Raw genomic sequence first — 72,089 nt, 5'->3', positions numbered from 1 at the left:
TCCCTCTGTGCATCCCTCATATATAAGACGACGTCTTATGTTCGCAAAATAGTATCCCTGTTTGACAGGGTTACAGACCACGCTGCAGCAGCACTATCTGCAGGTCTCAGTCTAGTACCTGAGTGTGTAAATACAGACTTCAGGATAGCCTCCTGCTTTTTATCAGCAGGTACCTTCAAAGTGGCCGTATCCTAAGACGGCAGTGCCACCTTTTTTGACAAACGTGTGAGCGCCTTATCCACCCTAGGGGATATCTCCCAGCGTAACTTATCCTCTGGCGGGAAAAGGTACGCCATCAGTAACTTTTTAGAAATTATCAGTTTCTTATCGGGGGAACCCACGCTTTTTCACACTTCATTCACTCATTGGATGGGGGAACAAAACACTGCCTGCTTTTTCTCCCCAAACATAAAACCCTTTTTTAGTGGTACTTGGGTTAATGTCAGAAATGTGTAACACATTTTTTATTGCCGGGATCATGTAACGGATGTTCCTAGTGGATTGAGTATATGTCTCAACCTCGTCGACACTGGAGTCAGACTCCGTGTCGACATCTGTGTCTGCCATCTGAGGGAGCGGGCGTTTTTGAGCCCCTGATGGCCTTTGAGACGCCTGGGCAGGCGCGGGCTGAGAAGCCGGCTGTACCATAGCTGTTACGTCATCCAGCCTTTTATGTAAGGAGTTGACACTGTCGGTTAATACCTTCCACCTATCCATCCACTCTGGTGTCGGCCCACAGGGGGCGACATCCCATTTATCGGCATCTGCTCCGCCTCCACATAAGCCTCCTCATCAAACATGTCGACACAGCCGTACCGACACACCGCACACACACAGGGAATGCTCTGACTGAGGACAGGACCCCACACAGCCCTTTGGGGAGACAGAGAGAGAGTATGCCAGCACACACCAGAGCGCTATATAATGTAGGGATAAACACTATCACTGAGTGAATTTTCCCCAATAGCTGCTTGTATAAACAATATTGCGCCTAAATTTAGTGCCCCCCCTCTCTTTTTAACCCTTTGAGCCTGAAAACTACAGGGGAGAGCTTGGGGAGCTGTCTTCCAGCTACACTGTGAAGAGAAAATGGCGCCAGTGTGCCGAGGGAGATAGCTCCGCCCCTTTTCCGCTGACTTTTCTCCCGCTTTTTTATGGATTCTGGCAGGGGTAATTATCACATATATAGCCTCTGGGGCTATATATTGTGATTATTTTGCCAGCCAAGGTGTTTTTATTGCTGCTCAGGGCGCCCCCCCCCAGCGCCCTGCACCCTCAGTGACCGGAGTGTGAAGTGTGTATGAGGAGCAATGGCGCACAGCTGCAGTGCTGTGCGCTACCTTGGTGAAGACTGAAGTCTTCTGCCGCCGATTTTCCGGACCATCTTCATGCTTCTGGCTCTGTAAGGGGGACGGCGGCGCGGCTCCGGGAACGAACACCAAGGACGGGTCCTGCGGTCGATCCCTCTGGAGTTAATGGTGTCCAGTAGCCTAAGAAGCCCAAGCTAGCTGCAAGCAGGTAGGTTCGCTTCTTCTCCCCTTAGTCCCTCGTTGCAGTGAGCCTGTTGCCAGCAGGTCTCACTGTAAAATAAAAAACCTAACATATACTTTCTTTCTAGGAGCTCAGGAGAGCCCCTAGTGTGCATCCAGCTCGGCTGGGCACAGAAATCTAACTGAGGTCTGGAGGAGGGGCATAGAGGGAGGAGCCAGTGCACACCAGATAGTACCTAATCTTTCTTTTAGAGTGCCCAGTCTCCTGCGGAGCCCGTCTATTCCCCATGGTCCTTACGGAGTTCCCAGCATCCACTAGGACGTCAGAGAAAATAGATATCCAGAGGATTCGTTCTCAGTGGGTATGATTATTCCATTCATAAGTTCACATGTGAAAAAAGAAGGTATCATGTGTAGTACAGTTACAACAATTTTAATACTGACATACAATCATGACATAAAGAACGAAACATGTGAGGACTGGCACAGTCCTATGTGGAGGAGAGTCAGAATAATTACCAGCAGGTCTGAGTACCAATAATAGCTCTCAAACAAGATCTTAAAAAGTTCCTAATCGCCTCTCTGGAAAAAGCAGACTGGAGCCTGTTCTGGTAATAATTCAGCAATCGAGATGCAATGGTAGAAGCTGCACTGCGGACCCCTCAATAACCAACGCGTTTCCACCTGCATTGCTGCAGGTCTTTTTCAAGGTGAGATGAGGGGCAATCTGTTAGTCCAGAATTTAAATCACTGTTCAACCAATCCTGGTTCTAATAGATTCATTAAACACAGTTGTGTACAAACCTCCAGTTGTCATGGATACAGAGGGCCAATCATGATTGAGTCGCGTCACTTCCGGGATTCTAAACTCATAGTTTCCCATATTGACATCCAGAGGCTCTCGCCAGCCACCCCCGGGCGCATCTGCCAGCCGGGGCTGGAACTCCATATGATATCACTATACGTATCCGCCCTCCCGATCCGGCTGCGTCCGTCAGCCAGAACCGGAAGTCCCGGCCATCAGCTTCCGCCAACCACGCTACTCGCGTCTTGCCAACCGAAGCCGGAAGTTCTGTAGCTTCTTATGGCTCCCGTTTCTGCCAGCCATCCTGATCGCATATTAGCCAACCAGACCCGGAAGTGTCCCTCCGCAAACATCTCGTATCTCATATATCATACAGGCTACGTGCATAGGAGGTCATTCCGAGTTGTTCGCTCGCAAGGCGATTTTAGCAGAGTTGCTCACGCTAAGCCGCCGCCTACTGGGCGATTACACAGCTCGTAGCAGTTTCTGAGTAACTTCAACCTTACTCGGCATCTGCGATCATTTCAGTGCTTGTCGTTCCTGGTTTGAAGTCACAAACACACCCAGCGTTCGCCCAGACACTCCCCCGTTTCTCCGGCCACTCCTGCGTTTTTACCGGAAACGGTAGCGTTTTTTTCCCACACGCCCATAAAACGGCCTGTTTCCGCCCAGTAACACCCATTTCCTGTCAATCACATTACGATCGCCAGAACGATGAAAAAGCCGTGAGTAAAATTCCTAACTGCATAGCAAATTTACTTGGCGCAGTCGCAGTGCGGACATTGCGCATGCGCATTAAGCGGAAAATCGTTGCGATGCGAAGATTTTTACCGAGCGAACAACTCTGAATGACCTCCATAGTTGTACATTTTGAGAATAAAAGCATAAGTGAATGTTTATTTTCAACTCCTATCCGGATGCACTAAAAATAAAAAAAAAACAGCATAAATTAGCATAAATTTATATAATACCATAAAAGGAAAAAAAATCATAAAAACCATTTTAACTCAAAATCATTATTCAATCCAGATGGATGTAATGTATTAAATTCATATATAGGGTGCATTTCTTTTTTGCCAACATTGACATATCCTTTTGTCTATTGGTACATTTGATTAGTCTAAACCCTGCAAATCTGATTATATGTTTTAAAGAGCTATTGTGAGAAGTTTTAAAATGATTGGACAGAGCATGTGTGGTCAGGCCATTTTTTATATTTATGCAATGCTCACTTATCCGTATTTTAAGTGGTCTGGTGGTACGTCCAATGTAAAATAAATGGCAGGAACATTCGATAAAATATAGAACATTCTTGACATTACAAGTAATAAAATCATAAATTTTAGCAGTTTTTCCATTAATACATACTGTATCCAACTTTTTTGAGCCATCATTTTTAATTTCAAGAAACAGGAAAAATAATTATGAATGGGCTTTTATTACCAGTTTTACCACACAACATAAGTTATTAGAAAGGTTGTTTAGTAAAAACTGGAATATCCTAAAGAAGGACCCAGTGGTCGGTAATATGATTCCGGACTGTCCCGTTTTTATTTATAGAAAAGCCCCAAATTTAAGAAACTCCCTGGTAAGAAGCTATCTCCCCCCGAAAAGAAGAGAAGGCAGGATATTAACAAAAGGGTTCCACCGTTGTGGGATATGAATCAGGTGCAGGGAAATTAAAAATGATGGCTCAAAAAAGTTGGATACAGTATGTATTAATGGAAAAACTGCTAAAATTTATTATTTTATTACTTGTAATGTCAAGAATGTTCTATATTTTATCGAATGTTCCTGCCATTTATTTTACATTGGACGTACCACCAGACCACTTAAAAATAAGATTTTAAACCTACCGGTAAATCTTTTTCTCCTAGTCCGTAGAGGATGCTGGGGACTCCGTAAGGACCATGGGGTATAGACGGCCTCCGCAGGAGACATGGGTACTATAAAGAACTTTAGAATGGGTGTGCACTAGCTCCTCCATCTATGCCGCTCCTCCAGACTTCAGTTAGAGAACTGTGCCCAGAGGAGACTGACGGTACGAGGAAAGGATTTTTGTTAATCTAAGGGCAAGATACATACCAGCCCACACCATCCACACCGTATAACATGGAATATACGCAACCAGTTAACAGTATGAACAAAACAGCATCAGCCAAAGACTGAGCTTAACTGTAACATAACCCTTATGTAAGCAATAACTATATACAAGTCTTGCAGAATTTAGTCCGCACTGGGACGGGCGCCCAGCATCCTCTACGGACTAAGAGAAAAAGATTTACCGGTAGGTTTAAAATCTTATTTTCTCTTACGTCCTAGAGGATGCTGGGAACTCCTTAAAGGACCATGGGGATTATACCAAAGCTCCAGACCGGGCGGGAGAGTGCGGATGACTCTGCAGCACCGATTGGGCAAACAGAAGGTCCTCCTCAGCCAAGGTATCAAACTTGTAGAATTTAGCAAAAGTGGTTGACCCCGACCAAGTCGCCGCTCGGCAAAGCTATAATGCCGAGACGCCTCGGGCAGCCGCCCAAGAAGAGCCCACCTTCCTAGTGGAATGGGCCTTTACCGAATTTGGTAACGGCAATCCTGCCGTTGAATGAGCCTGCTGAATCGTGTTACAGATCCAGCGAGCAATAGTCTGTTTAGAAGCAGGAGCGCCAACCTTGTTGGCTGCATACAGGACAAACAGTGCCTCTGTTTTCCTAACCCGAGCCGTCCTGGCTACATAAATTTTTAAGGACCTGACTACATCAAGGGACTTGGAATCCTCCTAATCACCCGTAGCCACAGGCACCACAATAGGTTGGTTCATATGAAAAGATGAAACCACCTTTGGCAAAAATTGAGGACGAGTCCTCAATTCTGCTCTATCCACATGGAAAATCAGATAGGGGCTCTTGTGAGACAAAGCCGCCAATTCTGACACCCGCCTTGCAGATGCCAAGGCCAACAACATGACCACCTTCCAAGTGAGAATTTTTTATTCAACTGTTTGAAGAGGCGCAAACCAGTGAGATTTTAGGAACTGTAACAATACGTTAAGGTCCCATGGTGCCACTGGGGGCACAAAAGGAGGCTGGATATGCAGCACTCCCTTTACAAAGTCTGGACTTCTGGGAGAGAAGCAAATTCCTTCTGAAAGAAAATTGATAGGGCCGAAATCTGTACCTTAATGGAGCCTAACTTTAGGCTCATATCCACTCCTGTCTGTAGAAAGTGGAGAAAACGGCCCAGATGGAAATCTTCAGTAAGAGCATTCTTGGCTTCACACCAAGATACATACTTCTTCCAGATGCGGTGATAATGTTTCGCCGTCACCTCCTTCCTAGCCTTAATCAGAGTAGGGATGACTTCCTCCGGAATACCTTTCCCCGCTAGGATTTGGTGTTCAACCGCCATGCCGTCAAATGTAACCGCGGTAAGTCTTGGAACACGCAGGTCCCCTGCTGCAACAGGTCTTCCCTGAGAGGAAGAGGCCACGGACCTTCTGTGAGCATTTCCTGAAGATCTGAATACCAGGCCCTTCGAGGCCAATCTGGAACAATGAGTATTGTCTGCACTCTTTTTCGTCTTATGATTCTCAGTATTTTTGAGATGAGCGGAAGAGGAGGGAACACATAGACCGACTGAGACACCCATGGTGTCACCAGGGTGTCCACCGCTACTGCCTGAGGGTCCCTTGACCTGGCACAATACCTCCGGAGCTTCTTGTTGAGGCGTGACGCCATCATGTCTATTTGTGGAAGTCCCCACTGACTTGTCATCTCTGCAAAAACTTCCTGATGAAGTCCCTGGATGGAGATCGTGCCTGCTGAGGAAGTCTGCTTCCCAGTTGTCCACTCCCAGAATAAAGACTGCTGACAGAGCGCTTACGTGATTTTCCGCCCAGCGAAGAATCCTGGTGGCTTCCGCCATTGCCCCTCTGCTCCTTGTCCCGCCTTGGCGGTTTACATGAGCCATGGCTGTGACGTTGTCTGATTGAATCAGAACCGGTAGGTCGCGAAGAAGATTCTCCACTTGTCGTAGGCCGTTGTATATGGCCCTCAATTCCAGTACGTTGATGTGTAGACAAGCCTCCTGGCTTGACCATAGTCCCTGAAAATTTCTTTCTTGTGTGACTGCGCAGGAGCACCATCATCTCCGCCATCACCTTTGTGAAAATCCTTGGGGCAGTAGAAAGCCCAAACGGCAACGTCTGAAACTGGTAATGACAGTCCTGTACAGCGAATCTCCTTTATGTCTAGTGACACCATAAAATCCCCCCCTTCCAGACTGGAGATCACTGCCCGGAGCGATTCCATCTTGAATTTGAACTTTTTTAAGTACAGGTTTAAAGATTTTAGATTTAAAATGGGTCTGACCGAGCCACCCGGCTTCGGGACCACGAACAGGGTTGAATAGTACCCTTTCCCCTGTTGGACTAGGGGAACCTTGATAATCACCTGCTGTTGACACAGCTTTTGAATTGCAGCTAACACTACTGCCCTCTCTATGGGAGAATCTGGCAAGGCCGACTTGAAAATCGTCGAGGGGGCACCTCTTCGAATTCCAGTTTGTAGCCTTGGGATACCATTTCCATCGCCCAAGGATCCACGTCTGACAGAACCCAGACCTGGCTGAAGAGTCGAAGACGTGCCCCCACCGGTGCGGACTCCCTCAGTGGAGCCCCAGCGTCATGCGGTGGATTTAGTAGAAGCCGGGGAGGACTTCTGTTCCTGGGAACTAGCCGTAGCAGGCGTTCTTTTCCCTCTACCCTTACCTCTGGCGAGGAAGGATGAGCCCCGACCTCTTCTGGACTTATGCGACCGAAAGGACTGCATCTGATATTGTGGGGTTTTCTTTTGCTGTGGGGGAACATAAGGTAAAAAAGTAGATTTACCCGCGGTAGCTGTGGAAACCAGGTCCGCGAGACCTTCCCCAAATAAAACCTCACCCTTGTAAGGCAAAACTTCCATGTCTCTTTGAGTCAGCATCACTTGTCCATTGGCGGGTCCACAGGGCTCGCCTAGCAGAAATCGCCATGGCGTTGGCTCTTGAACCTAACAGCCCAACGTCTCTCGAAGCGTCTCTCATATATAAAACTGCGTCTTTAATGTGACCCAAGGTCAATAAAGTACTATCCCTATCTAGGGTATCAATGTCAGATGACAAGATATCTGCCCAAGCTGCTACAGCGCTACAAACCCAGGCGGAGCTATAGCCGGTCTGAGCAAGGCCCCCGTATGTGAATAAATTGATTTTAAGGTAGTTTCCTGTCTGCGATCAGCAGGATCCTTGAGGGCTGCCGTGTCTGGAGACGGTAGCGCCACCTTTTTGGACAAGCGCGTTAAAGCCTTGTCCACCCTGGGCGAGGATTCCCACCGTAACCTGTCCTGTGCAGGGAAAGGATACGCCATAAGAATTCTCTTGGGAATCTGCAGTTTCTTGTCTAGAGTTTCCCAAGCCTTTTCAAATAACGCGTTCAGCTCATAAGATGGGGGAAAGGTTACCTCAGGTTTCTTTTCCTTAAACATGCATACCCTCGTTTCAGGGACAGAGGGGTCATCTGTGATATGCAAAACATCTTTTATTGCAATAATCATATAATGAATACTTTTGGCCACCCTTGGGTGTAACCTCGCATCATCGTAGTCGACACTGGAGTCAGAATCCGTGTCGGTATCAGTGTCTGCTACTTGGGACAGGGGACGTTTCTGAGACCCTGTGATACAGCCAAAGCCATGGATTGACTCCCTGTCTTTTCTCTGGACTCTGCTTTGTCCATTCTCTTATGTAATAAAGACACATTTGCATTTAAAACATTCCACATATCCAGCCAATCAGTTGTCGGCGTCGCCAACGGAGACACCACAATCATCTGCTCCACCTCCTCCTTAGATGAGCCTTCCGCTTCAGACATGCCGACACACACGTTCCGACACCCCCACACACTCAGGGATAGATTATATATATATATATATATATATATACACATACACACACACACACACACACACACACACACACACACACACACACACACATATATATATATATATATATATATATATATATACATATATACACACACATACACACAAACAAATATAGAAAACCACAGCACTCACCACCCCAGAAGCGGGGTGCAGTGTCTGCACTCACCACTCATAGGGTGGGGTGCATGCAGCCCATGGCCACCTACCCAAATACATACAAACAGAGAATTCAGCACTCACCATAGCAAGCTCACTTGTCCTCAAAACATCAATAAATAAATGATGGGGGTTTAGTTAGTGAATTGGCCAATGCACGGAAGCCTGCATACCGCTCCACGGTACCCCACCTACATGCAGGTCCTACACTATCACAAAGCCTTAAGAATTAAAACCTGGCAACTGTATCACATAATATAACTGCAAATATGCCCACTAAGTTTAATGTATGCCTGCCACATATCTAGTGGCTTTTAAAGGCATACTAGTCACCTGACACAGCCGGTAAATTACTAAGGAGCAGCTGACACAGGTTTAGAACAATTGAGATTACACAGGGGTGCATGAAAAGGCCTGTGACCATGGTTAATAAGAGTTAACCAAAGATTAACCCCATAATATACAAACAAATATAGAAAACCACAGCACAACACAGCACCCCTTTATTATTACAAGACACAGAACAGTGCCCCTTTATTTTAACAGCAGCGCCCCTGAATTTTTACAGCATACAGGGCCAGTGTGCTTCTATTTTAACAGCACCCCTGAATTTTACCCTGCCCCCTGTACAACACAGTGACAGCAACACCTATGTACAACTGCAGCACCCCTAACAGTACATGACACACCAGTGACAGCCAGGACAGCACCCCTAACAGCACAGGGACACCACAGTGACAGGAACAGCACCCCTACAGAGCACACACTGACCCCACCACCCAGAGAGACAGGTCTGTCTCCCTCACTCTCCAAGTCCGGAGTGAAAATGCCGGCGACGCTCGGATGTTTATATGGAATCCAAAACCCGAGAGAATCCTACAGCGGGATGATGATGTTTTGCCCCGTTCTGGTTTCAGAGTCTGGCGGGAGGTCCCGAGCTGGACTCGGATTCTGACTCGGAGCGTAAAGTTTGGAGGGGGAGGGGGGTGGTTCAGATCTCCGAGAACCAAACCTGCTCATCTCTAATAATAATCAAAAATGTACTGGCAAATGTGATTTTTTTTTTTTTTATAATTTATTTTGTTTATTATAGAGCAGCTTTACTGCATAAAAATAGTAAGGTGACAGTAGATAAGTCATAAATTTGACGTGTTTGCTCAGTCAATATTTGCATACAGCTGATTTCAGGCGATGAGTGGGAAACATAACGACTCCTTACCATAGAAGTCAAACACAAAGCCGGATGTGTAGCAATAGCTTGTGACTGAAGGATCTCACGCATGTAGCTGAAACTTGACATATATAATCCAGCTCCTGTTCTTTGCATACATGTCAATCACAGGACTGCTACTACACACATTAAGAGAAAAAATTGTATTTTAATTTATTCATTTTCTCCTAGTCCGTAGAGGATGCTGGGGTCCACTTCAGTACCATGGGTATAGACGGTTCCACAGGAGCCATGGGCACTCTAAGACTTTTTTCCTCCCTCTATGCCCCTCCTCCAGACCTCAGTTATAGGAACTGTGCCCAGAGACAGACCTTTCGAGGAAAGGATTTACTTTTATACTAATCGTGAGATTCATAACAGCTCACACCCTCAACCATGCCGCACAACATGGCACACGCCAACAGGCTTGAACCATTTACAGCAACATGCTGAAAACAAATGAAACACAACTTGTGTAACTATAAAGAACTAACTGCAGGTAAAATACGCACTGGGTCGGGTGCCCAGCATCCTCTAAGGACTAGGAGAAAAGGATTTACCGGTAGGTATTAAAATCCTATTTTCTCATACGTCCTAGAGGATGCTGGGGTCCACTTCAGTACCATGGGGTTATACCAAAGCTCCAGTACGGGCGGGAGAGAGCGGATGACTCTGCAGTACCGATTGACCGAACTTGAGGTCCTCATCAGCCAAGGTGTCAAACTTATAAAATTTAGCAAATGTGTTTGACCCTGACCAAGTAGCTGCTCGGAAAAGTTGTAAAGCCGAGACGTCCAGGGAAGCCACCCAGGATGAGCCCACTTTCCTAGTAGAATGGGCCTTCACCAACTTCGGTACCGGCAAGCCTGCCGTAGAATGAGCGTGCTGAACTGTCCCTCTGATCCAGCGCGCAGTCTGCTTAGAAGCAGGACACCCAAACTTGTTGGGAGCATACAGGACAAACAGAGCCTCTGTTTTCCGTAATCGAGCTGTTCTTGCGACATAAATCTTCAAAGCTCTAGCCACATCTAGAGACTGTGACTCAGTGAAAGTGTCAGTAGCTACTGGCACCACAATAGGTTGGTTTATGTGGAAGGACGACACCACCTTTGGAAGAAATTGTTGATGAGTTCTTAACTCTGCCCTATCTTCATGGAAGATCAGGTAAGGGCTCTTGTGAGACAAGGCCCCCAACTCAGACACCCGCCTTGCAGATGCCAAGGCCAAAAACATCACCACTTTCCAAGTGAGAAACTTCAATTCTATCTCCTGCAGAGGTTCAAACCAATCTGATTGAAGGAAATGCAACACCACATTAAGGTCCCATGGTGCCACTGGAGGCACAAATGGAGGCTGGATGTGCAGAACCCCTTTCACGAACGTCTGAACTTCTGGAAAGGAGGCAGATTGTTTTTGAAAAAAAACGGATAAGGCCGAAATCTGGACCTTGATTGACCCAAATCGAAGGCCCACATCCACACCAGCCTGCAGAAAATGGAGAAAACGTCCCAACTCAAACTCTCCCGTAGAAGCCTTCTTGGATTCACACCAAGACACATATTTTCTCCAAATACGGTGGTAATGTTTAGACGTTACTCCTTTCCTGGCCTGAATAAGAGTGGGGATGACTTCCTTGGGAATACCCTCTCGGGCTAGGATCCGACACTCAACAGCCATGCCGTCAAACATAGCCGCGGTAAGTCTTGATACACACACGGCCCCTGCTGTAGTAGGACCTCTCAAGGAGGAAGAGGCAGAGGATCTTCTATGAGCAACTCCTGAAGATCTGGATACCAAGCCCTCCTTGGCCAGTCTGGGGCAATGAAGATTGCTCAAACTCTTATTCTTATTTTGAGAACTTTTGGAATGAGTGGAAGTGGAGAGAAAACATATACCGACCGAAACACCCACGGTGTCACCAGTGCATCCACTGCTATTGCTTGAGGGTCTCTCGACCTGGAACAATATCTCTGAAGCTTCTTGTTTAGACGAGATGCCATCATGTCTACTTGAGGAACTCCCCAAAGACTTGTCACCTCTGCGAAGACTTCTTGGTGGAGGCCCCACTCTCCTGGATGGAGATCGTGTCTGCTGAGGAAGTCTGCTTCCCAGTTGTCCACTCCCGGAACGAAAATTGCTGACAGAGCTCTAACATGTCTTTCTGCCCAGAGGAGAATCCTTGTCACCTCTGCCATTGCCGCTCTGCTTTTCGTTCCGCCCTGCCTGTTTATGTACGCGGCTGCTGTTACATTGTCCGAATGGATCTGCACAGGATCTTGAAGATGTACCGCTTGTAGAAGGCCGTTGTAAATGGCTCTCAAATTCCAGAACGTTTATGTGAAGGCAGGCTTCCTGACTTGACCATTTTCCTTGGAAGCTTTCCCCCTGTGTGACAGCTCCCCAGCCTTGGAAACTTGCATCCGTGGTTATTAGGACCTAGTTGTGAATCCCAAACCTGCGTCCCTCTAGTAGGTGAGAACTGTGTAGCCACCACAGGAGTGAAATCCTGGCTTTGGGGGACAGGATTATTTTCCGGTGCATGTGTAGGTGGGATCCAGACCACTTGTCCAACAGGTCCCACTGGAATACTCTGGCATGAAATCGGCCAAACTGTATGGCCTCGTAGGCCTCTACCATTTTCCCCAACAACCGAATGCATTGATGGATCGACACGCTTGTTGGTTTCAATCTTTGTTTGACCATTTTCTGGATTTCCAGAGCCTTTTCCACTGGAAGAAATACTCTCCGTACTTCTGTGTCCAGAATCGTACCTAAAAAGGACAAATCTTGTCGCCGGTTCCAACTACGACTTTAGAAAATTCATGATCCAACCGTGTTGTTGGAGTATTGAGAGGGAGAGTGCGATGTTCTGCACCAACTGTTCCCTGGATCTCGCTTTTATCAGAAGATCATCCAGATAAGGAATTATACTGACTCCGTTTTTAACAGAGGACCATCATCTCCGCCATCACCTTGGTGAATACCCTTCGGTGCCGTGGAGAGTCCGAACAGCAACGTCTGGAACTGGTAATGGCAATCCTGTACTGCGAATCTCAGATAAGCTTGGTGAGGACGATAAATGGGAACATGCAAGTAAGCATCTTTTATGTCTACTGACACCATGAAGTCCCCCCTCTTCCAGACTGGAAATCACTACCCTCAGAGATTCCATCTTGAACTTAAACCTTTTCAGGTAGAGATTCAGATTTTTCAGGTTTAAAATCGGTCTGACCGACCCGTCCGGCTTCGGAACTACGAAGAGGCTTGAATAAAAAAAACCTTCTCCTTACTGTGCCAAGGGTACCAGGACAATGACCTGATCCTGACATAATTTTTGAATTGCCGTTGTTACTGCCTCTCTTCCCGGAAGAGAAGCTGGCAAGGTCGATTTGAAAAATCGGCATGGGGGACGTCTTGAAACTCTAGTTTGTACCCATGGGACACTATTTGTAAGACCCATTGGTCCAGGCCAGATTGAATCCAGATTTGGCTGAAAAGTTTCAGACGTGCTACCACCCGAGCGGACTCCCGCAAGGGAGCCCCAGCGTTATGCTGCAGATTTGGCAGAAGCAGGAATGGACTTCTGCTCCTGCGATCCGGGAGATGCTGCAGATTTCTTTCCTTTTCCCCTTCCTGCAAAAAAGGGGGAACCTTTGGCCTTTTTGTATTTGTTGGGCCGAAAGGACTGTATGTGAGAGTGATGTCTTTCGCCGGGGTAGGAGCATAAGGCAAGAATGTCGACTTACCTGCGGTAGCCGCCGAGACTAACGCATCCAGCCCATCACCAAACAAGGCCTCACCTTTATACGGGGGAGCCTCCATATTTCTTTTGCAATCTGCATCAGCATTCCACTGGCGAATCCACAACTCCCTCCGAGCCGATACTGCCATGGTAGCGGTTCTTGATCCCAAGAGACCAATATATTTAATGGCTTCTAGTACGTACGCAGCAGCATCTTTGATATGACCTAACGTTAGGAGTATCTCGTCTCCATCTATTGTGTCAATGTCGAATGAAAAGTTTTCTGACCACTTTTCAATAGCACTACTCACCCACGCACAGCCAATGGTAGGCCTGACTAGTGTCCCATTGGCCACATCAATAGATCACCTCACTCACTTGCGGTCTGTCGGCTCCTTAAGTGAAGCCATTCCAGGTGCAGGGAGAAACACCTTTTCACTTTTATGGCAGGGCCCTGTCTAAAATTTGGGGTGACTCCCACCTTTTGGAAAAAGGTAAGCTGCCTAAATTCCTTTTGGGAATCTGAAATTTCTTTTCAGGTTAAATCCGACTCCCTCCAAGATACTGTTCAATTCATGAGGTGGAGGGAAAGTTACATTACTTCTTTACTAAAGTAAACCCTCTCCTTGTGGTAAAAGAGGGGACTTCGTAACTTCTAACACCTCCCTTATAGCAACAATCATTAATTGAATGCTTTTGCTAACTTAGGACCTATTCCCCTGGAATCACTAGTGTCGACACAGGAATCAGAGTCCGTGTCGGTATCAGTTTGTACTACTTGTGCAAATTTGTATGTGACCCAGAGGGGTTCCTGTGGATGAAAGGCAGAACTATTAAAAATCACATCTTCAACAGATTATTTTCAATTTCTGTACGAGATTTAGTCCATCCTCTTACTGATACGATTCACACTATCATGTAACCTTTCACCCAGTCAGGCTCTTGGTGTCATATTACACCTCTGTGTATCTAACATGTCTCCCACAGAGGAAGAGCTGCCTGCCACAGACATGTCACACAGGTGCACAACCACACCAGACACTCCGGGACTTATAGGGGACAGACCCAAAGTAAAATCTGTCAGAGGGACACGGATAGGATTTGCCAGTTCACAACCCAGCGCCAGTAACACAATGTCTGAACACCAAATGCCCACTGACATGCAGCGCTTTTATAATGCCAATCACACAATTATATAGCACCAAATTCACTGTGGCCCCCCCTGTATTGCACCCTGATACTTGTTCAGTAGTGGTGGAGGACCAGCGTTGCCTCTGCAGCCTGAGGAGAGAGAGAAAATGGCGCTGAGCAGTGTGCTGGCTGACTGAGGAGGAAGCTCCACTCTTCAATGGCGTGTTTCTCCTGGGCTTTTAGGAGGTAGTTTTTTATACTGGCGGGGGTAGGACTGTGCCTCAGCAACTTATGCCCCTTATTTATGCCAGTTTCCATAGGTTTCATGCTGCCCAGGGCGCCGCGCCCCCCCCCCCCCCCTGCACCCTGCAGTGCCTGTGTATGTGTGGGCAACACGGCGCGCTGCGCTCCCGCCAGCCGCGCGGTACCTTTAGCAGTCACTTTCTTGATTGAAAATCTGTCTTCTAACACTCACCTGTCTTCTGGCTCTGTAAGGGGGGTGTCGGCGTGCTGTGGGAGTGACCATCTAGGCACGGCTAGCGTTCAGTTCCCTTCAAGAGCTAATGGTGTCCTGTCAGCCAGAAGCAGAGCCATGAAACTCTTTAGGAAGTTGGTTCCTACTTCTGCCCCCTCAGTCCCACGAAGCAGGGAGACTGTTGCCAGCAGTTCTCCCTGAAAATAAAAAAAACTAACAAGTCTTTTCAGAGAAACTCAGTAGAGCTCCCCTGGCGTGCATCCAGTCTGCCTGGGCTGGGCACATTTCTAAAACGGAGGTCTGGAGGAGGGGCATAGAGGGAGAAGCCAGTTCACACCCTTGAAAAGTCTTAAAGTGCCCATGGCTCCTGCGGAACCGTCTATACCCCATGGTACTGAAGTGGACCCCAGCATCCTCTAGGACGGATGAGAAAAATACAGAGTGGACGTTTCAGTTCAATTGATTGCAATCAGACAGTAAAGACACACTGATTGAACTGGCCTGTCAATGGCGATATCATTTATTGAATGAACTCATTGCACAAATGTTTATTACTTGACAATATCACCGACAACTGATGACTTTCACAACCCACATCTCAGGAAAATAGAGTTCCAAGTATATCTGCAAAACAGTGTCCGCTGGCCCGTCACCAGGTTCACGGGGCTACAGGAGGTGCCCACCATGAGGTTCACGGGGCTACAAGAGGTGCCAGTCACCAGGTTCACAGGGCTACAGGTGGTATGATAATACCAAGAGTCACTCCGGGAAATTCAGGGTAAAAAAAAAAAAAAATCCTCTTACAGTGCTCTGGTGAATACCAACTTGCAGCAGCCCTGGCCCTCTCACACATCTTGTCAAGAAATATGTAATATTTGTTTTATTTTTAAGAGAGCAAATATATTCTAATTACAAAACTAAGCCTGTTTAGAAACCAGAAATGAACAAAAACGTCTCCTAACATTAGAACATCATGGCTTCAAGTCCATCCTCCATAAATCTCTTATAAATGGCCATAAACTTTGCCACAAATGCTTCCAAATGATAGATTGCTTTGCTGCCCAGCTGTAGACGATGTTCATAATAAGCAGCCATCTGCGCTACGTCACCTTTCAACTGCCCATCACAGTTATTGAGCAGCTCTGATAATAAGGACTGAAACGTAAACACACAAAACAAATACATCTGTTAGGATATAGATCTGAGATTACAAAGAAAGCCTATGGGGTTCTATATCACTTTCAAACACTGGCAATAAACTGTAAAGAGGGTACATACGGAGAGATCCGTGCTTAATTTCTAAGCAATTTGACTAAATTGATTAAATTAAATTAAGCACGGATCTCTCCGTGTGTATGCCCATAGCGATAGCGATGCGTGGCCCGTGCGTCGCTATGGCTGGTTTTAAATTGGCATGCATGCCGCCACAATCTAGTCAGGTCGCTCACTTCACCCTTGTGTGAAGTGGGCAGCGCCCCCAGCATACATCACGCTGAGCGGGGGAGAGATGTGTGCCGAGCGGCCTGTGCTAAAATTGCTCAGCACACATATCCACCGTGCGTACCCCCCTTAAGTACCAATAGGGTTAATGCAACCTGAATCTACTACCAAGCTCAGACCACCTTTCCCCTTTAGTACGTTTTCCTCTTTTTAGGGCAGTGGTTCTAAGCTGCAGGCCTCAAGTACCCTCCAAAGGTCATGTTTTGAGGATATCTGTCTGTGGAAACAGGTGGGATAATTACTGACCCAGCGACGTAGATCAACTCACCTGTGCACAATTAACGAAAACCAGAAAGCATGACCTGCTGTGAGTACCTGAGGACTGGAGCTGCAAACATACGCCTCAGTTGGGTCACTGACTTCAAGTGAACCAACTGAACAAATATTCATGTGAAAGGTTGCCCACTGTGTGTAGGAGATGGAAGCACTTTAAATCCTACATTAGTTCTTCATTTAAACAAACATGTTACAAATATAAATTTCACATCTGTATAAGATCGTTTTAAAATCACACACACATTATAATATATTTATCTTCACTTGAAATTCGTAACCTTACCTTCATTATGATTTCAGGAGGTATACAGTGAGTAAGAAGTTCATAAAGTCGACCACGGACCTCAAGCAACCTATTAGAACAACACTGATAAGTAGTGTATTTGTTATACAAGCAAACGTCATACGCTGAATGAGAATCCAGTATGTAAAATAATAGCTCTTTTCCCTCTAAGAGGGGAATTCAAATGTTTGAAAAGTCAGTTGGGTGTCTGTTTTTTTTCCTATCTAATAGACAGGAAAAAACAATTAGATAGGAAAAAACAGACACCCAACTTACTTTTCAAACATTTGAATTTCCCCCTAAGTGTGAGAATGACTGAACGTTGCTGTTTTGCATAAAATTTCTGTTTTTTAAATGCAAAAACATTAGAAGATGACAAAAAGCTTGGCGCCAACATTTGAAGACTGATTTTTCTTTAATGTCTGTCCACTATGGGGCGGTTCTTGTACACACAACTGTACATAACTTATCATACAGCTGCAGCTCATGCAAATTAAAGCATCAGAAAAGACCTTTCTTCCGAATAAATAGCCTTTTATATTCATGTGTATTATATAGATAAAACAAACTTTTTAAAATACACTTTCTTGTATCAACATTCACTAAATGAGTTCACCCTGCTAAATACACTCCTTTTATACTTCATATAATACGCATAGGTATACCAAATATATGTACTTTGAGGTTTGAAGTGTCATAATAAAGTTTGTACCGTATGTATATATTTTTGAAACGTTATAAAACCATTTAGTACCACGTTATTACTTACTTGCACCAAATCCCGTTGATCATGTCCTCATGAACCCCAAGCTGCACCACGTAATGCCTATGTGTGCTAGAAGCAGTAGTCCCAGTATGTGAACCGGGTTCCCTGCTTCTCTATTACTCGACTACTCCAGTACAGCTAAAGCTGGCTACACACTGTCCAATATATCGGCCGTTCTATTGAACGACCGATTTATAGCTGCCCCATCAGCCAGTGTGTACCTGCGATATGTCTGAACGCCGTTAGGCCCCCGAGGCATAATCCAAGATAAGTGTCCTGCCGAAGCCACGATAACACATGGGATCGAGGACTTCTCCTCGTTCCCATGTGTTATCGCACGATTGTGGATCCAATTTCAAACAATAAAAATGGCCTCTAATTGGATATCGCGATAATTACCATCGGTCATTAATTGTGATAGCCGTCCGTTTTTATCCGCCGAAACGTAAGTGGGGCTAATTGTATAGCCCCTAGGTGTGAGACAGCAGACCCCGTAAATTCTACGGCAACTGTACGCAAAATATTAATCTATGGAAATAGCTTACCAATATGTTTGTTTATATGCCAAAACCAAACAAATAGTAAACTGTGAAAAACAAACATACATATATATATATATATATATATATGAAACATATCTTATGCTGCGTACACACACGATGCAACCCGTGCGGTGGCCGATACGGACTATATTGTCGCCAGAGACATGAGCCCCCAATATAGACTGTATCGAACCTGTCTGCAGCCAATATATTTCCTTGCGATGCCGATCCCGCAAGAGCGTGCATCGGCTTTGCAAGGTGCATACACACGTTGTGATATGCACTATATTTACTTCCGATGTGGACTATAGAGTCCATATCGGAGGTAAAATCGCACTATGTGTATGCACCTTTAGTTATTCATAAGTAATTGTCCAAGATACCTTAAGAAACAAAAGGTTTCTTATTTCTATTAGTGTCATATCACATTTACAGGTTGATGTATTAAGCAATGAAGAGTGTGGAGAAGTGGCAACCAATCAGTATCTACCTAGCATTTTGCAGAATGTACTTGTTAAATGCTCCATCAAAGTGGACTGGTTGCCACGGGCAACTTCTGCACTCTGTCTACTGCTTTATACATCATCCCCTTAGTGTTGTACAGCATACAGTGCGCTTTTTTTATGTAATAATTTTGTTCACTCCTGTGCAACAACCTTATAAATACTGGGAAACCATGGACTAAGCCATCAGCTGGTAGCTGGATAATTCAGAGGTCATGAAATGTGTCACAAAGTAACATAATTGGGATAAAATAGGTATTAAGGAAATATTAAACATAAGTGTGTGCAGCTTTCTCAAAGGCTTCAAAATCCGAGCAGTATATTTACATAGGCTACTGGTCTGCAGCGTCACCACAGTCAGCAGCATAGAACTAGGACAACAAAGTGCAAACACACCTATCTGTTAAGTGTCAGTCACAGATATGCCGTCCGTCACCACATTCACGAACGTAACGGCCAGATTTGTGTCCTGAAACCAATTGTTTTCTTTTTGCTGAGTGAAAGAGGGTAACAGACAGGGAGTGAAGGGGAGGGATGGGATGGAGGGAGAGACTGCCACAAACACACACCCACATATATATTATTAGCATAGCAAAAGCCAGGAGGAATACGTCTGTGTGCCTGTACTTCTACCTCATCTACCCTTTACTCAGCCAAAAGAAAACTGCTGCTTTCAGAACACAAAATATACTGCACACACACTGCAGAGGCAATATCTGAATTCGTATTATTTTCATCTGACACAACATATGTTTAACATCTGATATTCTGTAGAAGTATGCAGAATGGCATTAAGAAGAATAGAATTCTCATGAGCACACAACGTTCTAACCTCTGTGGCGTTTGCTGACTGACAATGGCGTTGGCAGTCTCTTTCACATAAACCTCCCAGTCTGTCTCTGGCAAGTCTTGATCAGAGCTGAATGGATACCTGGATTCCGTAAAAACAAGTCAAAATTAAAACAAAAAGGATGAAAGGATTTTTTAAGGTAACATCACAAAAGTATGTTTCGTATGACCCACTCTTTCAAGACGAATCAGCACTGTATATTTCTTTATTATAAAGATTTTAAACTTACAGCTAGGCAAGCGTAACTTCAGTTTTAATAAAATGGAATACTGGAAGACACTCCAGTATCTACAAGTTAAAGACCCACAGGCGGCATGGATAACATGCACTGTTTGGGGTCCTCATGACCCCTGTACATTTACGTACTGTTGAACACGGCACGCCTCACACATGAGAAGTGCTTTTCGAAGGTTCCTTCCAGATTTTTCGGCAATCCTACGTGCGAGCTCCTGTGGTAAAGAAAGACCTTCTTTCCTGCACACACTAAATAGGACAGTGCAGATCTGCAAAGAAATGGATTATTAGAGTTCTATAATACAGAGAAGTTATTCAAACATCGATGTAATGACTGAGCTATATTTTGACAGATGTAAGAGTAAAGCTGGGTACACACTATACAATTATCTGGCTGATCTGGCTGGTTGGAATGAAATCTGGTAATGGATGAGAGCAAATGACAATCGAAAATTTGCTCCTAAACACTGGAAAACTAAAACACAACACTAACACAAATTAAACCAACTTGGATGAACAACTGATTTTGTCCATTTTGCAGTTTTTCTTTTGCAATCGACCTTTGCTTTTATCCATTACCAAATTTTCATTCCAACCAGCTAAATCTGGCAGATTATCTGCCAAATAATTGTATAGTGTGTACCTAGGCTTAGGTATTGTAGCTGAAAGCGAAGTGTTTCAGTAAGCACACTGGTTCCTGAATGAAAAGATGGCACAACATAATAGTTGCTTCCGATATTTGCTTGTTATGACAGATCAGACCGTACTCTTACCTCCTCAATGCTGGGAGCTGGGACACGCACTGCCAAGCACCTGCTCCGTATTGGAGAAATGACTTTAGATGTAGAATTACAACACAAAATGATCCTACAAGTAGACATGTACTTCTCCATGGTTCTTCTCAAGGCATGCTGGGCATCTTTCGTAAGTTTATCCACCTCTGTCAACAGGACAACTGCACAGTGTAGAAAAATGATAACGCATCATGTATGAACAAAGGCACATTACTTATAGCAACATATATTATATGCAAACTGTTCTCCCTTGCCTTATGGATGCAAATCCTGAAAGCAACAGGTGTGCCTATAGAAAAAACAAAAAACACTGATCTCCTGTCAGTGTCACAACCAACCTAAACTTTAACAGTAATGCCCTCACCCCATCATCAGTAGGAAGGACTGGCCTAGAATTACCCTGCTCAAAAAAATAAAGGGAACACTAAAATAACACATCCTAGATCTGAATGAATGAAATATTCTTATTAAATACTTTGTTCTTTACATAGTTGAATGTGCTGACAACAAAATCACACAAAAATTATCAATGGAAATCAAATTTATTAACCCATGGAGGTCTGGATTTGGAGTCACACTCAAAATTAAAGTGGAAAAAATAAGATTTTACTCACCGGTAAATCTATTTCTCGTAGTCCGTAGTGGATGCTGGGGACTCCGTAAGGACCATGGGGATTAGCGGCTCCGCAGGAGACTGGGCACAACTAAAGAAAGCTTTAGGACTACCTGGTGTGCACTGGCTCCTCCCACTAAGACCCTACTCCAGACCGCAGTTAGGATACTGTGCCCGGAAGAGCTGACACAATAAGGAAGGATTTTGAATCCCGGGTAAGACTCATACCAGCCACACCAATCACACCGTATAACTCGTGATACTATACCCAGTTAACAGTATGATAACAACTGAGCCTCTCAACAGATGGCTCAACAATATCCCTTTAGTTAGGCAATAACTATATACAGGTATTGCAGACAATCCGCACTTGGGATGGGCGCCCAGCATCCACTACGGACTACGAGAAATAGATTTACCGGTGAGTAAAGTCTTATTTTCTCTAACGTCCTAAGTGGATGCTGGGGACTCCGTAAGGACCATGGGGATTATACCAAAGCTCCCAAACGGGCGGGAGAGTGCGGATGACTCTGCAGCACCGAATGAGCAAACTCTAGGTCCTCCTCAGCCAGGGTATCAAACTTGTAGACTCTTGCAAGAGTGTTTTAACCCGACCAAGTAACAGCTCGGGAAATTTGTAAAGCCGAGACCCCTCGGGCAGCCGCCCAAGAAGAGCCCACTTTGCTCGTGGAATGGGCTTTCACAGATTTAGGGTGCGGCAGTCCAGCCGCAGAATGTGCAAGTTGAATCGTGCTACAGATCCAGCGAGCAATAGTCTGCTTAGAAGCAGGAGCACCCAGCTTGTTGGGTGCATACAGGATAAATAGCGAGTCAGTTTTCCTGACTCCAGCCGTCCTGGAAACATATACTTTTCAGGGCCCTGACTACGCCCAGAAAACTTGGAATCCTCCAAGTCCCAAGTAGCCACAGGCACCACAATAGGTTGGTTCACATGAAAAACTGATACCACCTTAGGAAGGAATTGGGAACGATTCCTCAATTCCGCCTTATCCATATAAAATACAGATAAGGGCATTTGTATGACAAAGCCGCCAATTCTGATACACGCCTGGCCGACGCCACGGCCCACAGCATGACTACTTTCCACGTGAGGTTTGTATCTCCACGGATTTAAGTGGCTCAACTCAATGCGACTTCAGGAAATCCAACACTACGTTGAGATCCCCCAGTGCCACTGGAGGCACAAACGGGGGTTGACTATGCAGCACTCCCTTAACAAAAGTCTGAACTTCAGGCAGTGAAGCCAGTTCTATTTTGGAAGAAAATCGATAGAGCCGAAATCTGGACCTTAATGGAACCCAATTTTAGGCCCATAGTCACCTCTGACTTGTAGGAAGTGCAGAAAGCGACCTAGCTGAAATTCCTCCTTTGGGGCCTTACTGGCCTCACAGCACGCAACATATTTCCGCCATATGCGGTGATAATGGTTTGCGTTCACTTCTTTCCTAGCTTTAAATAGCGTAGGGATAACTTCCTCCGGAATGCCCTTTTCCTTCAGGATCCGGCGTTCAACCGCCATGCCGTCAAACGCAGCCGCGGTACGTCTTGGAACAGACAGGCCCCCTGCTGCAGCAGGTCCTGTCTGAGCGGCAGAGGCCATGGGTCCTCTGAGATCATTTCTTGGAGTTCTGGGTACCAAGCTCTTCTTGGCCACCCGGAACAATGAGTATAGTTCTTACTCCTCTCCTTCTTATTATTCTCATTACCCTGGGTATGAGAGGCAGAGAAGGGAACACATACACCGACTGGTACACCCACGGTGTTACCAGAGCGTCCACAGCTATCGCCTGAGGGTCCCTTGACCTGGCGCAATATCTTTGTAGCTTTTTGTTGAGGCGGGACGCCATCCTGTCCACCTGTGGCCTTTCCCCACAGTGTACAATCATTTGGAAGACTTCTGGATGAAGTCCCTACTCTCTCGGGTGGAGGTCGTGTCTGCTGAGAAAGTCTGCTTCTCAGTTGTCCACTCCGGGAATGAACACTGCTGACAGTGCTAACACATGATTTTCCACCCATCGGAGAATCCTTGTGGCTTCTGCCATCGCCATCCTGCTTCTTGTGCCGCCCTGTCGGTTTACATGAGCGACCGCCGTGATGTTGTCTGACTGGATCAGCACCGGCCGGTGTTGAAGCAGGGGTCTAGCCTGACTTAGGGCATTGTAAATGGCCCATAGTTCCAGAACATTTATGTGTAGGGAAGTCTCCTGACTTTTCCATAGGCCTTGGAAGTTTCTTCCCTGTGTGACTGCCCCCCAGCCTCGAAGGCTGGCATCCGTGGTCACCAGGACCCAGTCCTGTATGCCGAATCTGCGGCCCTCTATAAGATGAGCACTCTGCAGCCACCACAACAGCGACACCCTGGCCCTTGGAGACAGGGTTATCCGCCCATGCATCTGAAGATGCGACCCGGACCACTTGTCCAACAGATCCCACTGGAAGATCCTTGCGTGGGACCTGGCGAATGGAATTTCTTCGTAAGAAGCTACCATCTTTCCCAGGGCTCGCGTGCATTGATGCACCGACACCTGTATTTGTATTAGGAGGTCTCTGTCTAGAGACGACAACTCCTTGGACTTCTCCTCCGGGAGAAACACTTTTTTCTTGTTTTGTGTCCAGAACCATACCCAGGAACAGTAGACGCGTCGTAGGAACCAGCTGTGACTTTGGAATATTCAGAATCCAGCCGTGCTGTTGTAGCACTTCCCGAGATAGTGCTACTCTGACGAACAACTGCTCCCTGGACCTCGCCTTTATAAGGAGATCGTCCAAGTACGGGATAAGTACTTCGGCCATTACCTTGGTAAATACCCTCGGTGCCGGGGACAGACCAACGGCAACGTCTGGAATTGGTAATGACAATCCTGTACCACAATTTTGAGGTACACCTGGTGACGAGGGTAAATAGGGACATGCAGGTAAGTATCCTTGATGTCCAGTGATACCCTGAAATTTTCCAGGCTTACAATAATCGCCCTGAGCGATTCCATTTTGAACTTGAACCTTCGTATGTAAGTGTTCAAGGATTTCAATTTTAGAATGGGTCTCACCGAACCGTCTGGTTTCGGTACCACAACATTTTGGAATAGTAACCCCGGCCTTGTTGAAGGAGGGGTACCTTGATTTCACCTGCCGGAAGTACAGCTTGTGAATTGCTGCCAGTACTACCTTTCTCCGAGGGCAGCAGGCAAGGCTGATGTGAGGGGGAGTCGTCTCGAACTCCAGCCTGTATCCCTGTGATACTACTTGCAGAACCTAGGGATCCACCTGTGGGCAAGCCCACTGATCCCTGCAGTTCCCGAGACGCGCCCCCACCGCACCTGTCTCCACCTGTGGAGCCCCAGCGTCATGCGGTGGACTCAGAGGAAGCGAGGGAAGATATTTGATCCTGGAACTGGCTGACTGGTGCAGCTTTTTCCTTCTTCCCTTGTCTCTGTGCAGAAAGGAAGCGCCTTTGACCCGCTTGCTTTTCTGAAGCCGAAAAGGACTGTACCTGAAAATACGGTGCTTTCTTTAGGCTTTTGTGAGGAAACCTGAGATAAAAATTTTTCTTCCCAGCTGTTGCTGTGGATACGAGGTCCCAGAGACCATCCCCAAACAATTCCTCACCCTTATAAGGCAGAATCTCCATGTGCCTTTTAAATGCAGCATCACCTGTCCACTGCCGGGTTTCTACTACCCTCCTGGCAGAATGGACATTGCATTAATTCTGGATGCCAGCCGGCAAATATCCCTCTGTGCATCCTTTATATATAAGACAACGTCTTAAATATGCTCAATGTTAGCAAAATATTATCCCTGTCTTAGCGTATTAATATTATCTGACAGGGTGTCAGACCACGATGCAGCAGCACTATTTATGCTGAGGCAATTGCAGGTTTCAGTATATAACCTGAGTGTGTAAATACAGACTTCAGGATCGCCTCCTGCTTTTTATCAGCAGGTTCCTTCAAGGTGGTCGTATCCTAAGACGGCAGTGCCACCTTTTGACAAACGTGTGAGCGCCTTATCCACCCTAAGGGATATCTCCCAACGTGACCTATCCTCTGGCGGGAAAGGGTACGCCATCAGTAACTTTTTAGAAATTACCAGTTTCTTATCGGGGGAAACCACGCTTCTTTACACACTTCATTCATTCATCTGATGGGGGAACAAAACAGTGGCTGTTTTTTCTCCCCAAAAATAAAACCCCTTTTATGTGGTACTTGGGTTCATGTCAGAACATGCGTAACACATTTTTCATTGCAGAGATCATGTAACGGATGTTCCTAGTGGATTGTGTATATGTCTCAACCTCGTCGACACTGGAGTCAGACTCCGTGTCGACATCTGTGTCTGCCATCTGAGGTAACGGGCGTTGTTTGAGCCCCTGATGGCCTTTGAGACGCTTGGGCAGACGCGGGCTGAGAAGCCGGCTGTCCCACAGCTGTTACGTCATCCAGCCTTTTATGTAAGGAGTTGACACTGTCGGTTAATACCTTCCACCTATCCATCCACTCTGGTGTCGGCCCCACAGGGGGCGACATCCCATTTATCGGCCTCTGCTCTGCCTCCACGTAACCTTCCTCATCCAACATGTCGACACAGCCGTACAGACACACCGCACACACACAGGGAATGCTCTGACTGAGGACAGGACCCCACAAAGTCCTTTGGGGAGACCGAGAGAGAGTATGCCAGCACACACCAGAGCGCTATATAATGCAGGGATTCACACTATAACTGAGTGATTTTTCCCCAAATAGCTGCTTGTATACATATATTGCGCCTAAATTTAGTGCCCCCCCCCTCTTTTTTTTAAATTGTGTTTATTGAAGAGAAGAAAAGTAACACACATGTAACAGTATTAATACGTATCAATAAAGGCGAACATAGAAATCCACTGTCCGTATATTATTGTGATATGTTAAATGTGGGAAATTGCGAAACAAAAAATAGTATAAACCCTAATGATCATGAAATACAGTACATCAAAATTAGTCAATTATACATATGTATGAATATATTTATAAGTGAGGTGTTAAAAGTCCAACGGCAAAAGACCTATCTAAAGAAGCTCAAAACGGTGGCGACCCATCGGTGAGGGTTGCCATATTATACCACGTCGTTAACCGTACCACTTTACGTATACTTTCTTTGGTGTTCACAGGTAATGTGATCAAAAAAGGCAGCCATATTGCAAAAAACTTAGGAGCACGAGATTCAACATCTAGAGAACATTCTGTCCAATCCATTTGGAATAGAAATATTAACCGTGGTAACACAAGAGACACAGGAATATGATCTTTTTGTATCCACTGAGATAGTATTGTTTTCTTTGCTGCTGCTGCAATGCGAGCCAGAAGCAGTCTTGTACCCTTGGATAAAGCAGGAGTGTAAGGTTCTACATAATTCCAAAGGGCCCATGCCATTGTCATTGTAAATGGTATACCCAAGTTAACCCCGATGTACACCTGTATTAGTTCCCAGAATGATTGTATAATTGGGCAAGACCATAAACAGTGTATATCATCAGCATCGGGGGACTTGCATTTGAAACATTGAGAATTGTCTGCTGCCCCTGTAAGGAATCGCAGCCTAGGGGTATAGTAAGCTCTATGTAAAATTTTTAAATGCATCTCTGCATAAGAGGAAGATACCAATTGTTTATTAAGCAAATTAGACCATTTAATAATAGTGTGCAAATCCACTCCCGGAAAGACATCCTTCCATTTAGCTATGCCCGCAGTAAGTTTAGTATAGTCAATCTTCCGTCTGGTGTAAGAGTATATTAAAGATGTAGAATGGGGGGAGTCTAAACGTCGTCGTACAATGCCATCCAGTAGAAAAGTACGATCAATGGGCTGTAGGTGCGTCATAATGTGTGTAGCAAAACTACGCATCTGAAAATATGCAAAAAAGGGAAATTTCAAAGTCGGGTATCTAGTTTGTAATTGGGACAGCGATAATACCGCCGAACAGTCATCATTTAAAAATTGAAACAATGAACGGAGTCCCTGGAGGTGCCAACCACGTACAATCCTGCCCGCATCCCCTCCCTGAAAAGCCGGGTTCCCAAATAAAGGCTGGAACAAGGAATGAGTCAGAGTGAGTTTAGAACGTTTTCTAATTTGCTGCCACGCCTTGTAAGGAGCATATAATAATGGAATTGATTTTATATCCTGTAATATAGAGGAATTCGGAAAATGTAGTATCTGTAACAAATCATAACTGGGATACAAAGCTTGTTCCAGAGCCTTGTTAACAAAATTGTCTCCGTTACCTATCCAATCTAGGGCGCATCTATAATTAGCTGCTAAGGAGTAATCTTCCGGGCAGGGGAGATTAACTCCTCCAAGTGAGGGTGGTTGTTTTAATTTGAACAGCGCTATACGAGGACGCTTATTCGCCCATATAAATTTAGTAATGGCTTTATTTAGTGTATGTATATCTTTTTTTAATAGCAAAAACGGAAGCATCTGTATCGGGTAAAGTAGGCGAGGAAAAGACACCATTTTATACAAGTGACACCTACCCAAGTAAGAAATTGGCAGATGTTGCCATCTCGTAAAGTCCTCGATCATCCTATTAATATAACAAGAAAAGTTTAAAGAGTATAATTCCGAGGGATCAGATGATACACGTATACCAAGATATGTTATGTAGTTATGCGCCCATTTAAATGGGAACGCATCATCCCACCCCACCCTCGCGTCTCCACCCAGTGCCAGTGCCTCAGTCTTGTCAAAATTAATTAAAAATCCTGATATTAAGTAAAAATTCTCTAGTGCGGTCAATAGTGAGGGAAAGGATGTCATGGGGTCACTGAAATATAGTAGAAGATCATCCGCAAAAGCGGAGACCTTTATAGTGCGAGAGCCCACTTCGATACCTTTCCAAGATACATCACTTATGAACGTGCGTATGAGCGGGTCTAAAGCCAGATTAAATAACAAGGGGGAGAGGGGGCACCCCTGTCTTGTACCCCTATATAACTGAAACGATTTTGTGTTTAATCCATTGATCGTGATATACGCTTGTGGAGTGGCATATACTGTTTTAAAAACATCAATAAACTTAGTACCAAAATGTTGGGCATGTAGGACTCGCAATATATGAGCCCAGGAGACACGGTCAAATGCCTTGTCTGCATCACAACTGACTATAAGGGCTTTGTGAGACTTTGATTGTCTCGAGCTATGTATCGCTGCCATTAAAGTACGGATATTATGTACTGAAGTTCTGTTTCTAACAAACCCATTTTGAGCTGGGTGTAAAATTCGCTGTAAAATGGGCTGAAGTCTAAACGCTAGTAATTTGGTAAATAATTTCAAGTCCTGGTTTAGTAAGGAGATCGGCCTATAAGATTGGACATACTTGGGATCTTTTCCCGGTTTCGGAAAGACCACTATTCTAGCCTCATCAAACCCGGTCGGGGCTGAATTCCCTTGTAATATAGAATTAAAAAGAGCTAGCATATAAGGCATTAAGTGAGGAGCCAGCATTCGGTAATACTCCGCTCCAAAACCATCCGGCCCAGGGGACTTCCCCTTTTTAAACAATTTGATTAGAGATAATATTTCAGGTTCCTGAATTGGCGTCGTCAGAGATTCTCTCTCTTCCTCCGTCAACACCGGAAGTCCTGCCTTATCCAAAAATCTCTGGCCCTCCATTGGATGATCAGGAGGAGATTTATACAAAATTTGGTAGTAACGTAAGAATTCCTCCGAGATAGCAGGAGTATCCAAAACGTTAGAGGTGAGATCAGTTGACAGTTGAGTGATGCGTGAAGGAGCAGAGTACGACCGAACCAAATTTGCCAACAACCTACCCGATTTATTGCCAGTTCTAAAAAACTTGTTTCTACGAATATCATGAGAAAAGCTTGCCCGCTCAGTGCATAGGGCATCGTATTGTTGTTTAGCAGTAAGATAAGCCTGGCGGTTTTCAAGTGAATAATGTGAAGAGAGTATATCATAAGTTCTAGTTAAATTTTGACTAAGATCATTTAATTGATTATTCAGTGCCTTGCGTCTCCTGGAGACATACTCCATGATTTGACCCCGTATTACCGGCTTCGAGGCGGACCAAAATAGGTTGATGTCCCCGATATGTTCCATATTATCAGTTTTATAATTTAGAAATGACTGTTCAAGATGTAGGCGGAAATCTGAAGATTTTTCCATATAAGATGGAAACTTCCAATTATAAGAACGTGGTATTGGAGTGTTTAACTTTATAGTGAACCACACCGGAGCATGGTCAGAAAGGAGAATTGGATCTATCTGGGAGTGTACTACCTGTTGCAAAAGAGTATCCGTGATCAGCCAATAATCTAATCTGGACGAGGAATGATGAGGGTGTGAGTAAAACGTATACTCACGAGAATCTGGATGTTGGCACCTCCAGGGATCACACAATCCCATCGTATTAGTCAGCAACGAAAGCGATAGGGGAGCAGCTGAGCCATGGGTAGTGGCAGCTGTGGATCTGTCCAGTCCTGTCAATTGAACACAGTTAAAGTCCCCACCCAGAATAATAGCATCTTCTGCCCAGTCCTGCAACTTTGTATAAATATCCGTGAAAAAGAGGGCATTAGGTCCCGTGGGAGCATAAATATTAGCAATCGTGTAAGATATACCATGTATAGTCAGTTTTAAAAATAGATACCTTCCCTCAGGGTCTACCAAGCTGTCACTAATATTATAAACAAGAAATTTGCTAAAAATAATCATAACCCCTCTTTGTTTTGATGTATAGGATGCTGTTTTGAAATCTCCTATCCATGTATCTCTTACCACATTGGGATCAGAAATCTTCCAGTGTGTCTCTTGTAATAAAACTATATCCGGTCGTAAACGTTTTAGGTGGGTCAGAATCTTCTTCCTCTTTATAGGGGAATTTAAGCCCTCCACATTCCATGTTACTAATTTAAGGGCCGTTTTTATCGTTTTAGAAGGATTTACAGTCGCTGTCATTTAACCAATACCCACCCTAGGCCAAGTCATAACAGTATAAACTTCCTTTGGAAAATCCTTTCCCCGTCCCAGCGAGCGGACAAGGGGGAGGTGAATACCGGCCCAATGGGGGGAAATGTAAACATATCACATGTAGTAGGAAAAAATCATGTGTGTTAACCACAATTAAATTTTCAACAATCATAAACCATTTTAACCTTATAAGAACCCAGTAATATGTCCGACTGAGCAGCAGCCCTGCAGAACATTGCAGGACACAATCATACTCGTGTGACAATACGGATTTCGAACTAGACGGACATTTAGTACTAGAGCATTTTAAAAGCTGAGAAAATAGGATAAGAACAAGAAAAAGAAGAAAAAAAAGAAAAGAAGGGAAATCAGTGAGATGCAGAAAGAGAATAAGAAAAAGAGGGCGAGCGAGCCAAAGAAGAAATAGGTAAAGGTACACCTAGATATGAGATTTTCAACAAGAAGTTTGGTCCTTGTAAGACTCCAGCAACACCCTTGAAATATCACAGCATAGCTAAGCATTAAACAGCCTGCAAGAAACCAAAAACATTCCAAACTATAAACCGTCATCCATAACCTGAATGTTCAATGAATTTAAAGATGTCCACAAGATGAAATTCTGTAGTGTCAATCCGCATCATCCATCCTAGATGGACGTGAAGAAGCCAATGAGTCCACAAAGTTCTTTGCAGCTTGCGGAGTATCAAAGAAATAGGATTTTCCTGAGTATGTGACCCTCAGCTTAGCCGGATAAAGTAGAGCAAACCGGAGCTCCATCTCGAACATGCGTTTGCATATCGGGGAAAACTCTCGTCTCTTTGCAGCCACCATATATGAGAAGTCCTGAAAAAGTAGGATCTTGGACTCTTGGTACCTGAGAGTGGAACGTTTTCTATAAGCATCAAGCAGGCGGACCTTATCAGCGTAATTTAAAAACTTCATGATAACCGGTCTAGGTCTATCTTTGGTAGATTGTCGATCCGGACCGATACGGTGAACACGTTCAATCCCCCCTCTCTTTTTAACCCTTTGAGCCTGAAAACTACAGGGGAGAGCCTGGGGAGCTGTCTTCCAGCTGCACTGTGAAGAGAAAATGGCGCCAGTGTGCTGAGGGAGAAGCCCCGCCCCCTTTTCGGCGGACTTTCTCCCGCTTTTTCTGTGATACTGGCAGGGGTAATTTTACATCTATATAGCCTCTGGGACTATATATGATGTATATTTTGCCAGCCAAGGTGTTATTTATTGCCCTCAGGGCACCCCCCCCCAGCGCCCTGCACCCATCAGTGACCGAAGTGTGAGGTGTACATGAGGAGCAATGGCGCACAGCTGCAGTGCAGTGCGCTACCTTGGTGAAGACTGAAGTCTTCTGCCGCCGATTTTCCGGACCTTCTTCGTGCTTCTGGCTCTGTAAGGGGGACGGCGGCGCGGCTCCGGGAACGAACACCAAGGTCGGGTCCTGCTGTCGATCCCTCTGGAGCTAATGGTGTCCAGTAGCCTAAGAAGCCCAAACTACCACCTGTTAGGTAGGTTCGCTTCTTCTCCCCTTAGTCCCTCGCTGCAGTGAGTCTGTTGCCAGCAGATCTCACTGAAAATAAAAAACCTAAATATACTTTCTTTCTAGGTGCTCAGGAGAGCCCCTAGTGTGCATCCAGCTCGGCCGGGCACAAGAATCTAACTGAGATCTGGAGGAGGGTCTTAGTGGGAGGAGCCAGTGCACACCAGGTAGTCCAAAAGCTTTCTTTAGTTGTGCCCAGTCTCCTGCGGAGCCGCTAATCCCCATGGTCCTTACAGAGTCCCCAGCATCCACTTAGGACGTTAGAGAAACACACTACAGGCTGATCCAACTTTGATGTAATGTCCTTAAAACAAGTCAAAATGAGGCTCAGTAGTGTGTGTGGCCTCCACGTGCCTGTATGACCTCCCTACAATGCCTGGGCATGCTCCCGATGAAGTGGCGGATGGTCTCCTGAGGGATCTCCTCCCAGACCTGGACTAAAGCATCCGCCAACTCCTGGACAGTCTGTGGTGCAACGTGGCGTTGGTGGATGGAGCGAGACATGATGTCCAAGATGTGCTCAATTGGATTCAGGTCTGGGGAACGGGCGGGCCAGTCCATAGTATCAATGCCTTCGTCTTGCAGGAACTGCTGACACACTCCAGCCACATGAGGTCTAGCATTGTCTTGCATTAGGAGGAACCCAGGGACAACCGCACCAGCATATGGTCTCACAAGGGGTCTGAGGATCTCATCTCGGTACCTAATGGCAGTCAGGCTACCTCTGGTGAGCACATGGAGGGCTGTGCGGCTCCCCAAAGAAATGCCACCCCACACCATTACTGACCCACTGCCAAACCGGTCATGCTGGAGGATGTTGCAGACAGCAGAACGTTCTCCTTGGCGTCTCCAGACTCTGTCACATCTGTCACATGTGCTCAGTGAGAACCTGCTTTCATCTGTGAAGAGCACAGGGTGCCAGTGGCGAATTTGCCAATCTTGGTGTTCTCTGGCAAATGCCAAACGTCCTGCACAGTGTTGGGCTGTAAGCACAACCCCCACCTGTGGACGTCGCGCCCTCATATCCACCCTCATGGAGTCTGTTTCTGATCGTTTGAGTAGACACATGCACATTTGTGGCTTGCTGGAGGTCAGTTTGCAGGGCACAAAGGCAGAGGTAGCGGTCATGCTGCTGGGTTGTTGCCCTCTTACGCCCTCCTCCACGTCTCCTGATGTACTGGCGCCTCCATGCTCTGGACACTACGCTGACAGACACAGCAAACCTTCTTGCCACAGCTCGCATTGATGTGCCATCATGGATGAGCTGCACTACCTGAGTCACTTGTGTGGGTTGTAGACTCTGTCTCATGCTACCACTAGAGTGAAAGCACCGCCAGCTTTCAAAAGTGATCAAAACATCAGCCAGAAAGCATAGGAGCTGAGAAGTGGTCTGTGGTCACCACCTGCAGAACAACTCCTTTATTGGGGGTGTCTTGCTAATTGCCTATAATTTCCACCTGTTGTCTATTACATTTGCACAACAGCATGTGAAATTGATTGTCAATCAGTGTTGCTTCCTAAGTGGACAGTTTGATTTCAAAGAAGTGTGATTGACTTGGAGTTACATTATGTTGTTTAAGTGTTCCCTTTATTTTTTTGAGCAGTGTATTTTACAGAAAAGTACCCCGACTTTGTCATCTATATTAAATGAGGGGGTAGTTAGGATTACCAGCATGTTACAGTTATTTTATCCATCTGATGTAGGATAATATTGATTCCGCCATGCTTCCATCCTCAGCATTTGGTGGGCTTTATAACATTCCATTAATAGGAGGAAAATGTACATATAATTGTTCTCATCACTTTTACCATATGATCAGCTATTAATAAACAATGTACAAAGATGTTAAAAACGAGACAGAATATATTTTCTCATAAATGTGCTTTGAATATATTATCTCACAAATGTGCCCAATTACATGTGGCGCTTTCTTATAGTCCACAGAATTCCTAGGCAACTTTGCATATTCTTAACATGTTATAGCCGAGGGCACATAATTCCAAGTAATACACAATTTCTTTATTTTTTGTCAAATGCAACTTGTGAAAATACCACAACATTAGCTTTAGTCATAATCAACATCTACATTTATGTTAATAGTAAGCACTAGGTTAGAGGCATTGAAGTGTAATGTATTAAGACCCTGGGCAAAATGTAGTAAATGGTGGATTGCAAACCCTGGCAGTTTGTGCCGGTTTTGCAATGTGCCGATTTACTAAGGACAGAGCTGCTGCAAAACCGCTGAGATAGCACATTTTCAAATAGACTACAAGAGAATTGAACATCAAAGCACTATCAATTTTAGACCACAGAAAAAAATAGGAATTTAATTACCTACCGGTAAATCCTTTTCTCGTATTCCGTAGAGGATACTGGGGTCCACATTAGTACCATGGGGTATAGATGGGTCCACTAGGAGCCATGGGCACTTTAAGAACGTGATAGTGTAGGCTGGCTCCTCCCTCTATGCCCCTCCTACCAGACTCAGTCTAGGAAACTGTGCCCGAGGAGACGCCAAGCTAAACAAACTTTAAACCAGGAACAGCAACCGCTGAACTAACAATACTTAACCAAGTAACAGTGCAGGAAGAAACAAAGCACAGGGCGGGCGCCCAGCATCCTCTACGGACTACGAGAAAAGGATTTACCGGTAGGTAATTAAAATAAGAATTTACTTACCGATAATTCTATTTCTCATAGTCCGTAGTGGATGCTGGGACTTCCGTAAGGACCATGGGGAATAGCGGCTCCGCAGGAGACTGGGCACAAAAAGTAAAAGCTTTAGACTAGCTGGTGTGCACTGGCTCCTCCCCCTATGACCCTCCTCCAAGCCTCAGTTAGGATACTGTGCCCGGACGAGCGTACATAATAAGGAAGGATTTTGAATCCCGGGTAAGACTCATACCAGCCACACCAATCACACTGTACAACCTGTGATCTGAACCCAGTTAACAGTATGATAAACGTAGGAGCCTCTGAAAAGATGGCTCACAACAATAAACAACCCGATTTTTTTTGTAACAATAACTATATACAAGTATTGCAGACAATCCGCACTTGGGATGGGCGCCCAGCATTCACTACGGACTATGAGAAATAGAATTATCGGTAAGTAAATTCTTATTTTCTCTGACGTCCTAGTGGATGCTGGGACTTCCGTAAGGACCATGGGGATTATACCAAAGCTCCCAAACGGGCGGGAGAGTGCGGATGACTCTGCAGCACCGAATGAGAGAACTCCAGGTCCTCCTCAGCCAGGGTATCGAATTTGTAAAATTTTGCAAACGTGTTTGCCCCTGACCAAGTAGCTGCTCGGCAAAGTTGTAAAGCCGAGACCCCTCGGGCAGCCGCCCAAGATGAGCCCACTTTTCTTGTGGAATGGGCTTTAACAGATTTTGGCTGTGGCAGTCCTGCCACAGAATGTGCAAGCTGAATTGTACTACAAATCCAACGAGCAATCGTCTGCTTAGAAGCAGGAGCACCCAGCTTGTTGTGTGCATACAGGATAAACAGCGAGTCAGATTTTCTGACTCCAGCCGTCCTGGAAACATATTTTCAGGTCCCTGACTACGTCCAACAACTTGGAGTCCTCCAAGTCCCTAGTAGCCGCAGGCACCACAATAGGTTGGTTTATGTGAAACGCTGAAACCACCTTAGGGAGAAATTGAGGACGAGTCCTCAATTCTGCCCTGTCTGAATGAAAAATTAGGTAAGGGCTTTTATATGACAAAGCCGCCATTTCTGAGACACGCCTGGCTGACGCCAGAGCTAACAGCATGACCACCTTCCATGTGAGATATTTTAATTCCACAGTGGTGAGTGGTTCAAACCAATGTGATTTTAGGAACCCTAAAACTACATTGAGATCCCAAGGTGCCACTGGTGGCACAAAAGGAGGTTGTATATGCAGTACCCCCTTGACAAACGTCTGAACTTCAGGCAATGAAGCCAGTTCTTTCTGGAAGAAGATCGACAGGGCCGAAATTTGAACCTTAATGGATCCTAATTTTAGGCCCATAGACAGTCCTGCTTGCAGGAAATGCAGGAAACGACCCAGTTGAAATTCCTCTGTGGGGGCCTTCTTAGCCTCACACCAGGAAACATATTTTCGCCAAATGCGGTGATAATGTTTCGCAGTTACATCCTTCCTGGCTTTGATCAGCGTAGGGATGACTTCATCTGGAATGCCTTTTTCCATCAGGATCCGGCGTTCAACCGCCATGCCGTCAAACGCAGCCGCGGTAAGTCTTGGAACAGACCAGGACCCTGCTGGAGCAGGTCCTTTCTTAGAGGTAGAGGCCACGGGTCCTCCGTGAGCATCTCTTGCAGTTCCGGGTACCAAGTTCTTCTTGGCCAATCCGGAGCCACGAGTATAGTCTTCACTCCTCTCCTTCTTATGATTCTCAGTACTTTTGGAATGAGAGGCAGAGGAGGGAACACATACACCGACTGGTACACCCACGGTGTTACCAGAGCGTCCACCGCTATTGCCTGAGGGTCCCTTGACCTGGCGCAATATCTGTCCAGTTTTTTGTTGAGACGGGACGCCATCATGTCCACCTTTGGTTTTTCCCAACGGTTTACAATCACTTGAAAGACTTCTGGGTGAAGTCCCCACTCCCCCGGGTGGAGGTCGTGTCTGCTGAGGAAGTCTGCTTCCCAGTTGTCCACTCCCGGAATGAACACTGCTGACAGTGCCACCACATGATTTTCCGCCCAGCGAAGAATCCTTGCAGCTTCTGCCATTGCCCTCCTGCTTCTTGTGCCGCCCTGTCTGTTGACGTGGGCGACTGCCGTGATGCTGTCCGATTGGATCAATACCGACTGACCCTGAAGCAGAGGCCTTGCTTGACTTAGGGCATTGTAAATGGCCCTTAGTTCCAGGATATTTATGTGAAGAGACGTTTCCATGCTTGACCACAAGCCCTGGAAATTTCTTCCCTGTGTGACTGCTCCCCAGCCTCTCAGGCTGGCATCGGTGGTCACCAGCATCCAATCCTGAATGCCGAATCTGCGGCCCTCTAGAAGATGAGCACTCTGTAACCACCACAGGAGAGACACCCTTGTCCTTGGAGATAGGGTTATCCGCTGATGCATCTGAAGATGCGATCCGGACCATTTGTCCAGCAGATCCCACTGAAAAGTTCTTGCATTGAATCTTCCGAATGGAATCGCTTCGTAAGAAGCCACCATTTTTCCCAGGACTCTCGTGCATTGATGCACTGACACTTGGCCTGGTTTTAGGAGTTTCCTGACTAGCTCGGATAACTCCCTGGCCTTCTCCTCCGGGAGAAACACCTTTTTCTGGACTGTGTCCAGAATCATCCCTAGGAACAGTAGACGTGTTGTTGGAATCAGCTGTGATTTTGGGATATTTAGGATCCACCCGTGCTGACGTAGCACTACCTGAGATAGTGCTACTCCGACCTCTAACTGTTCCCTGGACCTTGCCCTTATCAGGAGATCGTCCAAGTAAGGGATAATTAAGACGCCTTTTCTTCGAAGAAGAATCATCATTTCGGCCATTACCTTGGTCAAGACCCGTGGTGCCGTGGACAATCCAAACGGCAGCGTCTGAAACTGATAATGACCGTTTTGTACCACAAACCTGAGGTACCCTTGGTGAGAAGGGTAGATTGGGACATGGAGATAAGCATCTTTGATGTCCAGAGACACCATATAGTCCCCTTCTTCCAGGTTCGCTATCACTGCTCTGAGTGACTCCATCTTGAATTTGAACCTTTTTATGTAAGTGTTCAAGGATTTTAGATTTAAAATTGGTCTCACCGAGCCGTCCGGCTTCGGTACCACAAACAGCGTGGAATAATACCCCTTTTCCTGTTGTAGGAGGGGTACCTTGATTATCACCTGCTGGGAATACAGCTTGTGAATAGCTTCCACTACCGCCTCCCTGTCGGAGGGAGACGTTGGTAGAGCAGACTTCAGGAACCGGCGAGGGGGAGACGTCTCGAATTCCAATTTGTACCCCTGTGATACTACCTGCAGGATCCAGGGGTCCACTTGCGAGTGAGCCCACTGCGCGCTGAAATTCTTGAGACGGCCCCCCACCGTGCCTGAGTCCGCTTGTAAGGCCCCAGCGTCATGCTGAAGACTTGGCAGAAGCGGGGGAGGGCTTCTGCTCCTGGGAAGAGGCTGCCTGGTGCAGTCTTTTTCCCCTTCCTCTGCCCCGGGGCAGAAATGAGTGGCCTTTTGCCCGCTTGCCCTTATGGGAACGAAAGGACTGAGTTTGAAAAGACGGTGTCTTTTTCTGCTGAGAGGTGACCTGGGGTAAAAAGGTGGATTTTCCAGCCGTTGCTGTGGCCACCAGGTCCGATAGACCGACCCCAAATAACTCCTCCCCTTTATACGGCAATACTTCCATATGTCGTTTGGAATCCGCATCACCTGACCACTGTCGCGTCCATAACGCTCTTCTGGCAGAAATGGACATCGCACTCACTCTAGATGCCAGGGTGCAAATATCCCTCTGTGCATCTCGCATATATAGTAATGCATCCTTTAAATGCTCTATAGTTAATAATATACTGTCCCTATCCAGGGTATCAATATTTTCAGTCAGGGAATCCGACCAAGCCACTCCAGCACTGCACATCCAGGCTGAGGCGATTGCTGGTCGCAGTATAACACCAGTATGTGTGTATATACCTTTTAGGATATTTTCCAGCCTTCTATCAGCTGGTTCCTTAAGGGCGGCCGTATCGGGAGACGGTAACGCCACTTGTTTTGATAAGCGTGTGAGCGCCTTATCTACCCTAGGGGGTGTTTCCCAACGCGCCCTAACCTCTGGCGGGAAAGGGTATAGTGCCAATAATTAGAAATCAGCAGTTTATCGGGGGGAAACCACGCTTTATCACACACCTCATTTAATTCATCTGATTCAGGAAAAACTACTGGTAGTTTTTTCACACCCCACATAATACCCTTTTTTGTGGTACTTGTAGTGTCAGAAATATTCAATGCCTCCTTCATTGCCGTGAACATATAACGTGTGGCCCTACTGGACATTACGTTTGTCTCCTCACCGTCGACACTGGATTCAGTATCCGTGTCTGGGTCTGTGTCGACCATCTGAGGTAACGGGCGTTTTAGCGCCCCCGACGGTGTCTGAGACGCCTGAACAGGCACTAATTGATTTGCCGGCTGTCTCATGTCGTCAACAGTTTTTTGCAAAGTGCTGACACTGTCACGTAATTCTTTAAATACGACCATCCAGTCAGGTGTCGACTCCCTAGGGGGTGACATCACTAACACAGGCAATTGCTCTGCTTCCACATCATTTTCCTCCTCATACATGTCGACACAATCGTACCGACACCCAGCACACACACAGGGAATGCTCTGAAAGAGGACAGGACCCCACGAGCCCTTTGGGGAGACAGAGGGAGAGTTTGCCAGCACACACCAGAGCGCTATATATATATATACAGGGATAACCTTATGTAAGTGTTACTCCCTTTATAGCTGCTGTTTTATATTAGCTGCCAATAGTGCCCCCCCTCTCTTGTTTTACCCTGATTCTGTAGCAGGACTGCAGGGGAGAGTCTGGGAGCCTTCCTTCCAGCGGAACTGTGAGGGAAAATGGCGCTTGTGTGCTGAGGAGATAGGCTCCGCCCCCCTTCACGGCGGCCTTTTCTCCCGCTTTTTTTAGGAAAACTGGCAGGAGCTATATGTGATGTATTTCTTTAGCCATATAAGGTTTAAACATGTTTTATTGCGTCTCAGGGCGCTCCCCCCCAGCGCCCTGCACCCTCAGTGACCGGAGTGTGAAGTGTGCCGAGAGCAATGGCGCACAGCTGCAGTGCTGTGCGCTACCTTATCTGAAGACAGGAACGTCTTCTGCCGCCGATTTCTCCGGACCTCTTCGCTCTTCTGGCTCTGTAAGGGGGCCGGCGGCGCGGCTCCGGGACCCATCCAGGCTGAACCTGTGATCGTCCCTCTGGAGCTAATGTCCAGTAGCCAAGAAGCCCAATCCACTCTGCACGCAGGTGAGTTCGCTTCTTCTCCCCTTAGTCCCACGATGCAGTGAGCCTGTTGCCAGCAGGACTCACTGAAAATAAAAAACCTATTTAAACTTTTACTTCTAAGCAGCTCAGGAGAGCCACCTAGCATGCACCCTTCTCGTTCGGGCACAAAAATCTAACTAACTGAGGCTTGGAGGAGGGTCATAGGGGGAGGAGCCAGTGCACACCAGCTAGTCTAAAGCTTTTACTTTTTGTGCCCAGTCTCCTGCGGAGCCGCTATTCCCCATGGCCATTCCCCATGGTCCTTACGGAAGTCCCAGCATCCACTAGGACGTCAGAGAAAATCCTATTTTCTCTTACGTCCTAGAGGATACTGGGGTCCACATTAGTACCATGGGGATGTACCAAAGCTCCCAAACCGGGTGGGAGAGTGCTGAGGTTCCTGCAGAACTGATTGACCAAACTGAAGGTCCTCAGAGGCCAAAGTATCGAACTTGTAGAACCTATTCAAACCTGACCAAGTAGCTGCTTGGCAGAACTGTAAAGCCGAGACACCCGGGGCAGTCGCCCAGGAAGAACCCACAGACCTAGAAGAGTGGGCCTGTACAGATTTTGGACACTGCAAACCTGTCGTGGAATTAGCATGCTGGATAGTAAGCCTGATCCAGCGTGCAATTGTCTGCTTTGAAGCAGGACACCCAATTTTATTATTGAGATCATAAAGAACAAAGGGGGTAATTCCAAGTTGATCACAGGAGGAATTTTTTTAGTAGTTGGGCAAAACCATGTGCACTGCAGGAGGGGCAGATATAACATGTGCAGAGAGAGTTAGATTTGGGTGGGGTGTATTCAAACTGAAATCTAAATTGCAGTGTAAAATAAAGCAGCCAGTATTAACCCTGCACAGAAACAAAATAACCCACCCAAATCTAACTCTGCGCATGTTATATCTGCCCCCACTGCAGTGCACATGGTTTTGCCCAATTGCTAACAAACTTGCTGCTGCGATCAACTCAGAATTACCCCCAAACAGCGAGTCACATTTTCTGTGACGAGCTGTCCGCTTCACATAGATCTTCAAAGCCCTCACCACATCCAAGGACTGTGAAGTAGCAGAGGTGTCTGTAACCACAATAGGTTGGTTGATATGAAACGCAGACACCACCTTTGGAAGAAATTGCTGACGAGTTCTGAGTTCAGCCCTATCTCCATGAAAAATCAAATGGGGTCTTTTGTGAGACAACGCCCCCAGCTCCGACACATGCCACGCAGAAACCAAGGCCAACAGAGTGACGGCCATCCACGTAAGAAACTTGACGTCTACGTCCTGTAAAGGCTCAAACCATTCCGATTGCAGGAACACCACGTTGAGATCCCAAGATGCCGTAGCAGGCACAAAAGGGCAGTTGGATGAGCAGAACCCCCTTCAAAAAAGTGTCTGAACCTCAGGGAGAGAAGCCAATTGTTTCTGGAAGAAAATGGATAAGGTTGAAATCTGGACTTTTATGGAGCCCAAACGTAGGCCCACATCCACACCTGACTGCAGAAAAAGGAGAAAACGTTCCAGTTGAAATTCTACCGCAATAAATTTCCTGTTCTCACACCAAGAGACGTATTTTTTCCAAATACGGTGGTAATGTTTAGACGTTACCCCCTTTCTGGCTTGTATCAGGGTTAGAATAACCCTATCCGTGATCCCTTTCCGGACTAGAATTTGACGCTCAACTTCCATGCCGTCAAATGTAGCCGCGGTAAGTCTTGATAGACAAACGGCCCATGTTGGAGAAGGTCCTCGCGAAGAGGTAGAGGCCACAGGTCCTCTAGGAGCATCTCCAGTAGATCCACATACCAGGCCCTTCTTGGCCAGTTCGGAGCAATGAGAATTGCTTGAACCTTTTTATTCTTTTGAGAATCTTTGGGATCAATGGGAGTGGTGGAAACACGTACACCATCTGGTAGACCCATGGAGTCACCAGAGCGTCCACCACCGCTTGTGGGTCTCTCGACCTGGAACAATACCGCTTAAGCTTCTTGTTGAGACGAGAGGCCATCATGTCGATTTGTGGAATTCCCCACTGATGGGTCAAGCACCCAAACACTTCCGGGTGTCGGCCCCACTCTCCTGGGTGGAGGTCGTGTCTGCTGAGGAAGTCTGCTTCCCAGTTGTCTACTCCCGGAATGAAGATCGCAGACAATGCTACAGTGTGCCTTTCTGCCCAGAAGAGAATCCTTGTTACCTCTGACATTGCTGCCCTGCTCTTCGTTCCGCCCTGTCGGTTTATGTACGTTACTGCCGTCACATTGTCCGACTGAACCTGAATGGCTTGATCTTGAAGATGTGATGCCTGCAGAAGGGCATTGTATATGGACCTTAGTTCCAGAATGTTGATCGGAAGAATGGTTTCCTGACTTGACCATCTTCCTTGGAACTGTTCCCCCTGGGTGACTGCTCCCCAACCTCTGAGGATTGCGTCTGTGGTTAGCAGAATACAATTTTGAATCCCGAACCTCCGGGCTTCGGTCAGGTGAGAAGTCTGAAGCCACCACAGAAGGGAAATCCTGGCATTTGGCGACAGACTTATCCTCTGGTGCATGTGAAGATGCGATCCGGACCATTTGTCCAACAGATCCAGCTGGAAGGGCCTTGCGTGAAACCTTCAGTACTGCAGCGCCTCGTAAGCTGCCACCATCTTCCCCAGAAGTCGAATGCATAGATGCACCGATATCCGGGTTTGTCTTAGAACATCCCGCACCATCGACTGGATCACCAATGCCTTTTCCAACTAAAGGAACACCTTCTGTGCCTCCATATCCAGTATCATACCCAAGAACGGAAGCCTCCGTGTTGGTTCCAGATGAGATTTTGGTAGGTTCAGAATCCACCCATGATCCTGGAGCAGTCGGGTTGAGAGGGCAATGTTGTCTAACAACCTCCCCTTGGATGGTGCATTATCAGCAGATTGTCCAGGTATAGTATTATGTTTACTCCCTGTTTGCGGAGGAGAATCATCATCTCTTCCATTACCTTGGTGAACACCCTCGGTGCTGTAGAGGCGCCAAATGGCAGGGCCTGGAATTGGTAGTGACAGTCCTGTAAGGCAAACCTTAGATAAGCTTGATGAAGCGGCCAAATCGGAATATGAAGGTGCACATACTTGATATCCAGAGACACCAAGAATTCCCCTTCCTCTAGACCTGAGATCACCGCTCTCAGAGACTCCATCTTGAACTTGAACACCCGTAAGTACGGGTTCAACGACTTGAGACTTAAAATGGGCCGTTTGTAGTTCCGAATCGTCCAGTTTCGGAACTACAAACAGGTTGGAATAATAACCCTGACCTTGTAGCTGAAGTGGAACTGGAACAATGATCTGAGTCTGTACCAGTTTTAGAATTGCTTCCTGTAAAGTCATACTTGCTTCTTGAGAAGCTGGTAAGCCTGATTTGAAGAATCTGTGAGGTGGGAGTTCCTGAAACTCCAGTCTGTAGCCCTGGGCTATAAGATGTTTGACCCAGGGATCCTGGCATGACGTTGCCCATATGTGACTGAAGAGTCTTAAACAGGCTCCCACCTGCCTGTCTTCCAGGCAGTGCGGTCCACCATCATGTTGAAGGCTTCGAGGAAGCAGAACTGGGGTTCTGTTTCTGTGAACCTGCAGTTGCTGGTTTTCTGGGTTTACCTCTATTGCCTTTAAAGGCCGTAGAAGAACCTTTGGTTTTGTTTTTAAACTTCGCTGTCCGAAAGGACTGCAGAGTTGGAGCAGTGTAGGATTTTCTTGCCGGGGGAGCTGCGGAAGGAAGGTATGTAGACTTACCCGCAGTAGCCTTGGATATCCACGTATCCAGTTCATCTCCAAAAAGGGCTTCACCTGTGAAAGGTAGGCTTTCCACCCCTTTCCTGGAACCTGCCGGGGGTCGACAGCGAATTCAGTTTAGACGCCAGAACTGCTGCTTAGTAAATGCTATCAATTGGAAACCTTCGTCAATTGACAGCATTTTCTAAATGACACCAAAACCGCCACTTAGTACATTTAGCCCCCTGTCTTGTTTAACCTTACAGGGAAAGTATACCACTAATGTCTCTCACCAGTTGCATGGCTCACAGAGAACACTAGGGGGAGAAACAGCCCACCCCAGCTCACAAAGCTTCTTCGTCAAGGCTAGCGAGTACAATACCACACAGTCGCCTCCCACACTTGGCTGGTCAGTGATAGCACAACAATGGCTGCATTATTATTTGAGCTACTCTTCACCGCTTTTCAAACACTGCGGTCTAATGTAATTGAATGGGTAAAGCTAAAATAATAAACATCTGTCAAGAAAGACAGCAGGGAAAGAAATAAACTCGCCTTTAAAATCTCTCTGAGTACTTGTCTCAAGTTGCTGTGACTGGGCTACAGTCTTCAGTAATTCTTGGATCACGACACGATCACTATTGCCGGCATCACTGGGAAAGCAAAACAAGGACACAAACGCTGATCACTCTGGTGCAGAATGAAATAAAAGAAGAATAATGAATAATCAGTTTGTAACGTACCTTGGGTTGACTTCCAGATGGTAGTTACTTGCTATGGAACTAATCTCAATTTTCTTCTTTGATGGAGTCTGTATAAAGCAAGTCATACAAGCTGTTCATTGTGTGGACACGAGGAATTGAGTAACAGTGCATATGAAGGAGATTTATCAGTAGACAAGTTGTACATAGCAAATAAGCTTTCAGCCAGCATTTATAAAGCAAATTCTACAATGATTGGTAGAAGTTTACTAACTGCTCTAGGCAACTTCTCCACTCTTTAGATGATTGGATACATCTCCCCATAGTATTTTCCTTCTTCCATATAGAATTTACCACCAAGTTCCTTCTCAACTTTACTGCAACATGTCATTACAAATAAATGGTAAGTTGCATCTAAAGAAAATATATAGGTGTGTGATAGTATAGTGGGGAGCTTAGAAAGCGCGCTGTGAGCGATTACATATACTCTATACAGCGCAGTGTAAAATGATTGGCGCTCTATGAATAAGTTATGTGGACATGCTTAGTTAATTCTGTGCTTTTGACAGCGATTCCAGTTATCGCTTATCACAGCACACACAGTGCATTACTACGTACACAATACAAAAGCTTAGAATTGGCATTACACAAAAGAGAATACATACAGTAATTGACTGATGTTCAATCCGCAGTTTTTCTACTCCAGCTCCATACAGCTCTCTCAGCAAGCACATTATTCTGGTCTTCTTTCCAGCTCCAGATGGCCCGAACACCAGGAGATGAGGAAAGTCTCCACATTGTACCTGCACACAGTCATCTGTTAGTCCTCAGTGTGAATGTGAAGGCAGAATTCTATTACACTACCACTACCCCAATTACAGAACTATTGTTTCCCAGATGGCAGTGTATAGATACAGTGGAAAAAACATTTGACAATACAGCATTACAGTGGTTATCCACCCAAAGCTAAGAATTAATATATGTGTGATTGTGTGTATATACAGATGTGGATCTCATACATCTTTGCTGCAGTCACACCAAACTCTTGGCATGCAAGGTCGCATAAGAATCTTCTAGCGTCGGGCATTTTGCCAAAACTGCATCTTAGTCTAGTGTCCATTCTGCACCCTGCATCTGTCACAATGCAAGCTGTTCCTCTTTCCTGCCTGGGGTGTCGTTCTCTGCTCTAGCACACCCTGGTCTGTATCTTAGTGCTGATATACAGACCAGAGTGTTCTAGAAGCAGTAGAGCAGAGCAACACCCCAGGCAGGAAATATGAACTGCACGGGTTGTGACAGGTGCAGCGTGCTAGAGTGAACACAATTGGGCCGATTCAATTGTTGTTGCCGCTGCCGCCACTAGTGTGCGCCCAACATCAGCAATTCAATTGATCTGCCATTTGGGCGCCTAGCGTCCGCAGAGGACACATTTTTCTCGCAGCCTCCAGAGGTGCAAGTAAAAATGTGTTGAAACTGGGCACTTTGGGCATCCATACCCCTGTTTCGACACCCAAAGTCTGTTTGGGCGCAACATGAGCAATGTGCATAGGCGCCGAAACACAATTGAATTGTCACTACTGTTTGGGTGTCTAAAAAGTCCTGTGTTTTAGACGCCCAAAACAATTGAATCTGCCCCTATTCGCAACATAATGCGACTAGGACGCAGCGATATACTGTGGGGATTAATTCGATATGTAACACCTGTATACATGTGTGCGACTGAGTACTTCATTCATTTTATCAGCTCACCAATACCACAGATAAGGGGTAAAAACCTGGAGCATGTGATGTTTTGGCAAGATAGACAAGCAGCAATGTCAAACACAAGTGTCACCCCTGCAGATCGGTTCTCCCACATATGAGCTATCAAAATACACTCCCATGGACACAGTGCAGTCTGTCATTGTTACACTGTACCTAAAGAGCTTGCACTTACTGCACAGGCTTCTCTGTTGACTGTAGAGCTGCCCACAGACTTGGCTTTAATCAGACACAATCCATTTAGGAGCACGGCAGAAAGTGGGAGACCTGATATCACTGGTAAATATGTATATTGTTCTCTGTAGAGCAGAATATGCAAAATGCCAGGCATGGTAGCTAGTGTATGTGACCAAGGAGAGTTTGAGTAGATACCTCTGTTTCAACACCTACTGTACAATGTAACAATTTCACAAATACTGTTTTCTAAAGCAACAGGAAGTGTAAATGACTGCCCACATAGGTGGTGTTCTGTTCTCATCTCCCAGGGCCTGCTCTCTTGACACACAGATCGTACACTTGCAGTTTAGATCCTGTGGAACAAAAGCTTTACATGCAACTGGAAAGTGCAGCATCCTAGACTCCTCATCTGACAAACATCTTATGGAGTTATTTTCTCTCCAAAGAAGGCAGTGATAATTGCCAGAACTCCCTCCACTGCAACCATTTTATAAATTGGTCACTGAAATTTGCCACTTTATTATCTCCTGTATTTCACTTATCTTGATTAATTTCATGTGGAAAACATCCAGTTTATGTAACTTGGTACTTGGGGACGGGTTGGTAAGAGTAACATGGTTAAAAAGCCTGATGGGGCAGTGTGGGAAATGTCCTGTGGTACCTACTGGGGCAGTGTGGGAAATGTCCTGCGGTACCTACTGGGGCAATGTGGGAAATGTCCTGTGGTACATACTGGGAGTGGGACATTCGCCCTCACGCTGCTCGGGCTCGCCGCAGCAGCAGGGTGCCTTTCCGAGTCAAGGCGGCTGCAAGGGAGGTAGGAGGCTTAGTACTCCTTTTACACTGACAATTTTATCCCGGGATTTTGCAGTGTAAAAGGGTACACTTACAATTTCCCAGGACGAGCATCCCGGGATTTCAACCCAGGACCATCCCGGGTAGCTGTGCAGTGTGAACGGGTATACCGGGTCAAGGCGACTCGGCACCCGTTCTCTGCATAGGAGGAGGGGGTGCTTGGAGAAGATTAACTCCAAGCACCGCCTCCGGGAGAGTCAGCGGTGACGTCACCGACCTAGCAATATGCCGGGTCGGGCTGCTAATGTAAAAGGGTCATTCCCGGGAATGTGTCCCTGGAAATATCCCGGGACACATTCCCGGGAATGACCAGAGCCTGCGAATGTAAAAATAGGATTTTAATTCCTACCGGTAAATCCTTTTCTCTTAGTCCGTAGAGGATGCTGGGGACTCCGTAAGGACCATGGGGTATAGACGGGATCCGCAGGAGACATGGGCACACTATAAGACTTTGAATAGGTGTGAACTGGCTCCTCCCTCTATGCCCCTCCTCCAGACCTCAGTTAGAAAACTGTGCCCAGGGAGACGGACATTTCGAGGAAATAATGTGTTTAAACACGGTGAGTGTCATACCAGCTCACACCACGAACATACCGCAGAACGTGGCATTCAATAGAATACCAGCCAACGGCATGAACAATACACAGCCACATGCTGAGAGAATATAACACAACCAGTGTGCCAACCCAACCAATAAGATACCGCATGCCATGGCATGCACAACGTCAGCAACATCCTGACAGAAAAGAGAAACCACAAGAGTGTAACCATAACCAATAACTGCAGACACAGTACGCACTGGGACGGGCGCCCAGCATCCTCTACGGACTAAGAGAAAAGGATTTACCGGTAGTTATTAAAATCCTATTTTCTCCTACGTCCTAGAGGATGCTGGGGACTTCGTAAGGACCATGGGGTTTATATCAAAGCTCCAGACCGGGCGGAAGAGTGCGGACGACTCTGCAGCACCGATTGAGCAACATGAGGACCCCATCAGCCAGGGTATCAAACTTGTAGAGCTTAGCAAAAGTGTTTGAATCCGACCAAGTATCCACTCGGCAAAGATGAATCGGGCATCCGCCCAAGAAAACCCACTTTCCAAGTAGAATGGGTCACCACCAAATTCGGTAACTGCAAACCAGCCGTAGAACGAGCACGCCGAATCGGATCACAGATCTAGCGTGTAACAGACTACAGAGACGCAGGCGCCCCAATCACACTGGGAGCATTACGGACAAACAGAGCCTCTGTTTCCGCAATCTGAGCCAAATTGGCAACATAAATATTCAGAGATCTGACTACATCGAGAGACATTGAATCAGCTCAAGTAACCACAGGCATCAAATAGGCTGGTTTCTGCGAAACACCTAAACCACTGTTGGCAGAACTATTATCAGAGTTCTCAATTTCGCTCTATCCACCTGGAAGATCAAACAGGGGCTCCTGTGAGACCCAGCCGCCACTTCCAACACCCGCCTTGCGGACGCCAAAGCCAAAAACATGACCACTCTCCAAGAGAGAAAATTTAACATAACTTTTCAGAAAGGTTCCAATCATTGTGACATAAGAAACTACAACACCACGTCAAGGTCCCACGGTGCCAATGGGGGCACAAATGGAGGTTGGATGTGCAGTACTCCTTCCACGAAGGTCCGAACTTCCGGAAAGGTCGCCAATTCTTTCTTGAAAGAAAATTTATAAGGCCCAAACCACTCTTGAATGGAGCCTAACTTTAGGCCTGCACCCACAGCTGCTTGTAAAGAATGTAGAAAAACGACCCAACTGAAAGTCTTCCGTAGTAGCCTTCTTGGATTCACACCAAGACACATATTTTCTCCAAACACGGTGATAAGGCTTTGCCGATAGTTCTGTTCTAGCCCGAAGAAAAGTGGAAATGACTTCACTGGAAATACCCAGCCGCGGTAAGGCTTGATACATGCCCGGATCTTGCTGTAACAGTTCCTCACGTAGAGGAAGAGGCCAGGGATCCGCTATGAGTAAATCTTGAAGAACTGGATACCAAGCCTTCCATGTGCAGACCGGAACAATGAGGATCACCTGAACCTTTGTTCGTCTTACGTTTATCACCTTCAGAAGAGTGAAAACAGAGGGGACACATAGACCGACTGAAAACATCCAAGGTGTCCCGAGGACGTCCACTGCTATAGCTCGAGTGTCCCTTGACCCGGAACAATATCCCTGAGATCTCTCGTTGAGGCGAGACACCAATATGTCAAATTGAGGCACACCTCAAAGACCTGTCGCTTCAGTGAAACTTCTCGATGACGACTGTATATCTCCCGGATGGAGATCGTATCTGCAGAGGAATCTATTTCTCCGTCGTTCACATCCGGACCGAAGACTGCTAATCTAGCGTTTACCAGTCATTTCACCCAGCGGAAACTTTTACGGCATCTGCCATTTCCGCTTTTCTCCATGTTCCGCCTTAGCGGCTTACTTACACCACAGCTGTCAAGTCGTCCGACAGAATTAACACGACAGATCACAAAGCATATGTTCATTGAAAATAGCTCTTAATTCAAGAAAGCTTATTGCAGACAAGCCACCCAGCTTGACCTTTTCCTCTGGAAATACTTCCCTTGCCAGGACTGCTCCCCTGTCTCGGAGACCTGCATGCACGGACACCAGGATCCCATCCTGGATTCGAACCTTCTTCCCTCTAGGTGAGAACTGAGCAGACACCACAGGAGCGATATCCTGGCCATTAGGATTATATTATGGGGCATGTGCAGGTGAAACCCTGACCACATTTCCAACTGGCCCCGTGAAAACCACTCTGGCATTTGACCTGCTCACTGAAAAGCCTCTTAGGCCGCATCATCTTCTTCATCAACAGAACATATTGATGGATTGTCACTGCAAATCTGATCCGACTCTGGATCCTCAGACCTCTTTCCACAGGAAAACACAGAACCTCAACCTTCAGTAACTACTCTGATACCCACCTCCGACATCTGCGTCGTTGGGAACAACAGCCATTCCCTGTGTTGAAGAACAGTCAGAGAGAAACAACGATTTGCACCACTTGTTTCTTGACCTGGCCTTAATCAGGAGAGCATCTCAGTGCAGAATTACAATAGCTCTTATTATTGAAAGAACCCATCATACTGCCATCACTCCGGTGAAATGACAAAGACAATCCTCGATATCAACCCAGGTAAGCCGAATGCGGAGAAAAACGCATTCAACCCCTTTTCTACCTTTACATGCCGGAGCTCTCTGGTCTGAGAGAATCCATCCTGTAGGTCAACCACGTAAAGAGAAATCTTTGTTTTGGTTTTTTTACACAGGGACAGCAGGACAACGCCTTGAACCTGAAGCAACTCTGGTATGGCGTTGCGTACTACCTCCCCTTCCAGAGAGGAAACGGCAAGATCTATTTGAAAAATCAGTGAGGGGAAACATCTGTAAACGCCAGAATGTCCCCCTTTGTATTCTATACTTAACTCACAGGTACTAGTCCATTCCCGGACTGACTGAAAAGTAGTAGACTAGCTCCCACCGGAGTAGGCTCCAGCCAGATAGACCCAGCGACATGCGGTGGATGTGGTAGAAACAGAAAACGACATCCAATTCTAACAAGGCTGCAGAACTCTTACCTGTTCACCTTCCACTATCTGCACCGAAAGGGAAAAAAGAACGGTATCGAACCAGTTAAAATGATTGTAGCCCACAACAGAATGTGTCACCAACCGTTGTGAAGGAGTCTAACTCACGAAGTTAGATTTACCAGTAGTATCCGCCGAGACTGACTGAACTGAGGCATATCTCTCGGAGTCAGCCTCAGCATTCCCCCGGCCACACCTCCTGCGTTCGCACGGTAGCCTGCCGCAATGTTATAGAGAAGAATCAACATAAGAAACCTCCCCTCTCTTTTTAGGGTAATACTATCGGATGCCTTTCCGAATATAAACACTCCCCCATGTGCATGTAATGCAAATAAATCCAAAGCATAGAAATAAAATATAATTTAGCTTCCTGTGTACGATCCTTTGTGACAGGGCCCCGTGTCGACCAGGAGTTGACTTTCACAGTATTCTATCCACAGCGGGAAGAGAATAAACATTCGGACTCCATGTGAGGATCTGAGACCAACTCATCACGGCCGACCTAGAGCTTTATCAACAGAGCGACCAGCACAAGAAAAGGAATACTTTTACTTCGTCATTCATTATAAATCATAATACGAATATACATAACGTAATACATACATATATATATATATATATATATATTATATATATATATATATATCTATATCTATCTCAAACAAAAAGGTTCAATTCATGCGCTGCAAGTCCGTGTGTCCAGGAGTTTTTTATATATGAGAAAGTTTTCCAACGCTGCTCGATCCCCTGACGAAGACTGATTGGTCGAAACGCGTTGGGCGTGGTTACCTTGCCGTGGACGTTGTGACGTCACCCGCCGGGTCCGGAGCCGGCAAGAGAGAAACAGTTGGACTGTACACAACAGTGACGGTTATTCCATTGAATTTGGATTCTTAAACCTTAATGTATGTGGATACTATTTTGTTTTACTATAGAGTGAATGTTCCATTTACCAGCTCTCCTGATTTGTTCTAGCAATAATATATATATATAATAAGAATTTACTTACCGATAATTCTATTTCTCGGAGTCCGTAGTGGATGCTGGGGTTCCTGAAAGGACCATGGGGAATAGCGGCTCCGCAGGAGACAGGGCACAAAAAGTAAAGCTTTAGGATCAGGTGGTGTGCACTGGCTCCTCCCCCTATGACCCTCCTCCAAGCCAGTTAGGTACTGTGCCCGGACGAGCGTACACAATAAGGGAGGAATTTTGAATCCCGGGTAAGACTCATACCAGCCACACCAATCACACCGTACAACTTGTGATCTAAACCCAGTTAACAGTATGATAACAGCGGAGCCTCTGAAAAGATGGCTCACAACAATAATAACCCGATTTTTGTAACTATGTACAAGTATTGCAGATAATCCGCACTTGGGATGGGCGCCCAGCATCCACTACGGACTCCGAGAAATAGAATTATCGGTAAGTAAATTCTTATTTTCTCTATCGTCCTAGTGGATGCTGGGGTTCCTGAAAGGACCATGGGGATTATACCAAAGCTCCCAAACGGGCGGGAGAGTGCGGATGACTCTGCAGCACCGAATGAGAGAACTCCAGGTCCTCTTTTGCCAGGATATCAAATTTGTAGAATTTTACAAACGTGTTCTCCCCTGACCACGTAGCTGCTCGGCAGAGTTGTAATGCCGAGACCTCTCGGGCAGCCGCCCAAGATGAGCCCACCTTCCTTGTGGAATGGGCCTTAACCGATTTAGACTGTGGCAGGCCTGCCTCAGAATGTGCAAGTTGAATTGTGTTACAAATCCAACGAGCAATCGACTGCTTAGAAGCAGGCGCACCCAACTTGTTGGGTGCATACAGTATAAACAGCGAGTCAGATTTTCTGACTCCAGCTGTCCTGGAATATATTTTCAGGGCCCTGACAACTTCTAGCAACTTGGAGTCCTCCAAGTCCCTAGTAGGTGCAAGGCACCACAATAAGCTGGTTCAGGTGAAACACTGACACCACCTTAGGGAGAGAACTGGGGACGAGTCCGCAGCTCTGCCCTGTCCGAATGGACAAACAGATATGGGCTTTTTTGAGAAAAAACCACCAATTTGACACTCGCCTGGTCCAGGCCAGGGCCAAGAGCATGGTCACTTTTTATGTGAGATGCTGCAAATCCACATATTTGACTGGTTTTAAACCAATGTGATTTGAGAAATCCCAGAACTACGTTGAGATCCCACAGTGCCACTGGAGGCACAAAAAAGGGGTTTGTATATGCAATACTCCCTTGACAAACTTCTGGACTTCAGGAACTGAAGCCAATTCTTTCTGGAAGAAAATTTACAGGGCCGAATTTGAACCTTAATGGACCCCAATTTGAGGCCCATAGACACTCCTGTTTGCAGGAAATGCAGGAAACGACCGAGTTGAAATTTCTTTGTGGGGCCTTCCTGGCCTCACACCACGCAACAAATTTTCGCCACACGTGGTGATAATGTTGTGCGGTCACCTCCTTTCTGGCTTTGACCAGGGTAGGAATGACCTCTTCCGGAATGCCTTTTTTCCCTTAGGATCCGGCTTTCCATCGCCATGCCGACAAACGCAGCTGCGGTAAGTCTTGGAACAGACATGGTACTTGCTGAAGCAAGTCCCTTCTTAGCGGCAGAGGCCATAAGACCTCTGTAAGCATCTCTTGAAGTTCCGGGTACCAAGTCCTTCTTGGCCAATCCGGAGCCATGAGTATAGTTCTTACTCCTCTACGTCTTATAATTCTCAGCACCTTAGGTATGAGAAGCAGAGGAGGGAACACATACACCGACTGGTACACCCACGGTGTTACCAGAACGTCCACATCTATTGCCTGAGGGTCCCTTGACCTGGCGCAATACCTGTCCCGTTTTTTGTTCAGACGGGACGCCATCATGTCCACCTTTGGTATTTCCCAACGGTTTACAATCATGTGGAAAAATCTTCTCAATGAAGTTTCCACTCTCCCGGGTGGAGGTCGTGCTGAGGAAGTCTGCTTCCCAGTTTCCATTCCCGGGATGAAAAACTGCTGACAGTGTTATCACATGATTTTCCGCCCAGCGAAAAGTCCTTGCAGTTTCTGCCATTGCCCTCCTGCTTCTTGTGTCGCCCTGTCTGTTTACGTGGGCGACTGCCGTGATGTTTTTCCCACTGGATCAATACCGGCTGACCTTGAAGCAGAGGTCTTGCTAAGCTTAGAGCATTATAAATTTACCCTTAGCTCCAGTATATTTATGTGGAGAAAAGTCTCCATACTTGATCACACTCCCTGGAAATTTTTCCCTTGTGTGACTGCTCCCCAGCCTCTCAGGCTGGGCTCCGTGGTTACCAGCATCCAATCCTGAATGCCGAATCTGCGGCCCTCTAGAAGATGAGCACTCTATAACCACCACAGGAGAGACACCCTTGTCCTTGGATATTGGGTTATCCGCTGATGCATCTGAAGATGCGATCCGGACCATTTGTCCAGCAGATCCCACTGAAAAGTTCTTACGTGAAATCTGCCGAATGGAATTGCTTCGTAGGAAGCCACCATTTTTACCAGGACCCTTGTGCAATGATGCACTGTTTTTAGGAGGTTCCTGACTTGCTCGGATAACTCCCTGGCTTTCTCTTCCGGGAGAAACACCTTTTTCTGGACTGTGTCCAGAATCATCCCTAGGCACAGCAGACGTGTCGTCGGGATCAGCTGCGATTTTGGAATATTTAGAATCCACCCGTGCTGATTGTAGCAGTATCCGAGATAGTGCTACTCCGACCTCCAACTGTTCCCTGGACTATGCCCCTATCAGGAGATCGTCCAAGTAAGGGATAATTAAGACGCCTTTTCTTCGAAGAAGAATCATCAATTCGGCCATTACCTTGGTAAAGACCCCGGGGTGCCGTGGACAATCCAAACGGCAGCGTCTGAAACTGATAGTGACAGTTCTGCACCACGAACCTGAGGTACCCTTAGTGAGAAGGGCAAATTTGGGACATAGAGGTAAGCATCCCTGATGTCCCGGGACACTATATAGTCCCCTTCTTCCTGGTTCGTTATCACTGCTCTGAGTGACTTCATCTTAATTTGAACCTTTGTAAGTGTTCAAAAAAATTTTTTTAGAATAAGTCTCACCTAGCCTTCTGGCTTCAGTACCACAATATAGTGTGGAATAATACCCCTTTTCTGTAGTAGGAGGGGTAATTTAATTGTCACCTGCTGGGAACACAGCTTGTGAATTTTTTCCCATACTACCTCCTTGTCGGAGGGAGACTTGGTAAAGCAGACTTCAGGAGCCTGCGAAGGTGAAACGTCTCGACATTCCCATCTGTACCCCCGGGATACTACTTGTAGGATCCAGGGGTCCTGTACGGTCTCAGCGCCATGCTGAGAACTTGTCAGACGCGGTGGAACGCTTCTGTTCCTGGGAATAGGCTGCCTGTTGCAGTCTTCTTCCCTTTCCTCTATCCCTGGGCAGATATGATCTTATAGGGACGAGAGGACTGAGGCTGAAAAGACGGTGTCTTTTTCTGCAGAGATGTGACTTAGGGTAAAAAACGGTGGATTTTCCAGCAGTTGCCGTGACCACCAGGTCCGATGGACCGACCCCAAACAAGTCCTCTTCCTTTATACGGCCATACTGTGCCGTTTGGAATCTGCATCACCTGACCACTGTCGTGTCCATAACATCTTCTGGCAGTTATGGACATCGCGTTTATTCATGATGCCAGAGTGCAAATATCCCTCTGTGCATCTCGCATATATAGAAATGCTCTATAGTCAATAAAATACTGTCCCTGTCAAGGGTATCAATATTTTTAGTCAGGGAATCCGACCAAGCCACCCTAGCTCTGCACATCCAGGCTGAGGCGATCGCTGGCCGCAGTATAACACCAGTATGTGTGTATATACTTTTTATTATATTTTCCAGCCTTGTCAGCTGGTCCTTGAGGACGGCCCTATCTATAGACGGTACCGCCACTTGTTCTGATAAGCGTGTGAGCGCCTTATCCACCTTAAGGGGTGTTTCCCAACGCGCCCTAACTTCTGGCGGGAAAGGGTATACCGCCCATAATTTTCTATCGGGGGGAACCCACGCATCATCACACACTTTATTTAATTTATCCGATTCAGGAAAAACTATGGTAGTTTTTTCACATCCCACATAATACCCTCTTTTGTGGTACTTGTAGTATCACCTCCTTCATTGCCTTTAACGTGTGGCCCTAATAAGGAATACGTTTGTTTATTCACCGTCGACACTGGATTCAGTGTCCCTGTCTGTGTCTGTGTCGACCGACTAAAGTAAACGGGCGTTTTAAAACCCTTGACGGTGTTTTTGAGACGTCTGGACCGTACTAATTACTAATTGTTTGTCGGCCGTCTCATGTCGTCAACCGACCTTGCAGCGTGTTGACATTATCACGTAATTTCCTAAATAAGCCATCCATTCCGGTGTCGACTCCCTAGAGAGTGACATCACCATTACAGGCAATTGCTCCGCCTCCTCACCAACATCGTCCTCCTACCTGTCGACACACACGTACCGACACACAGCACACACACAGGGAATGCTCTGATAGAGGACAGGACCCACTAGCCCTTTGGAGAGACAGAGGGAGAGTTTGCCAGCACACACCAAAAACGCTATAATTATATAGGGACAACCTTATATAAGTGTTTTCCCTTATAGCATCTTAATATATATATAAGCATATCGCCAAATTAGTGCCCCCCCTCTCTGTTTTAACCCTGTTTCTGTAGTGCAGTGCAGGGGAGAGTCTGGGAGCCTTCCCTCCAGCCTTTCTGTGAGGGAAAATGGCGCTGTGTGCTGAGGAGATAGGCCCCGCCCCTTTTTCGGCGGCCTCGTCTCCCGCTCTTAACGGATTCTGGCAGGGGTTAAATATCTCCATATAGCCTCCGGAGGCTATATGTGAGGTATTTTTAGCCAAAATAGGTATTCATTTGCCTCCCAGGGCGCCCCCCTCCCAGCGCCCTGCACCCTCAGTGACTGCCGTGTGAAGTGTGCTGAGAGGAAAATGGCGCACAGCTGCAGTGCTGTGCGCTACCTTTAGAAGACTGAGGAGTCTTCTGCCGCCGATTCTGGACCTCTTCTTACTTCAGCATCTGCAAGGGGGCCGGCGGCAAGGCTCCGGTGACCATCCAGGCTGTACCTGTGATCGTCCCTCTGGAGCTGATGTCCAGTAGCCAAGAAGCCAATCCATCCTGCACGCAGGTGAGTTCACTTCTTCTCCCCTAAGTCCCTCGTTGCAGTGATCCTGTTGCCAGCAGGACTCACTGTAAAATAAAAAACCTAAGCTAAACTTTCCTAAGCAGCTCTTTAGGAGAGCCACCTAGATTGCACCCTTCTCGGCCGGGCACAAAATCTAACTGGCTTGGAGGAGGGTCATAGGGGGAGGAGCCAGTGCACACCACCTGATCCTAAAGCTTTACTTTTTGTGCCCTGTCTCCTGCGGAGCCGCTATTCCCCATGGTCCTTTCAGGAACCCCAGCATCCACTAGGACGATAGAGAAATATATATATATATATATATATATATATATATATATATATATATATATATATATATATATATATATATATATATATATATATATATATATCTCTCTCTATATATCTCATACATATAAGCGGATTGTCCGGAACCGTCGGGTCCCTAGCGACATTAATGTACTGAATGCCCCAGTTGTGGGCCTAACAGGAAACCTTATGGTCGACAGAAAACCTAGTATTCGTCGACAGCAGGGAGTAGTAACCAGGCAAAATAACATTCTTGCGACCCCGAGGGAAGTATACATAAATAATTTTAATAACACTCCCCCACACATACTACCATGTCTGTGCTCGAGCTACAGGCCCATGGAACCGTACCATACATATAAATATATATATATATATATATATATATATATATATATATATATATATATATATATATATATATACATACACACACAGGTATAAGGCAGTTACAGCATGTTAATTTACACCCAGTAATAATAGTTGGTGCCGACAGGGTCACCCACATTCTACTGTGTCTCCCATACAGTGTTTACTTTTGACAAGCATACAACTACCGACCTGTTGACTCTGCATCTACTGTATCAAGTACCAACAGGCGTCGGCGATGCCGACATTGATCCCCATAGCTGTTTGTGACGGAGCACTCACATGTCGACACATGTGGACTATAGTGGGTATATCGGACAGGGAACACACAGAGGAATATGCACAACAATGATTACATGCCCATTTCTAAAAAATAGTGCTATATTTCCCTCAATATAACACTAAAAACACTGTGCCCCCCCTCGTTTGCACTGTACACAATTTTTGGCGGGGACAGAGAGAAAAATGGCGCTGAACACTGTTGTGAGGGCTAAGCCCCGCCCCTTTTCGGCGCGCTTCAGCCCCATGATAATATAGTTTTTATATGCAGGCAGGGAACCGTATATAGTGTCTACACACTATATACCTACTCAAAAAAAATAAAAAATAAAAATTATATATATATATATATATATATATATATATATATATATATATATATATATATATATATATATATATATATATATATATATATATATATCTCTCTGTCCAGGGCGCCCCCCCCCCCCCCCGTGCCCTGCACCCACGTAAACCCGTTGGTGTGTGGGAGCAATGGCGCGACCGCTGCTGTATACTGGCGGGGGTATCGTACACGGTGCCCGGGGCCCGAATATGCGTTCTTGCCAGTGCAAAAGAGACCCTCAGTAACTGCTGCCCAGAGCGCTCCCCCCCCCAGCGCCCTGCACCCTGTGAGTGCCGTTGGTGTGTGGGAGCATGTAGCGCTGCGCTACCCTCCGTTACTGAAATCTTCTGCCGTCTGACGCCTTCTGTTCTTCTTCTTATACTCACCTGGCTTCTTTCTTCTGGCTTCTGTGAGGGGGGTGACGGCGCGGCTCCGGGAACAAGCAGCTAGGCGCACCAAGTGATCGAACCCTCTGGAGCTAATGGTGTCCAGTAGCCTAAGAAGCAGAGCCCTTGAACTAAGAAGAAGTAGCACTGCTTCTCTCCCCTCAGTCCCACGATGCAGGGAGCCTGTAGCCAGCAGGTCTCCCTGAAAATAAAAATACCTAACAATAAAGTCTTTAGAGAAACTCTGTAGAGCTCCCCTAGTGTGTGTCCAGTCACTCCTGGGCACAGAGTCTAACTGAGGTCTGGAGGAGGGGCATAGAGGGAGGAGCCAGTTCACACCCATTCAAAGTCTTATAGTGTGCCCATGTCTCCTGCGGATCCTGTCTATACCCCATGGTTTTTACGGAGTCCCCAGCATCCTCTAGGACGTAGGAGAAAGGGGTATTAATTGCTGGTCTGATCTCTGCTCTGCACTCAACGCTGTGTGTGTTTTAAGGACATGGGTGTGAATAAAATTATTGATGCTGCAGCGGTCCCTGAAGTACACGTGCAAATTTTGAAACCGTTTTAACCAGTAGTGTACCAACCTAAAGCCCGGGGTGAGTCCTCGTTTTGCATCACTACCAATGGATGCGATAGTCATGTAGTGTGGAGTGGACAGAGCAGTGTGTTGTTTCTAAACAAACCCTCACTCTCCTCACTGACAGGCCGGGACTTTTACAAATCCAGGTCGCCAGATGTAAGATCTTAGTTGCCATGGGGGTCAATTCAATTCTGCCCGGATTGAATAGTGTCAAGAATTAGCTCCCAATGCTATTCAATTCAGCGCAATGTGACGCCCAACATGAGGATTACTTCTCGCACCGCTCCAGAGGTAGGAGCAGAAATCCAACAAAAGTGATGGCACGATGCTGTTTTCTGGCCTTTACGCGCCAGAAACAGCATCTCTCCCAGCATTTAAGTCAGAGAATGCCGGTTCTTGCGACAAAACAGTTTAGTCCGCGAGAACCAGCCTTCACTGACATAACAGCGCACTGAATTGAATAGCAGCGGAAGCTCATTCCTGACGCTATTCACTCTGCACAGAACTGAACTGACCCCATGGTGACTGGGATTTGTCAAACCCTCCATCATAATTTTGTTTGCTGTAGTTTATTATACTGCATTTCTCAGCATTTATCCACTGGATTAAACGATCAACATAAATATGGCAGCACACAAACAATAAGAACACACACAAGTCTAGCGCAAGGATCAACACCTATAACAACTTTTTTTTAGTCTTCAAATGCTTTTCCCTTTATTCATCTTTTCTTTATTCTCTCTGGACTTTCTTATTACTTGCACTTTATATAATTACAGAAGTGTAATTAACTATTAAACATCTGCCTCCAGCTCTTTTACCTCCTATTAACGCCACTCTTCTTCCTTGACAAGAACAATACATTCCTTGGCTCCGGTGGAACACCACTACAGACATCAACCTACAGGACACCAAAGCACTCCACGCAACGTTCCAGTGACAAAACGCTAAATAGAACACCTGTTCACGTCTTCCACCACCACCATATGGAAATGCTACTATTCTACCCACAATTTGTTCTATCTTCTACTATCCTCAACAGGCACGCTGCCAGGGCCAAGGTGGCTGGAGGAAGCTCAGCTAGGTACTATCCATGTGACAACACAGCAATGATTGGCAAATCAGCTCGATAGAAAATAGTCAGGTGGCAGATTCAGGATTGGAGAGGTCAAAGACTAATGGCGGGTACAAATTAAACGATGTGTGTACCCTGTAAGCTTGCTAGCGTTGGGACCAGTCGGGGTGCCGACATCAGCAGTGACAGTCGGGGGGAGTACTGGGGCCATACTGCGTTCAGGCCCTTCGAGGCCAATCTGGAACAATGAGTATTGTCTGCCCCCTAGTTCGTCTTATGATTCTCAGTATTTTTGAGATAAAGCAGAAGTGGAGGGAACACATAGACTGACAAACACCCACTGTGTCACCAGGGCATCCACCGCCACTGCCTGAGGGTCCCTCGACCTAGAACAATACGTCCGAAGCTTTTTGTTGAGGCGTGACGTCATCATGTCTATTTGAGGAAGTCCCCAACGACTTGTTACTTCTGCAAAGACCTCTTGATGAAGTCCCCACTCTCCTGGATGGAGATAGTGTCTGCTGAGGAAGTCTGCTTCCCAGTTGTCTACTCCCAGAATGAAGACCGCTGATAGAGCGCTTACATGATTTTCCGCCCAGCGAAGAATCCTGGTGGCTTCTGCCATTGCTGCTCTGCTCCTTGTCCCGCCCTGGCGGTTTACATGCGCCACGGCTGTGACGTTGTCTGATTGGATCAGAACGGGTAGGTTGCGAAGAAGACTCTCCCCATGTTGCAGGCCGTTGTATAAGGCCCTTAATTCCAGCACATTGATGTGTTGACAAGCCTCCTGGCTTGACCATATTCCCTGAAAATTTCTGCCTTGTGTGACTGCTCCCCATCCTCGGAGGCTCGCGTCCGTGGTCACAAGAACCCAATCTTGAATGCCGAACCTGCGACCCTCTAGAATGTGAGCACTCTGGAGCCACCACAGGAGAGAGACCCTGGCCCTGGGAGACAGGCTTATCCTCCGATGCATCTGTAGATGGGACCCTTACCACTTGTCCAGAAGGTCCCACTGAAAGGTTCTTGCATGGAACCTGCCGAACGGAATGGCCTCGTAGGCCGCCACCATCTTTCCCAATACTCGAGTGCATTGATGAACTGACACTCTTTTTTTGTTTCAGCAGGTCCTTGACCATGCTCTGGAGTTCCTGGACTTTTTCCATTGGGAGAAAAACCCTCTTTTTTTCAGTGTTCAGAACCATGCCCAAAAATGACAGCCGAGTTGTCGGAACCAATTGCGACTTTGGTAGATTTAGAATCCAGCCGTGTTGTTGTAGTACTCATGGAGAGAGACACGCTTTTTAGTAACTGATCTCTTAAACTTGCCTTTATCAGGAGATCGTCCAAGTATGGGATAATTGTGACCCCCTGCTTGCGAAGGAGCACCATCATTTCCGCCATTACCTTAGTGAAAATTCTCGGGGCCGTGGAAAGCCCAAACGGCAACGTCTGAAACTGGTAATGACAATCCTGTACAGCGAATCTCAGGTACGCCTGATGAGGAGGATATATGGGGACATGAAGGTATGCATCCTTTACGTCTAGTGACACTATAAAATCCCCCCCTTCCAGGCTGGAGATCACTGCCCGGAGAGATTCCATCTTGAATTTGAACCTTTTCAAATATAGGTTTAGGGATTTTAGATTCAGAATTGGTCTGACCGAGCCATCCGGCTTCGGGACCACAAATAGGGTTGAATAAAACCCTTTCCCCTGTTGCCCTAGGGCAGTGATGGCTAACCTTGACACTCCAGCTGTTGTTGAACTACATATACCAACATGCCCTGCTGCAGTTTTGTTATTAGGCCATGCTAAAACTGATGCAGGGCATGCTGGGATGTGTAGTTCAACAACAGCTGGAGTGTCAAGGTTAGCCATCAAGGCCCTAGGGGAACCTTGATAATCACCTGCTGTTGACACAGCTTTTGTATGGCAGCTGAAACTATTTCCCTCTCTGGGGGAGAAGCTGGCAAGGCCGATTTTAAAAATCGGTGTGGAGGCACATCTTTGAACTCCAGTTTGTAGCCTTGGGATACAATTTCGACCACCCAAGGGTCCAAATCCGACTGAACCCAGACCTGGCTGAAGAGACGAAGACGTGCCCCCACCGGTGCGGACTCCCGCAGCGGAGCCCCAGCGTCATGCGGTGGATTTTGTAGAGGCCGGGGAGGATTTTTGTTCCTGGGAAATAGCTGTAGCTGGTGTTCTTTTCCCTTTACCTCTGGCGAGGAAGGAAGAGCCCCGACCCTTTCTGAACTTATGCGACCGAAAGGACTGCATCTGGTATTGAGGTGTTTTCTTTTGCTGTGGGGGAACATAATGCTAAAAAGAAGACTTACCTGCGGTAGCTGTGGAAACCAGGTCTGCGAGGCCCTCCCCAAATAAAACTTCACCCTTGTAAGGCAGAGCCTCCATATGTCTCTTTGAATCAGCATCACCTGTCCATTGACGGGTCCACAGGGACCTTCTAGCAGAAACTGCCATGGTATTGGCTCTTGAACCCAACAGACCAATATCTCTCGCAGCCTCTCTCATATATAACGCTGCGTTCTTAATGTGACCCAAGGTCAACAAAATACTATCTTTATCAAAGGTGTCAATGTCAGATGACAAGTCATCTGTCCACGCTGCAATTGCGCTATCCACCCATGCCGACGCAACTGCAGGTCTGAGCAGGGCTCCCGTAGTCGCATAAATTGATTTTAAGGTAGTTTCCTGTCTGCGACCCGCAGGATCCTTTAGGGCCGCCCTGTCCGGGGACGGTAGCGCAACCTTTTTGGACAAGCGCGTCAAGGCCTTGTCCACCGTGGGCGAGGATTCCCATCGTAACCTGTCCTTTGAGGGGAAAGGATACGCCATAATAATTCTCTTGGGAACCTGCAGTCTCTTGTCTGGAGTTTCCCAAGCCTTTTCAAATAAAGCGTTTAGCTCATGAGATGGGGGAAACGTTACCTCAGGTTTCTTTTCCTTAAACATGCAGACCCTCGTGTCAGGGACAGAGGTGTCCTCTGTGATATGCAAAACATCTTTTATTACAATAATCATATATTGAATACTCTTGGCCACTCTTGGGTGCAACCTCACATCATCATAGTCTGAATCCGTGTCGGTATCAGTGTCTGCTATCTGGGAGAAGGGATGTTTATGGGACCCTGAAGGGTCTTGTGACACAGCCAAAGCCATGGATTGACTCCCTGCTTTATCCTTGGACTCTGCTTTGTCCAATCTCTTATGTAATAAAGTCACATTAGCATTTAAAACATTCCACATGTCCAACCAATCAGGTGTCGGCTGTGCCGACATAGACACCACCATCTGCTCTGCATCCTCCCTAGACGAGCCTTCCGCTTCAGACATGTCGACACACACGTACTGACACCCCCACACACACTGGGATATCTGAATATGGGGACAGACCCACAATAAGGCCCTTTGGAGAGACAGAGACAGAGAGAGAGAGAGTGAGTATGCCAGCACCCACCCAGCGCCACTAGATACTGAAACAAAGTCCCAGCCTGTAAAGTGCTATATCTACACAATTTAACACCAAATAAATGAGCCCCCCCCTTCATTTTTGCCCCCTGATACTTGTTCAACAGTGGAGAGTCCGGGAGCAGCTTCTCTGCAGCTTGCTGTAGAGAAAATGGCGCTGGTTAGTGCTGGAGGATCAAGCTCTGCCCCCTTGACGGCGGGCTTCGGTCCCGCTCTTTTTCTTTAAACTGGCAGGGGATTTATTATATACTGCCTCCGCAGTATCTATATAACTGTGCCAGACTTATTTGAGGTGAAAATTGCTGCCCAGGGTGCCCCCCCTGCGCCCTTGCTGTGCCCATGTGTTGTGGGAGCAATGGCGCGCAGCGCGACCGCTGCGTGGTACCTCATGAAGATCTGAAGTCTTCTGCCGCCTTCGAAGTCTTCTTGCTTCTTACACTTACCCGGCTTCTATCTTCCGGCTCTGTGAGGAGGACGGTGGCGCGGCTCTGGGACGAACAGCAAGGACGACACCTGTGTTCCGACCCTCTGGAGCCAATGGTGTCCAGTAGCCTAAGAAGCAGAGCCCATCAGTCCAGGAAAGTGGGGCTGCTTCTCTCCCCTCAGTCCCACGAAGCAGGGAGCCTGTTGCCAACAGTGCTCCCTGAAAATAAAAAACCTAACAAAAGTATTTTCAGAGAAACTCAGTAGAGCTCCCCTGCAGTGCACCCAGTCTCCTCTGAGCACAGGATCTAACTGAGGTCTGGAGGAGGGGCATAGATGGAGGAGCCAGTTCACACCCATTCTAAAGTCTTTAGAGTGCCCATGTCTCCTGCGGAGCCCGTCTATACCCCATGGTCCTTACAGAGTCCCCAGCATCCTCTAGGACGTAAGAGAAAACAAGATGTGCTTTAACTGCAGACTTTCTGCTTTAATTTGAGGGTATTTACATCCAAATCAGGTGAACGGTGTAGGAATTACAACGGTTTCTATATGGGCCTCCCACTTTTTAAAGGGACCAAAAGTAATGGGACAAACTAAACAATCCTAAATCAAACTTTCACTTTTTAATACTTTGTTGCAAATCCTTTGCAGTCAATTACAGCCTGAAGTCTGGAACGCATAGACATCACCAGACGCTGGGTTTCATCCCTGGTGATGCTCTGCCAGGCCTCTACTGCACGTCTTCAGTTCCTGCTTGTTCTTGGGGCATTTTCCCTTCAGTTTTGTCTTCATCAAGTGAAATGCATGCTCAATCGGATTTAGGTCAGGTGATTGACTTGGCCATTGCATAACATTCCACTTATTTGCCTTAAAAAATATTTGGTTGCTTTCGCAGTATGCTTCGGGTCATTGTCCATCTGCACTGTGAAGCGCCGTCCAATGGGTTCTGAAGCATTTGATTGAATATGAGCAGATAACATTGCCTGAAACACTTCAGAATTCATCCTGTTGCTTTTGTCAGCAGTCCCATTATCAATAAATACAAGGGAACCAGTTCCATTGGCAGCCATACATGCCCACGCCATGGCACTACCACCACCACCATGCTTCACTGATGTGGTGGTATGTTTTGGATCATGAGCAGTTCCTTTCCTTCTCCATACTCTTCTTTTCCCATCACTCTTGTACAAGTTGATCTTTGTCTCATCTGTCCATAAAATGTTGTTCCAGAACTGTAAAGGCTTTTTTAGATGTTGTTTGGCAAACTCTAATCTGGACTTCCTGTTTCTTGTGGCTTACCAATGGTTTACATCTTGTGGTGAACCCTCTATATTCACTCTTGTGAAGTCTTCTCTTGATTGTTGACTTTGACACATATACACCTACCTCTTGGAGTGTGTTCTTGATCTGGGCAACTGTTGTGAAGGGGTTTTTCTTCACTAGAGAAATAATTCTTCTGTCATCCACCACAGTTGTTTTCCGTGGTCTTCCGGGTCTTTTGGTGTTGCTGAGCTCTCCGGTGCGTTCTTTCTTTTTAAGAATGTTCCAAACAGTTGATTTGGCCACACCTAATGTTTTTGCCATCTCTCTGATGGGTTTGTTTTGATTTTTCAGCCTAATGATGGCTTGATTCACTGATAGTGGCAGCTCTTTGGATCTCATATTGAGAGTCAACAGCAACAGATTCCAAATGCAAATGTCACACCTGGAATCTACTCCAGACCTTTTACCTGCTTAATTGATTATGAAATAACAAGGGAATAACCCACACCTGTCCATGAAATAGCTTTTGAGTCGATTGTCCAATTACTTTTGGTCCCTTAAAAAGTGGGAGGCACATATAGAAACCATTGTAATTCCTAAACCGTTCACCTGATTTGGATGGAAACACCCTCAAATTAAAGTGGAAAGTCTGCAGTTAAAGCACATCTTGTTTGTTTCATTTCAAATCCATTGTGGTGGTGTATAGAGCCCAAAATATGAGAATTGTGTCAATGTCCCAATATTTATGGACCTGACTGTACATCTTGTTGATGTCCCTTCCTGCTTCGCCTCGGTAATGAAGTGAAGCAGGAAGTGTTATAACTGCACAATGTGTGCCGCTATAATATATTCACCTATTAACCTCCTATTATCTCTTCAGACAAGCCTACCAAATTTCAGACCCACACACATAACCTTCAATGCTTCCCTATCAAGTTACTCTGTACAGTCCACATAAAGTCACATTTTGTCTTCCAACATTGCTGGGTGATCATATCATACAACCCATTAAGAACCTAGCAATCTGGGGAACCATTATGTAACAGGTAGCATCTATCCTTGTGTATCAATGCCTATTTCCCTATAGATTGTAAGCTTGCGAGCAGGGCCTTCCTACCTCTATGTCGGTCTGTCTTTGCCCAGTTTTGTTCTATAACTGTTGTTCTAATTGTAAAGCGCAACAGAATATGCTGCGCTATATAAGAAACTGCTAATAATATTACTCATTTAGCTAGCTTAACAAAGTGCTGTATTTGTAATTAGTAGGTACTCTAATCTTGGTGACCAGGGCATAAATAGTATGATATCTGGGCAACACAGTTAACATTGTGGTAAGCATTACTACCTTATAGCACAGAGGTTATGACTAATTCCTGACCAAGGCACTATTTGTGTGGAGTTCATATGTGCTCCCCATTCTTGTGTGGAATTTCCAAACTGACAGCAGGCTGTAGGCAAAAGCCAGATGCATACTAAATGTATAAGAAAGGCCAGATCCACATTAAGGGATCCATCCACTTAGCCGCAAATACATTGCAGGTGCGCGTTAGCATGACAACAGCTGTAATTTACAGCAGGCTGAACTCGTGCAAAACCACACAAATTCAGACTGAGAGCAGACTGCAAGTGCGAGATGCGGTGTCGTTGCTGGTGGTTTAATGCTGTGGCATCGGCAGCTCGCACCCTTCGCGGCTAATTGGATTGGCCCCATAGTATACTAAACCTAGAAGTATATGGACTAGACCAGATTTATACTAAACTCATAGGAAAGGGAAATCCACACACTTATTGTGGGTAAATGCTGGATACATGTAAAGCTCAGCTCTGGCAGGGGCACTAGTGGGTGCTCTATTAACCCCCTCATCGCCGGATACAGCGATTGGACAATAAAGGCAGTACGTGTCATTAAGCTAGCAGCTAGTTACACAGCCCGATAATCGCTGTATCTACGTCAGAGTTATAAGAAGAGGCACATGGCTGTTGGAAGGCATGAAGCACCATCGTACCAAATTCCGGAGTTGAGCCGCCTGCTCCTTATGGAAATCCAACTTGGCGAGGGAGCTCGGCCGGTACTTATCCACCCACAGACTCATCCCGAGAGGCTCGCGCGGCGCGAAGACAGCAGCAGGACAGGACTTCAAACCAGCCCGCGAAATGACAGGCAGTCTCACCCCCCAACAACGCGCGAAACCCGGCCACTGACATGCGCAGCCTCACCCCGCCTGCACGTAGGGAGGAGATACAGGCTTACGATCACAACTGTTTTACTGTCCCCGTTACAGGACCCATTCTGGGAGATCCAATTGCATCTCGTTTTTCATGAATTTGGTCTGCGGCAAAATGGCCGCTATCCCGACATGCTGCTTTCTGAGATGTAAACAAATACCCGGGGCTGGGACGTTCGTGATTGGAGGACTCGCAGCCGCTATGGCTCTGCAATGGAATTTGATATTCGTGCTCTTTATGCATGTAGTTGTGTTTTATGGATTTCGCGATTTTGGTTTTATAGATACACATCTTCCCCCTCAGTAACAGAATAATGTAATTGCAGTACTTTTATTGTAATGTAGTACAGCTGTGGTCTGTACTCATCACCTATATTTCTCTTACGTCCTAGAGGATGCTGGGGACTCCGTAAGGACCATGGGGTATAGACCAGGTAGGAGACATGGGCACTCTAAAGACTTTAGAATGGGTGTGCACTGGCTCCTCCCTCTATGCCCCTCCTCCAGACCTCAGTTAGATCCTGTGCACAGAGGAGACTGGGTGCACTGCAGGGGAGCTCTCCTGAGTTTCTCTGAAAAATACTTTTTGTTAGGTTTTTTATTTTCAGGGAGCACTGCTGGCAACAGGCTCCCTGCATCGTGGGACTGAGGGGAGAGAAGCAGACTTGCTTGAATGATAGGCTCTGCTTCTTAGGCTACTGGACACCATTAGCTCCAGAGGGTCGGAATGTAGGTCTCACCCTCGCCGTTCGTCCCGGAGCCGTGCCGCTGTCCTCCTCACAGAGCCGGAAGATAGAAGCCGGGTGAGTATTAAGAAGAAAAGAAGACTTCACAGGCGGCAGAAGACTTCAGATCTTCACTGAGGTAACGCGCAGCAGTAACGCTGCGCGCCATTGCTCCCACACAGACACACACAGCGGGCACTGTAGGGTGCAGGGCGTAGGGCGGGGGGGCGCCCTGGGCAGCAATAAAAAAACCTCTAGGGACACTGGCATATAAAGTAGATACTGCTGAGGCAGTATATTAATAAACCCCCCGGCCAGTATAAATAATTTGAGCGGGACTGAAGCCCGCCGGTGAGGGGGCGGGGCTTGGTCCTCCAGCACTAACCAGCGCCATTTTCTCCACAGCACATTGCAGAGAAGCTGGCTCCCCGGACTCTTCCCTGCTGAACAAGGTTACAGAGGGCAAAAAAGAGGGGGGGGGGGGGCACATTTCATTGGCGCAGTGAGTGTATTTATATATTTATATAAAAGCGCTGTACTAACTGGGATTTTATTCCAGTGTCCGGTGGCGCTGGGTGTGTGCTGGCATACTCTCTCTCTCTGTCTCTCCAAAGGGCCTTATTGGGGGACTGTCTCCATATAGATATATCCCTGAGTGTGTGGGAGTGTCGGTACGTGTGTGTCGGCATGTCTGAAGCGGAAGGCTCATCTAAGGAGGAGGTGGAGCACATGATTGTGGTGTCTCCGTCGGCAACGCCGACACCTGATTGGTTAGATATGTGGAATGTTGTAAATGCAAATGTGGCTTTATTACATAAGAGATTGGACAAAGCAGAGTCCAGGGATAAAACAGGGAGTCAATCAATGGCTTTGACTGTGTCACAGGGCCCTTCAGGGTCTCAAAAATGTCCCCTGTCCCAAGTAGCAGACACTGATACCGACACGGATTCTGACTCCAGTGTCGACTACGATGATGCGAGGTTACACCCAAGGGTGGCCAAAAGTATTCATTATATGATTATTGCAATAAAAGATGTTTTACATATCACAGATGACCCCTCTGTCCCTGACACGAGGGTATGCATGTTTAAGGAAAAGAAACCTGAGGTAACCTTTCCCCCATCTCATGAGCTGAATGCGTTATTTGAAAAGCTTGGGAAACTCCAGACAAAAAACTGCAGATTCCCAAGAGGATTCTTATGGCGTATCCTTTCCCTGCACAGGACAGGGTACGGTGGGAATCCTCGCCCAGGGTGGACAAGGCTTTAACGCGCTTGTCCAAGAAGGTGGCGCTACCGTCTCCAGACATGGCGACCCTCAAGGATCCTGCTGATCGCAGACAGGAAACTACCTTCAAATCAATTTATTCACATACGGGTGCTTTGCTCAGACCGGCAATAGCATCGGCTTGGGTTTGTAGTGCGGTAGCAGTTTGGACAGATACCTTGTCAGCTGACATTGATACCCTAGATAGGGATACCATTTTATTGACCGTAGGTCACATTAAAGACGCAGTCTTATATATGAGAGACGCTCAGAGAGACGTTGGGCTACTAGGTTCAAGAGCCAACGTCATGGCGATTTCTGCTAGGCGAGCCCTGTGGACCCGCCAATGGATGGGTGATGCCGACTCAAAGAGGCATATGGAAGTTTTGCCTTACAAGGGTGAGGTGTTATTTGGGGAAGGTCTCGCGGACCTGGTTTCCACAGCTACCGCGGGTAAATCTACTTTTTTGCCTTATGTTCCCCCACAGCAAAACAAAACACCACAATATCAGATGCAGTCCTTTCGGTCACATAAATCCAGAAGAGGTGGGGGCTCTTCCTTCCTCGCCAGAGGTAAGGGTAAAGGGAAAAGAATGCCTGCCACGGCTAGTTCCCAGGAGCAGAAGTCCTCCCCGGCTTCTACTAAATCCACCGCATGATGCTGGGGCTCCACTGAGGGAGTCCGCGCCGGTGGGGGCACGTCTTCAACTCTTCAGCCATGTCTGGGTTCAGTCAGACGGGGATCCTTGGGCGATGGAAATTGTATCCCAGGGCTACAAGCTGGAATTCGAAGAGGTGCCTCCGCGCCGATTTTTCAAATCGGCTTTACCAGCTTCTCCCCCAGAAAGGGAGATAGTTTTAGCTGCAATTCAAAAGCTGTGTCAACAGCAAGTGATTGTCAAGGTTGCCCTAGTTCAACAGGGGAAGGGGTACTATTCAACCCTGTTTGTGTTTCCGAAACCGGATGGCTCGGTCAGACCCATTCTAAATCTAAAATCCCTAAACCTGTACTTAAAAAAGTTCAAATTCAAGATGGAATCGCTCCGGGCAGTTATCTCCAGCCTGGAAGGGGGGGATTTTATGGTGTCACTGGACATAAAGGATGCATACCTTCATGTCCCCATATATCCCCCTCATCAGGCGTACCTGAGATTCGCTGTACAGGGCTGTCATTACCAATTTCAGACGTTTGGGCTTTCCACGGCCCGAGGATTTTCACCAAGGTAATGGCGGAAATGATGGTGCTCCTGCGCAGGCAAGGAGTCACAATTATCCCATACTTGGACGATCTCCTGATAAAAGCGAGATCGAGAGATCAGTTGCTGAAAAGCGTGTCGCTTTCCCTGAGAGTGCTCCAGCTGCATGGCTGGATTCTAAATCTACCAAAGTCACAGTTGGTTCCAGCGACTCGGCTATCGTTCTTAGGCATGATTCTGGAAACGGAACAAAAGAGGGTTTTTCTCCCGATGGAAAAAGCCCAGGAACTCCAGAACATGGTCAGAGACCTGTTAAAACCGAACAGAGTGTCAGTTCATCAATGCACTCGAGTAATGGGAAAAATGGTGGCGACCTACGAGGCGATCCCCTTCGGCAGGTTTCATGCGAGGACGTTTCAGTGGGACCTTCTGGACAAGTGGTCTGGGTCCCATCTTCAAATTCATCAGAAAATAAGCCTGTCCCCCAGGGCCAGGGTGTCTCTCCTGTGGTGGCTGCAGAGTGCTCACCTTCTAGAGGGTCGCAGGTTCGGCATTCAGGACTGGGTTCTGGTGACCACGGACGCGAGCCTCCGAGGATGGGGAGCAGTCACACAAGGAAGAAATTTTCAGGGACTATGGTCGAGCCAGGAGGCTTGTCTACACATCAACATTTTAGAATTAAAGGCCATATACAACGTCCTACGACAAGCGAAGAATCTTCTTCGCGACCTACCGGTTCTGATTCAATCAGACAACGTCACAGCCGTGGCTCATGTAGACCGCCAAGGCGGGACAAGGAACAGAGTGGCAATGGCGAAAGCCACCAGGATTCTTCGCTGGGCGGAAAATCACGTAAGCGCACTGTCAGCAGTCTTCATTCCGGGAGTGGACAACTGGGAAGCAGATTTCCTCAGCAGACACGATCTCCATCCAGGAGAGTGGGGACTTCATCAAGAAGTTTTTGCAGAGATAACAAGTCTCTGGGGACTTCCTCAAATAGACATGATGGCGTCACGTCTCAACAAGAAGATTCGGAGGTATTGTGCCAGGTCAAGGGACCCTCAAGCAGTAGCGGTAGACGCCCTGGTGACACCATGTGTGTTTCAGTCGGTCTATGTGTTCCCTCCTCTTCCTCTCATCTCAAAAATATTGAGAATCATAAGACGA

The 72,089-nt window shown here is 46.6% G+C and overlaps 1 protein-coding gene across 1 annotated transcript; it reads right to left on the bottom strand.

Moving 5' to 3' along the window:
* Positions 1-15,481: 15,481 nt before the first annotated feature.
* RFC3 (replication factor C subunit 3) lies at positions 15,482-67,833 on the bottom strand. Its single transcript, XM_063951793.1, has 9 exons — positions 67,517-67,833; positions 45,037-45,174; positions 44,414-44,481; positions 44,226-44,323; positions 20,718-20,899; positions 20,077-20,213; positions 19,693-19,791; positions 17,050-17,119; positions 15,482-16,145 (listed from the first exon to the last, which is right to left on the bottom strand). Exons 1-9 carry the CDS (start codon positions 67,601-67,603, stop codon positions 15,954-15,956), a joined length of 1,071 nt encoding a protein of 356 aa, XP_063807863.1. The 5' UTR covers positions 67,604-67,833; the 3' UTR covers positions 15,482-15,953.
* Between the last annotated feature and the right edge of the window lie 4,256 nt (positions 67,834-72,089).

The sequence above is a fragment of the Pseudophryne corroboree genome, chromosome 2 (genome assembly GCF_028390025.1).
Source record: "Pseudophryne corroboree isolate aPseCor3 chromosome 2, aPseCor3.hap2, whole genome shotgun sequence".
Lineage (NCBI taxonomy): Eukaryota > Metazoa > Chordata > Amphibia > Anura > Myobatrachidae > Pseudophryne > Pseudophryne corroboree.
Note: the sequence above shows the minus strand (reverse complement) of the source record. Positions and strands in the feature narration are given on the sequence as shown.

Coding starts and splice junctions, on each gene's coding strand:
- RFC3 (XM_063951793.1), bottom strand. CDS start 67,603: ATGAGTCTGTGGGTGGATAAGTACCGGCCGAGCTCCCTCGCCAAGTTG. Junction 44,482..45,036: donor TTGAACATCAGTCAATTACT/GTATGTATTCTC, acceptor TGCTTTATACAG/ACTCCATCAAAGAAGAAAAT. Junction 16,146..17,049: donor CTCCTGAAATCATAATGAAG/GTAAGGTTACGA, acceptor TTTACGTTTCAG/TCCTTATTATCAGAGCTGCT.